This window comes from Symphalangus syndactylus, chromosome 18, assembly GCF_028878055.3.
Source record: "Symphalangus syndactylus isolate Jambi chromosome 18, NHGRI_mSymSyn1-v2.1_pri, whole genome shotgun sequence".
In the NCBI taxonomy this organism is placed as follows: Eukaryota; Metazoa; Chordata; class Mammalia; order Primates; family Hylobatidae; genus Symphalangus; species Symphalangus syndactylus.
The window spans coordinates 56,203,269-56,274,597 of record NC_072440.2 but is presented as its reverse complement, the minus strand read 5'-3'; the positions used below and the strand labels follow the sequence as shown (position 1 = coordinate 56,274,597).

General features: G+C 46.0%; 2 protein-coding genes across 12 annotated transcripts; one reads left to right on the top strand and one right to left on the bottom strand.

Moving 5' to 3' along the window:
• Positions 1 to 31,396: 31,396 nt before the first annotated feature.
• LOC129468305 (uncharacterized) lies at positions 31,397 to 51,980 on the bottom strand. 2 transcript variants are annotated; one of them, XM_063622693.1, is made up of 6 exons: positions 50,870 to 51,980; positions 47,612 to 47,670; positions 46,996 to 47,142; positions 35,894 to 35,937; positions 32,959 to 33,173; positions 31,397 to 32,121 (listed from the first exon to the last, which is right to left on the bottom strand). In XM_063622693.1, exons 3-6 carry the CDS (start codon positions 47,001 to 47,003, stop codon positions 32,050 to 32,052), a joined length of 339 nt encoding a protein of 112 aa, XP_063478763.1. In that variant the 5' UTR covers positions 47,004 to 47,142; positions 47,612 to 47,670; positions 50,870 to 51,980; the 3' UTR covers positions 31,397 to 32,049. The 2 variants fall into 2 exon arrangements, 1 of the variants encoding a protein (XP_063478763.1); XR_008652594.2 differs by lacking the exon at positions 31,397 to 32,121 and having other exon boundaries at positions 32,963 to 33,173; positions 46,991 to 47,142.
• Positions 51,981 to 53,230: 1,250 nt separating this feature from the next.
• On the top strand, positions 53,231 to 68,407 carry ZNF74 (zinc finger protein 74). 10 transcript variants are annotated; one of them, XM_063622685.1, is made up of 5 exons: positions 53,274 to 53,900; positions 54,573 to 54,658; positions 59,865 to 59,992; positions 60,505 to 60,605; positions 65,320 to 68,407. In XM_063622685.1, exons 1-5 carry the CDS (start codon positions 53,867 to 53,869, stop codon positions 66,909 to 66,911), a joined length of 1,941 nt encoding a protein of 646 aa, XP_063478755.1. In that variant the 5' UTR covers positions 53,274 to 53,866; the 3' UTR covers positions 66,912 to 68,407. The 10 variants fall into 10 exon arrangements, with proteins under 10 accessions (XP_055109582.2, XP_063478755.1, XP_055109581.2 ...); XM_055253606.2 differs by having other exon boundaries at positions 53,278 to 53,900; positions 59,865 to 59,991; positions 60,510 to 60,605; XM_063622690.1 differs by lacking the exon at positions 53,274 to 53,900 and adding an exon at positions 58,824 to 58,919 and having other exon boundaries at positions 54,404 to 54,658.
• The last annotated feature ends 2,922 nt before the right edge of the window (positions 68,408 to 71,329 follow it).

The window sequence follows — 71,329 nt, the reverse complement described above, 5'->3', positions numbered from 1 at the left end:
AGAGGTTTCACCATCTTGGCCAGGCTGGTCTTGAATTCCTGACCTCGTGATCCACCCACCTCAGCCTCCCAAAGTGCTGGGATTACAGGTGTGAGCCACCGCACCCAGCCTGGTGTTTACATTTCTAAAGGGCTGGGGAAAAAAATTAAAAGGAGGCTATTTTGTGACATGTAAAAATGACATGAAATTTAAATTTCAGAGGCCACAAATACAAGCATGACTGGAATCCAGCCACAGTCATCCACTTCTGTGCTCTCTGTGGCTGCCTTCACACAACAGCAGAGGGGAGCAGCCACAGAGTCCAACCAGCTCATGGAACCTAAAACATTTACCTTCTGGCCTTTTACAGAAAAAAGTTGGCTGACTCCTCCCTGGCTGATCTTGCTTGACTCAGTTCTCCCGCCTCCACAAGATTGACTGACCTAAAACTCGGCTTCCGCTGTCGCTCTGTGTTCAAACCCCCGACAGGTTCCCCGATACCCATAAAGCCCACACTGTACCCTGACATCCATTCGACCAGGAGAATAAACAAGAAAAGCCCTCAAGGCCATGCCTTTGCTCATGCTGTTCTCTGCCTTTCAGGAAGCCCTTCCTGCCTTCCACCGCTAAGGCTGCCGCTACCTTACCTTGCCCTTGCAGTCAGGACAAGACTCCAGGAATGCTCCCGGCTCCCTGTGCTCTTGCTGCCACAGCTCCCTATACTTATCCTCATCACAGCTCTTACCACACAGTGCTGAAATTATCTATTTGTGTGTCTGTCTCGCCAGCTGCAGCAAGATCCCACAGGGCAAGGAACACATCTTACTTATCTCCCACCACCCAGACAGAACCCGGTACAGCAGCTCATCAACGCTGAATGCAACCCCAGCCTGGCCAGGCTGGCCTCCTCGCTGCCCCTGAATGCATGCTGCTCACTCTCAACCCTGGGCCTGTGCTCACCCCAGCACCCCCATATCTCACTTAGACAATCCTACCATGGCCCGGGCACAGTTCAAATTGCATTTCCTCCGTAGACCCACAGAAGGCAACATGGTCGCAGGTTCAAACCCCCAGCTCCTCTCACCCATATGCCGAGTGCCCCTGCACAAGATGCTTCTGTCTCTGGGTCCTCATCTGTAAAGAGGGAGTGACTCAGTATCCCCTAACTTGCAGGGCTGACAACGCATATAAAGCTTCTGAACCGGCACTTGGCATATAATAGATTTTCAAGAAGTAATAGCACGCTTGTCTTCCCCAATGACACTGTCTATGCCACCTGGGTATTTCATCCCTTTTCTTCCCCATAACTTGTGTGTATATTACTCCTGGCTCTCCTGAGGCAGGTTTGTCAGGAGTGGAGACAAGGTCATAGTACACTTCCATGAAGCCGCCCCTGCCCTAAAACCCAGGACAACACAACACGTGGAGGAAGGGACCAACGGATACAACTTTAATAAATAAGTTATTTCAGGAGGTTTAAAGAATTGCGAAAAAAAAAAAAATGCAAAGCCCCAGGGGATCAGGAGTGAGCTAGACAGCAGGCTTTTGCAGATGCTTTCATATTGATGAGAAAGGCAGTTAGAGAGACGGAGCAAGTGGGATGAGGAGGGGACAAGCAAGACAGGAAAGAACTCCCCCCTGGAGGGTACGGTTCATTCTCACCCAACCAAACACTGCAAAGAAACCTGTGCTGACTCACTGGATAGTCTGGACCCAGCATGCTCCCCTGAAGACTGTCTCTGGATGAGAGGAAGCCCCAAGACTCAGAATTCCATTCCAAGTTTCATGAGCACCAGTCAGTGACAGTACCAGCTGATGCGTGGGGTGCTCACTGCGTGCTTACCACGTGCCTGGGAGGATTCTAAATGCTTACGACCATACGAGGTGAGTAGGACTGTTACGCCCTTCATTGCACAGGTGAGGAAACTGAGTCTCGGGAGGATAAGGAACACACTCCAGGTCACACACTCTAGTAACTGGTATAGTACAGCACAGTCTGGTTCCAAGCTCTTACCCACAATGCAGTTTGAGTGTCTTACTCTGATTTAGCTCCACCACTTACCAGGTGAGAGATCTCAGGCAAGTCATCTAACCTCACCATGCCTCATCTTTCAAGTGGGCCTCATACGAGTAACTTTGTAAGACTGTCATGAGGATTGAAGGCGATCATGCCATGACACATATTATGAAGCAGACTCCTGAGAAATCAGTTCCCTCCCACTTTTCCCATATCCCAATATAAGTGAGGTTTTTAGCCAAACCCCTTGACCTCTTTTACTACTAGGAATGATCTATATGCCCTGCTGGATTTTCCTGCCTACTGCCTGTGCCTAAGCATTTGGACCTCATAAAAGCTTACAAAAACAGCCTGGAGACAAGCATTAAAGGAAAGCAACTGCACACGGAGCTGAGTGGGGCAGCGCAGCAGAGATGGTCCAGACGGCTCCTGGCGTGCAGATGAATACTGCATGAGCAGAGGCCGGGCCAGCCAGGCCCTGCCAGGACATGCCACAACTGACAGCCTGTGACACCACCTAGATCCATGTGCCGCACCAACAGGCCCAGATGACAGGCCTGGGAGGCTGCAGGCAGAGCCAGGAGCACCTGTGCCTCTGAGCCTGCATGTGTGTATGTGCTGTAGGGGACAAAGAGTGGCAGGCAGGTGAAAGTGACAGGCAGTCATTGCCACCAATGGTGGGATATCAGAGTGCCTGAAATATTGTCTATAGCAAGGTAAATTTTTAAATTCCTACACAAGGAATTCTGTTGCAGAATTACTTTACTGTGAAGAATTTAATTTCAAGCCAAGAAGTACAGATATACACTAGTTTATTTTGAAGGTAAATCCACATTTCCATATATCAAGTTTGCTTAAAGGTAAGAGATACCTTTAAGCCATGCACTTCCCCTGGGCTGGTGGTCATGCACAGAGGGAACTTGTCATTAGCAGCATGTAAAAGTGTCCTTCAGGGCCAGGCACGGTGGCTAACACCTGTAATCCCAGCACTTTGGGAGGCTGCGGCAGGCGGATCACGAGGTCAGGAGTTCAAGGCCAGCCTGGCCAACATGGTGAAACCACATCTCTACTAAAAATACAAAAAATTAGCCGGGCATGGTGGTGCGTGCCTGTAGTCCCAGCTACTTGGGAGGCTGAAGCAGGAGAATTGCTTGAACCTGGCAGGTGGAGGTTGCAGTGAGCCGAGATTGAGCCACTGTACTCCAGCCTGGGCAACAGAGTGAGACTCCGTCTCAAAAAAAAAAAAAAAAGTGTCCTTCATGTTAGCAGGTCAGCTATATTAATACAGCAGGAAGCAGAGATCAGGTGTTTAACTCATTTCTAGAAGATATAAGTAATTTCTATTTGAATGGACCTGATCAAATGGAACCAAAGGTCTTAGAAAATAAAAGATTAAAACCCAAGCAAAACGGTATCTCACTCATATCCAGCAGTAAGAAGTCCTATTAGGCCTTTTCCCACAACACATCAGCTTCCAAATACAGCACATGACAAAGAAATACTTCAGGGAGGTGGAGGAATGGGGGGCTTGTTACCGTGCCGGCTGATGACATTATTACAAGGCTCCAACCAGCTCCGAGGCCGTGGTAGACACAGCACCATGGTCCTAGGGTTAGAAAGGAGCCCCAGAAGCAGCATGGACAATCTAATGCCCAAAGCATGGATGAGGCGCCTCCATGCCCAGGACTGCTCCCATCCACCGTTGCTAGAGCACCTAGGAAATGGCACAGACTGCAAAACCCTTCTCTAGGAAGGGCTGCCCAGTCCACTTGGGGCACCTATACCTCTCGATGAGTAGCTGGGCAAGGACAAGCACATTGAGAGCACCAGATCCAAAGTGGTGATGGGCCCAAGGGCAGCCTGCAGGCAAGGGAAATGGTCCCAGCCTTTCCTGCAGCCCAAGTGCAGGGCTGGTCCTCAGGAAGGAGTTGCAAAATGATCCTGTTTGCAAAACACAAACATTCCACAAACAGCAGCCACAGGGGTAGGCAAATTCTAGAAATTCTCAATCTTATGTACAAGAAATAAACAAAACCAAATCAAGAAGAATATTTTACTAGTTAGCATAAATTTGCTTAGCACTCTATGTCCAGGGCTTCTTGGCCAGTTAAATCCAGGTTACTGCACTTGCATGGCTGACAATGCATCTAACCTCTTGGAAATATCAACCTCTTGCAGACACAGGCTGTCTTACCGCGTGGCACTTACATACAACAGGTGCTCAATAAATGTGCTGAAAAACGTCAGTGTGTAAAGGATTCCTAAAGTAGGAATCCCCCCTGCTCCCTGGCTCCTTTAGGGTGGTTGAGGTCCAGGGGCTTGTTTGTGTCCCCACCCTCCACTAGGGCCTAGCACGGTGCTCACTACACCCGGAGGGCCGATTCAAGCTGCCACCTGTGAATTTTTTCCCTGCCATACTGTCTTTTTCTGCCCCATTCCTCTTCCTTTTGTTCCCTGAACATTTATCTCATGGGATTTGGAATCATTAGCTATGCAAATTCTTGGGTTTACGGCCCTTTACCTCACTGGAACAGCTTCCCTGCTGTAAAATGGGGTGAAAGGACCCTACCTAAAGACTAGAAATGATGTGTGCGCAGTCTGCCACGGTAAGGCGAAGCGATCACTGTTATGACGTTCTTATGTAATTGTCCACAGGCCCCACTGTCTAAAGGTACTCAGAATACCAAAAGCAGAAAGTTTGTTTTTCCTACCCCTGCAAGGGCAGTTTTGAGAAAGCCTATCTGTTTTGGAAAGAAACTGACCCAAGCCCATGTCACTAGTTAAAATATTTCCTTTTTCCTTTTTCACAGGGAAATGGAGGACTCTGACTAGTCATGGCCAAACTGGGTAAAAGGTTCTGTTCCACAAGTTCATGTGCCAATTCTATACAGTGATTAGGATTCCCAGATGGCTCGTTCTCTTTTTTAAATTTTTTTAAAATTTTACTTTAAGTTCCAGGATACATGTGCAGAACGTGCAGGTTTGTTACATAGGTATACATGTGCCATGGTGGTTTGCTGCACCTGTCAACCTGTCATCTAGGTTTGAAGCCCCACATGCATTAGGTATTTGTCCTAATGCTCTCCCTCCCCTTGCCTTCCTCCACCCCCGGCCCAGCTCATTCTCTTAAAAGAATCATCATAAAGGAGTTTAGCTGGGGCAACAATGGATCTGCTTGGGTTCCACAACTTGGGAATCAGAAGGAAGGGAAGGGCTTCCTCACCTTTTCCAGGAGCAGGGCTGCCCTCAGCACTCTCTGGATCCCAAGGCACAGCCCCCAGGTCCCTGAACACACAGTGTCCTAAGTGCCCCCCTGGGAAGCCGCCTGTGCCCATGCTCTCCTCCCAGTGTTTCAGAATTACCTCCTGACTCTGCCCCTGAGAAACAGGCCAGGAATATTTCAAGGAATATGCCAACTAACCTCAATGCACCTCTCCTGGCATTTCAGAGAGATAACTCAAGAGTGAAGAGAGGGAAACATGGAGGAGGGGTCTGAAGACAGGAAGGGGTGACCCCCCAGGACGGAGGTAACCCTGTGGAATATGCCCAAGTCAGCTGCCCTCAACTGGTCTGTGACAGCACAAGTCCAAAACCCAACGCCTTCATCTAAATCCTGATGCCACCACTTTTTTTAGCCCTCTGTGTCCCACTTCCTAGTGTGAAAAGCAGGGATCATAACAGCACTCAGCCTGTCCGCTGTGGTGAGGACTGAACGCGTTAAGACACATGGGCACTCAGGACAGAGCATGGCACGGCCAACAGTCTCTAAGCATCCCTGCTGCCATTGCTGCTGTGCTCATCAGTGCCAGGTGCTGCTCTCCCACCCCTGTCCCTGTCCCATCACAGCCCGACAATTCTCAGCCACAACAAGGAGCTTTGTTGGTGGAGGAGGGAGGAATTTGGCTAGAACCTTTGTAAGCTGACTTTCTGTGGGCTGGGGACAGTCCACACTAAAGGGTAGTTGCCATTCCCCTGGGGGCTGCAGGTGCCAGGAGTGAGCACTCTGCATCTTCCCCCTGACCAAGCTGCTCCTCCTCTCTTCCCAAGCTTCCAACACTGGCACTGGCCTCCCGGGACCCATGCTACCTCCAGACTTCAACTGGCAACAGAAAAGAAACAGGGGCCGTGTGCAGTGGGGTGCCTGTAATCCCAGCACTTTGGTAGGCTAAGGCAGGAGGATCGCTTGAGCACAGCAGTTCAAGACCAGACTGGGCAACACAGAGAGAGCTTGTGTCTACACAAAATTTAAAAATTAATCGGGTATGGTGGTGTGGGCCTGTAGTCCCAGCTACTCAGGAGATGGCCTGGGCCCAGAAGGTCAAGGCTGCAGTGAGCCGAGATCATGCCACTCCAGCTGGGGCCACAGATAAAGACACTGTCTAAAAAAAAAAAGAAGCATGGGCAGGAGAGAGGAGAAGGCTGGCACCCACTAAGGTTTCATTTCGCCTTTACATAGGAAAAGTCAATAAAAAGCTACTAGTTAACCACATGGCTGTGCTGTCTGTCCCTCTCCTGCCAGAGTTAACCAGACTGAATCCTTCAGCAGATATACAATTCAACAGACACCTGCAGATGTTTGTAATGCAGGAAGACTCCTCTGCTAAGATTCCCTCACACATAACACACGTGCACTCTGAGCTGGGCGCTAGAGAGACACAGCCTAACAGAACACGAAAAAGATACTGTTGTCCTTGCCAAGATCCTCACTACTTAGCAGAAGCTCTTGCCCTTCCGCTTCCACCTTTCATCAAGGTATAAGCCAACAGGCTCACTTCTTCTCTCTTCTTTAATCTGATTTCTGTCTTCCCTTTCTTTTTTCTTTTAAGAGACAGGGTCTCACTCTGTCACCCAGGCTGGAATGCAGTGGCATGATTATAGCTCACTGCAGCCTTGAACTCCTGGCCTCAAGTGATCCTACCACCTCAGCCTTCTGAGCAGCTGGGACTATAGGTGTACGTCACCATGCCCAGCTACTTATTAAAAATTTTTGTACAGACAGGGTCTTACTATGTTGCCCAGGCTGGTCTCAAACTCCTGGCCTCAAGCAATACTCCTACCTTAGCCTCTGAAAGTGCTGGGATTACAGACGTGAGCCATCGCACCCAGCCTTTTCTTTCTTTTAATTTCTTTTTTTTCTTTTCTTTTCTTTCTTTCTCCTTCCTTCCTTCCTTCCTTCCTTCCTTCCTTCCTTCCTTCCTTCCTTCCTTCTTTCTTCTTTCTTTCTTTCTTTCTTTCTTTCTTTCTCTTTCTTTCTTTCTTTCTTTCTTTCTTTCTTTCTTTCTTTCTTTCTTTCTTTCTCTTTCTTCTTTCTTGCTTGCTTGCTTGCTTGCTTGCTTGCTTGCTTTCTCTTTTTGAGACAGTAAGGTCTTGCTCTGTTACCAAGGCTGGAATGCAGTGGTGCGATCTCTGCTCACTGCAGCCTTGGCCCCCCAGGCTCAAATGATCCACCTACCTCATCCTCCTGAGTAGCTGGGACTACAAGTGTGCAACACCCACACCCAGCTAATTTTTGTATTTTTTTTTGTAGAGACAGGGTTTCACCATGTTGGCCAGGCTGGTCTGGAACTCCTGACCTCAGGTGATCTGCCCACCTCGGCCTCTCAAAGTGCTGGGATTACAGGTGTGAGCCACCACACCTGGCCTCTTTCTTTTTGAAAACTGTGGCAATCATATCTCCTCTGTTGAACTCGCCAATGAGAAAAAGGCAATGGGGCCAGGCATGGTGGCTCACACCTGTAATCCCAGCACTTTGAGAGGCTGAGGCAGGCAAATTGTTTGAGCCCAGGAGCTCGAGACTAGCCTGGGCAATGTGGCAAAACCCCATCTCTACAAATAATGTAAAAAATTAGCCAGGCTTGGTGGAGCATGCCTGTAGTCTCAGCTACTCAGGTGGTCAAGGTTGCAGTGAACCATGATCACGCCACTGCATTCCAGCCTAGGTGGCAGAGTGAGATGCTGTCTCAATTAAAAAAAAAATGCAATCAACTGCAGGGCTTGGGGTAACAGTTTCCTGGTCATTCCTCCCAGTTTCTTGGTGTCTTTATAGCTAGGTCTGGTCTCAAACTCCCGACCTAGCTGCCCACCTCAGCCTCCCAAAATGCTGGGATTATAGGTATGAGCCACCACGCCCGGCCAATATACATTTCTTATTGACATATTTCCCTGTCTCCCTGCTGGCCTCAGCAGCAGTGGCCACAGCTTACATTTATTAAGTGCTCACTATGTGTGCTAGGTACTGTTGGGAAGTGCTTTGCCTGTATTATTTCATTTCACTCATATCAACTCTGCGATGTCCCATTATTATTCCCATTAGTACCATTTTGCCTTCCTGAGGAAAACACAGGAGCTTAGTGAAACTGATCTGCCCGAGTGCACACAGACGTCTGACATCTAGTGCCCCCATCATAACTCCACAACGCAAAACTGTCTTGAGTTTCTTAAGAATCTACTGCATGCCAGACGAAAGATAGTCTCATACATTTATTTATTTAATTTTATTTATTTATTTTTTTGAGACACGGTCACACTCTCACCCAGGCTGGAGTACAGTGGCACAATCTCGGCTCACTGCAACCTCTTCCTCCTGATTTCAAGTGATTCTCATGCCTCAGCCTCCCAAGTAGCTGAGATTACAGGCTCATGCCACCACGCCTGGCTAACTTTTGTATTTTTAGTAGAGATGGGGTTTCACTATTTTGGCCAGGCTGGTCTCGAACTCCTGACCTCAGGTGATCTGCCCTCCTTGGCGGGAGTGCTGGGATTACAGGCATGAGCCACTGTGTCAGGCCTCATACATTTATATTATGTTTATATTTATTTCTATACCTATAATATCATCTCAGTCTCAAAATAGTCATGTGAGGAGAGTTGGTAGAAGTCTATTCACAGACGAGGAAGGAAACTACAGCTCAGAGAGCATGACCGTTTGGCTAAGGTAGCAAGGCTGGTAAGTAACTGAACCTGGCTTTCCACACTGCATTCTTTCCACTGCAATTCCTGCCCCCTGCGTGAACACAACCTTTTTACATGTAACAACCAGAGAAGGAGGAAACAAATACAAAATAGCAAAACCTAAGCCACGGGGTTTAGGGAGTGTGGTACAAGGAGTGCTTACAGGGGGCCAGAAAACAAGTCAAAGACTTCTATGAAGGGTGAGAATCACTGTGGACTTCTTTATACTGGTTTGTTGTTTATATTCTGTCCATGAGACTGTGTCTTGGACACATCTGGCAAATTCAATAGCAAGAGGCCACAAAACTGCCCCGTACCGCTGGAGTGCTGGTGGCTAGAATTAGCCCCACGTCAACGAAGAAGGGACTTCTGTGTGCAGTGCTGCTGACCAGTTTGGGAAAGTTCTCAACTGGCTGTTTAGCAAACTCTCCTGCTCCACCGGCAGTGTTAACACTCCCCTGCAAATACAGGCTGGCTCGTTATTTCTTCAACTGTTGACATCCTCACAGGGTGGAGAGCCTAGCAAAATTGTGCGGGAGCAGCAAACTTTTCATATTGATTAAGCAGCCTGAACAAGGTAATTGTGAGGCCAATACTTCTGAGTTTTCTGAGTTGTTCTTTGCCAGGTCCAGCCATAGTCAATCAAGTTAATTCTCACTCCCATAGCTCTCTCTTTCCTCATCCCCAGAGAGTTCTAAAATGTCTCTGCCTAACTGAGTGCTTTCTTTATGCATTCAGACATTTATTGGGCACCCACTACGAGCAAAGAACTGGCAGCTTGTGTGGGGTTATCCTGATGGATCGCACATGAAGTGTGTACTTAGCGCATGGGGTGATTAAATATCAGACCCCCTTCCATAAGGAAGGAATCTGCCTGAGCACCTCAGAGAGTGCAAGTGGATCCCATCCACGGCGAAATGTAGGTGCTCATGTTGGGAAGCCCGCCCCCCTAGTAGGAGAAGGAGCAGTAGGTTGAGAAATGGCCCTGGGTTGGGGAGATGGGCAATGTCCTGGGGAGGTGGAGAGTGCCCAGAAATAACTGGACACATAGCAAACAATAGGGAGAATCATCTAATTCAGTCCACAATGGAGCCGGTAGAAGATTTGTGGAGTATGCTGTCTTATTTTCAATTTAAAAAATACTTTCTGGGCTGGGCACAGTGGCTCACGCCTGTAATCCCAGCACTTTGGGAGGCTGAGGCGGGCAGATCACCTGAAGTCAAGAGTTTGAGACCAGCCTGGCCAACATGGAGAAAGCCCGTCTCTACTAAAAATACAAAATTAGCCGGGCATGGTGGCACATGCCTTTAATTCCAGCTACTCAAGAGGCTGAGGCAGGAGAATCGCTTGAACCCGGGAGTCGGAGGTTGCGGGGAGCTGAGATCGTGCCATTTCTCTCCAGCCTGGGCAGCAAGAGCAAAACTCTGTCTCAAAAAGAGAAAAAATTTTCTGATTTCTTTTTCTCTTTTTTCATTTTTTTTTTTTTTTTTTTTTTTTTTTTTTTTGAGACTGAGTCTCGCTCAGCCACCCAGGCTGGAAGTGACGTGAATCTCGGCTCACCACAACCACCATCTCCCGGGTTCAAGTGATTCTCCCATCTCAGCCTCCCGAGTAACAGGGATTACAGGAACTGCCATCATGCCCGGCTAATTTTTGTATTTTGGTAGAGACAGGGTTTCACCATGTTGGCCAGGCTGGGAACTCTTGACCTCAGGTGATCTGCCTGCCTCAGCCTCCCAAAGTGCTAGGATTACAGGCATGAGCCACCACACCTGGCCAATTTTCTGATTTCAAAAGTAATTCATGTTCATTGTAAAAGAATTTTTTAAATAGAGAAAAGTATGAAAAATAAAAATACCCATTACCTTCACCAGCATATCGTTATTACTATTTTGATGTATGCATTTTCTTGTATTTTTCTGTGTACATGTGTCATATATCTTCTTTTCTTGTATTATCTTTTTAACAAAATTTGATCAAACTGCTTTGCAACCTACTTTTCTACTTAATAGGCTAGGAAATTTCCTATGCCATTATATATTACTTAAAAAATGTTTGTTTTTTTTTTCTTTTTTAGAGTCAGGGTCTTGCTCTATTGCCCAGACTGGAGTGCAGTGGCACAATCATAGTTCACTGCAGCCTTGCACTCCTGGGCTCAAGTGATCCTCCCACTTAGGCCTCCCAAAGTGCTAGGATTCCAGGCCTGAGCCACTATGCTCAGTTTTGTTTTTGTCTTAAGCCAATTTTAATCAGCTATCTGCCACTAGCTAGCAAGTTAAAAAAATGCATGGTTGGGGCCGGGCACAGTGGCTCATGCCTGTAATCCTAGCACTTTGGGAGGCTGAAGTGAGTGGATCACCTGAGGTCAGGAGTTCGAGACCAGCCTGACCAACATGGTAAAACCCTGTCTCTACCAAAAAATATAAAAGTTAACCGGATATGGTAGCATGCACCTGTAATACCAGCTACTCAGGAGGCTGAGGCAGGAGAATCACTTGAGGCAGAGGTTGCAGTGAGCAGAGATTGCACCATTTCACTCCAGCCTGGGTGATAGAGTGAGACTCTGTCTCAAAAAAATAAAAAAGCATGGTTGGCTAGGTGTGGTGGTTCACACCTGTAATCCCAGCACTTTGGGAGGTTGTGGCAGGCAGATCACTTGAGGTCAGGAGTTCAAGACCAGCCTGGCAGACATGGTGGAACCCTGTGTCTACCAAAAAATACAAAAGTTGAGTCCGGGTGCAGTGGCTTATGCCTGTAATCCCAGCACTTTGGGAGGCCAAGGCGGGCAGATCACCTGAGGTCAGGAGTTTGAGACCAGCCTGACCAACATGGCAAAACCCTGTCTCTACTAAAAACACAAAAATTAGGCATGGTGGTGGACATCTGTAATCCCAACTACTCGGGAGGTTGAGGCAGGAGAATGGCTTGAACCCAGGAGGCAGAGGTTGCAGTGAGCTGAGATTGCACCATTGCACTCCAGCCTGGGTGACAGAGCGAGGCTCTACCTGAAAACAAACAAACAAACAAAAAAACAAAAGTTAGCCTGGTGTGGTGGCACGCACCTATAATCCCAGCCACTTGGGAGGCTGGGGCAGGAGAATTGCTTGAACCTGGAAGGCAGAGGCTGTAGTGAGCAGAGATCACACCACTGCACTCCAGCCTGGATGACAGAGCGAGACCCTGTCTCAAAAAAATGCAGCTGTGTGCAGTGGCTCATGCCTGTAATCCCAGCACTTTGGGAGGCTGAGGCAGGTGGATCACTTGAGGTCAGGAGTTTGAGACCAGCCTGGCCAACATGGTGAAACCCTGTCTCTACTAAAGATACAAAATTAGCCTGGCAGCCCACCTGTAATCCCAGCTACTCAGGGGACTGAGGCAGGAGATTTGCTTTAACCCAGGAGGCGGAGGTCGCAGTGAGCAGAGGTCCTGCCATTGCACTCCAGCCTGGGCAAAAAGAGCAGAAATCCATCTCAAACAAACAAACAAAAGCATGGTGCAATAGGAGCTCAGTCCATCCCTTCCAAGCATTCCAAATAGCACACCCGTGACTGCCACCAGTTCAGGTTATCATGAACCCCAAGGGTATTCAGCTTTAAGCAATCTCCAGGGAAATCCCAAGCCATGTGTAGCCTAATGGCTCCCAGGATGCCTGGACTGGCTCAAAAGCCCATCCCATCCTATCCATTGCATAAGAGAGTCAAGAAGGAAGAACAGAGTGGTTTAGAACAAATTGATTCGTGGGCTGCATTCATAGTCCTGTGGACCTACTGAAGACATGAAAGCCTCCATGTTCTTGCCCCTCTTCTACACTAAGGGACTGGTTTGGAACCAACTTAATCTTCTGTAGAAAAGCCAAGAAGATCCATGGATTGGGATGTCCCAGAGCTCGAAGACATCATTCTAGGTTCTGGGGTTTATTTCTAGGCTAATATCTCATAGTGAGGTTTAAGAAAATTATATATCTTTTACTTTTTAACTAATTCCAGACTGATTTGTATGTTTTCACTCTGCCAGGAAGAAGGAAATTAAGATTGGGTGTGGTGGCTCCACCCGTAGTCCCAGCACTTTGGGAGGCCTAGGTGGGAGGATCACTTGAGCTGAGGAGTATGAGGCTGCAGTGAGCACCACTACACTCCAGCCTGGGCGACACAGCAAGAGGCTGTCTCCACAAAAAAAGGAAATTAAAATACAACTTGACAAAGTTACAAATCTACTTCTGCATCAGCTTCTCACAATACAAAATTGGGTGGTTTTTCCCCTAACTGATTGGCATGTGTATGTTCAGCAAGTAGCTGGAAATTCTATGTAGTGAAAACAGACAAAACCAAGATGGGAATATGCAGAAGAAATCTCTAGTTACCAAGACACTACAAAATAAAGTCCACAATTGCACATCACAATCATCACCAAAACAGAGATTTCTAGAGTCCTTCTGTAACTCGCAGGAAGACTCCTTCCCTAAGCCAATTCGGCCTGGATTCTTGAAAGTCTCTGGGAAACACGGCAAATTTTATAAACAGGGTTTTTCTGGACTTATATTCTCATATTCACTACATCTAAGAAAAATTTATAAAATATATATTATATATATAAATGTATATTTAAAAACACACACACACATTCTGTAGGACTTGATTCTTTGAACACAGACCTTAGAGCTCTGTGCTCTGCACTAGACAGGAGTAAATGCTATACCTCTGCAGAACTAAAACACGTAAACTTGCCCTTGTCATTGGTTCCTTTTGCAGTGAGGAGGAGAAGTCTTTCTAGTCCTACCTTCCTCCACTGCTCAGACATGTTGCTGTTAAAGATAAAAACAGTAGGCTAGGCATAGTGGCTCATGCCTGTAATCCTAGAATTTTGGGAGGCTGAGGCAGGAGGATCAGTTGAAGCCAGGAGTTCGAGACCCACCTCGGCAACAAAGAAAGACCCTGTTTCTATAAAAAACACAAAACTTAGCTGGGCCTGGTGGTGCATGCCTGTAGTCCCAGATACTCGGGAGGCTGAGGCAGGAGGATTGCCTGAGCCCAGAAGGTGGAGGTCGCAGTGAGCTATGATGATGCCACGGCAATCTAGTCTGGGTAACAGAGTGGGACCCTGTCTTTAAAAATAAAAATAAAAAATAAAATAAAAACATTGGCTTCAAAATTCCATGTGGTCAAATTCAGCCCAATTGGGTTCTATCTGAATATGACTTATTTTACACAGCTCTGTTTTCTATTGTGAAAGAGAAAACGACAGAAGGAAAGGACTGAGGGAAGGGAAGGGAGGGGAGGGAGGGAAGCAGGGAGAAAGCATATGATACTTCCCATTTAGGAAGTGGAATAGTGGTAGAAGAGGCCCTGATAAAGCCTCAGAATGGAACTAATGAGCTTGAAACTGCCAGCATGCACATCAGCATTTTCAGATTTCAGAGAAGACGCACCTGAGGGGAGGAGCCTCTTGTAGGGAAGGGAAAGATGTCAAGCCTTCCTTTGTCCTGTGCACAGGACAGACTCCAAATCCTTCTCTTCGCTCCCATTTGAGATCATGTGAACTTCTGTTTGATTTAAGCGTCTGATTCTTTTTCTTTCATTCATCCCTTGGAGTTTGTGATGGGCAAGGCACTTGTCTGGTTGCTGAGAGCTGTGCAAAGGACAATTAGACATAGGGTCTGACCTTAAGGAGCTAGCAATAGTGCAGGGAAAGTGAGACTTGGATAGAGAGCGTCTTTGTCAGGTGGCAAGTGCTGTCTCAGACTGAGAAGGCTTCCATCTAAGACAGCAGGGAACGTTCTATGGAGGAAGGGGTATTTGAGAGGTCCCTCAAAAGAATGGTAGGATTTCATGGGGAGATGAAAAAGGTATTCTGAGAAGTGAGCTTCCCCTTTTCTTATCTTAGCTCCCACTGGCAGAAAAGGAGCAGAGTTCCTTCCAACTTGAGCCAGTGTTTTTCAGGCAAAGCACCTCACTGCCGGGAGGTGGAGGCTTGGAGGGTTAGAAAGGAGGAGAATTGAGAAGGATAAATACTAACATGTTCACAGCCAGGTGAATAGAGGGATGGGTGGGGAGTTGGGTGTTTTGAAATTATCTTCTTTTTGTTTATTTGTGCTTTCTCGTTTGGGAAGAGAATGGACTATGGAACATACTTTTGTAATGGGGAAAAAATAAACACAATTTTTAAACAGCAGCCCCCCTCCCCCGGCAACCAAAAGAAAAAACAAACAGGAAGAAAGGAAAAGCAATTGAGAAGAACCCGCATATCTCTTTGAGACTGAATGTCTCCTCTGTGCTCTGGCAGCCTCAGCGATCACAGGCCTGCAGTGCTGCTTTTGGCCCTGCTTGGAAACCCCCTGTGAGCACCAGCAATTGCAGCTCGGCCTCCAGGGACTGTATCACAGCACAATCATTGATTTTCATAATCAATGCCATCATTGACAAGTAGGCAGAGAGCTAAATGCTCTAAAATCATCTAGGCCCCTTGGGCCAGATGTTCCCAGCCTTATCAAGAAGAAAAGTTGGCCAGGCCCAGTGGCTCATGCCTGTAATCCCAGCACTTTGGGAGGCCAAGGCAGGTGGATCACTTGAGGTCGGGAGTTCAAGACCAGCCTGATCAACATGGTGAAACCCCGTGAAACTACTAAAAAATACAAAACTAGCTGGGCATGGTGGCGCATGCCTGTAATCCCAGCTACTCGGAAGGCTGAGGTAGGAGAATCATTTGAACCCAGGAGGTGAAGGTTGTGGTCAGCCGAGATCATATCATTGCACTCCTGCCTGGGCAACAATAGTGAAACTCCATCAACAAAAAAAGAAGAAGAAGAAGAGAACTTACAGCAGGGTGTGGTGTTTCACACCTGTAATCCCAGCACTTTGAAAGGCCAAGGTGGGCAGATCACCTGAGGTCAGGAGTTCAAGACCAGCCTGGGCAAGAGGGCAAAACCCTGTCTCTACTAAAAGTACAAAAATCAGCCAGGCATGGTGGCAGGTGCCTATAATCCCACCTTCTTGGGAGGCTAAGGCAGAAGAATCACTTGGACCTAATTTGTTGATTTTTTTGAACTTGGAATATGGTGTCACGACAAAATCATGCCACTGCACTCAATCCTGGATGACAGAGCAAGACTCTGTCTCAAAAAAAAAAAAGATTACTTTTTATTTCCTGAAAAGCTTGACTTCCTGACAATGAAAGTCCTAAGGAGCAAGTGGCAGAAGACAGCTGGCAGCTGGCAGTCATCGGTGGGGCAAAGGCAGAGATACCACTGCTGACTCCGCTGGGCCTTGGGCCTCAGCGCTCATGGGGAGGGACCCTCTTTCAAACTTTTGGAGGGGTAAGGGAGGGCCAGGTAACAGTGCCTACATCTTAGGCACTGAAAGCAACCGGAGCTGCTTCATGCAGTCAAGAATCCCCTGAAGCAAGAAGGCAGTTACCTCCCTATTCTTGAGATCTCTTCAGCTGGCCTGGCTCTCATCCTTTCCAAGACCTGGCTGTTTGCTTTGCATTCAGTTATATGAGCTGATTCATATCCTTCTAATAAATGTCTTCCATCCTTCTCCAAAGTTAGCCCTAGAGTATATTGCTGTTGTTTACAATCAAAAAGTCCTAGAGGTGTACTCTCCAATTCTCTTAATAACCTCATTTTCTGTCATTACCCCTGTTTTAGTACCGGTAGCTGAGCTTCAGAGAAGTTAAAAGATGTGCCCAAGGTCACACAGCTAAGGAGTGCCACAGTCAGAATCTGAACCCAAGTCTGTCTGATGTGGGGTCATGACAAGAGCATGGGTTTTTTGGAAGAGCAAAGTGACTTCAAATCCCCACTTCCCACATAAAAATGCATAATGGGAGTAGCAATGCCGGAGCCACAGAGCTGTTGGGGATGGATGGAGGTGATGCATACGAAAGCACATGGCCTAGGGTATGTATTCCCAGCACTTTGGGAGGCCGAGATGGGCAGATCACCTGAGGTCGGGAGTTCAAGACCAACCTGAGCAACATGGAGAAACCCTGTCTCTACTAAAAATACAAGATAAGCTGGGTGTGGTGGTGCATGCCTGTAATCTCAACTACTTGGGAGGCTGAGGCGGGAGAATCACTTGAACCCAGGAGGCAGAGGTTGCGGTGAACCGAGATCATGCCATTGCAGTCTAGACTGGGTGAAAAGAACAAAACTCCATCTCAAAGAACAAAAAAAAGAATTAAGAAAAAAGATTAGAACACTTCTTTTTATCCCTAATTTATTCATTTTTTTTGAACTTGGAATAGGAACACTATTGCCAACAAAAGTAATTAGAGAATATAGATGTTAAATCTATTCTCTAAATGAATTATTGCTTATTTTAAAATTACATATTAATTAATTACAGGAAATTTGGAAAGTAAGAGGCATATGAAGAAAAAAAGGTAAAAATGATTTGTAATCCCTCTGAGAGTTACCCATTAATGCCATTTTTGGTATATTTCCTCTCAGTTCTTTCCCCCTCCACCACCAGTATGTGTGAGTAGTTTATGTTTTATAAAGCTGGGTTCATACAATATGATTTCTTGGCTGATGTGGTGGCTCATGCCTGTAATTCCAGCACTTTGGGAGGCTGAGGCAGGAGTATTGCTTGAGCCCAGGAGTTCTAGACCAGCTTAGGCAACATAGTGAGACCCCATCTCTACAAAAAGTAAAAAATTAGGTGGATATGGTGGCACTTGCCTGTAGTCCCAGCTACTTGGGAGGCTGAGACCAGAGGATCACTTGAACAGGAGGCGGGGTCTGCAGTGAGCCTAGATTGTGCCACTGCACTCCAGCCTGGGTGACAGAGTGAGACCCTGTCTCAAAAAACCCAAAAAAGATTTCTCTATAATTTCTTTTTTTATTCAGTAAAAAATTGTAGTTTTCTCTATCTTGATTAAACAGTCTAAAATGGTTTTAATGTCACCATAGTATTCCATTTTATAAATTTGTCAAAATTTATTTAACCCTTATTGTTACATTTCCATTTTTTAAAATAGTGCTGCAGCTGTTAATTTGAAAAGATACTCAGGTAGTTGACAACTAAAATATCCCCTTGATGGGTTCCAGCATACCCCATGCCTCAGTATCACACAGTATACCTTTGTAACTAACCTGCACCGTACCCCCGATTCTAAAATAAAAGTTGAAAAAAATCATCTAGTGTTTTAAAAGAAATTATATATTATTTTTGGGCCAAGCATGGTGGCTCACACCTGTAATCCCAGTTCTTTTGGAGGTTGAGGTGGGAGGATCACACAGAACAATCCACTGAGACCAGGAGTTTGAGACCAGCCTGGGCAACATTGTGAGACCCCCATCTCTACAGTAATTAAAAAAAAAAAAATTAGCTGGGCATGATGGCATGCACTTCAGTCCCAGGTACTTAGGAGGCTGAGGTGAGAGGATTGCTTGAGCCCAGGAGTTTGAGGTTACAGGGAGCTATGATGATGCCACTGCACTCCAGCCTGGGTGACAGAGCGAGACTCTGTCTCAAAAAAATATACTATTTTAAATTTATAAATCACAATTGAATTACATTTATGTAGTACAATGTGATGTGTGATATATGTATACTGTTAAAGAGAAAAGCCTTAGACTAAATTTGACAGAGTTTAGTTGAACAGAAAAAAGATTCGTGAACCAGGTAGCACTGAGAACCAAAGGTGGTTCAGAGATCTCTGCTCCACAGGTGGGCAGGGAATATTTACAGCCAGAAAATGTAAGTTTCGTTGAGAAATAGCCTGTTGGTTACAGCTCTGCAGTTGCCTTGTTTGAACATGTTTTGGCAGCTTGCGGCCTGTGAAGGGCCAAGAGCACTGCTGCTGTGATTGGCTGAGACTGGGCTACTTATTCCAAGGGCATATTCTCAGGTTAGGTTGCAGTTTGTTTTGTTTACCTATGTGAACCCCAAATAGCTGAGACAGGTCTCAGTTAATTTAGAAAATTTATTTGCCAAGTTGGGGACGCGCACCCATAAGAGCCTCAGGAGGTCCTGACATGTGCCCAAGGTGATCAGAGCACAGTTTGGTTTTATACATTTTAAGGAGACATGAGACATCAATGAGCATATGTCAGATGAACATTGGTTCAGTCCAGAAAGGCAGGACAGCTCCAAGCAAAGGTGGGACAACTCGAGGTGGGGAGGAGGCTTCCGGGTCTTAGATAGATAAGAGACAAATGGTTGCATTCTTCTGAGTTTCTGATGAGCCTCTCCAAAGGAGGCAATCAGATATGCATTTATCTCAGTGAGCAGAGGGGAGACTTTCAATAGAATGGGAGGCAGGTTTGCCCAAAGCAGTTCCCAGCTTGACTTTTCCCTTTAGCTTCTTGGGGCCACAAGATTTATTGTCCTTTCACATCTATTAAGTTAGATTACAGTGTGATATATATGGAGGCAGCTTTATTTTATTTTAATTAATTTATTTATTTGTTGGTGATGTTGATTTCTCTTGTTTTAAAATCAACATTATAGTCTGGGCATGGTGGCTCATATCTGTAATCCCTGCACTTTGGGAGGCTGAAGCGGGTGGATCACTTGAGGTCAGAAGTTCAAGACCAGCATGGCCAACTTGGCAAAACTCTGTCTCTACTAAAATATACTAAGATTAGCCGGGCGTGGTGGTGCACACCTGAAATTCCAGCTACTTGGGAAGCTGAGGCAGGAGAATCACTTGAATCCAGGAGGCAGAGGTTGCAGTGAGCTGAGATTGCACCATTGCACTCTAGCCTGGGTGACAGAGTGAGACTCCATCTCAAAAATAAATAAATAAATAAATAAAATAAAATCAACTTTATGGAGAAAAGCTTACATTCAAGAAAATATGTCCATTTTAAATGTCCAGCTGGATGAATTTTCAGAAATGTGTGCACCCTCATGACCACCTCCACAATCATGATACAGAACATCTCCATAACCTGGAAATCCCTGTGGCCCTTTGCTGGCAGTTCCCCCACCCAGCCCCAGGCAACCCCTGATCTACCCTCTGTCATTATAGGCTAGTTTTACCTTTTCTAGAATCTCATATAGAGGGAGTCATGCAGTGTGTACTCTTTTGTAGCTAATGTTTTTGAGATTCCTTGGTGTTGCTGCATTGTTTTCTATTGCTGAGTAGTATTCCGTTGTACGAGTGTACCGTAATTTGCTCATCTACTTTCCTGTGGCTGGACTTTCCAGTTTGGCACTAATATGAATTGTGGAGGCAGTTTAAGACCAAATTTAACTTAACAATACAATATGAAATGATTAAGTCAAGCTAATGAACATACCTGTTACCTCAATTACTTGGCATTCTTTTATGGTGATACACTTGAAATTTTCTCTCTTATGCCGGGCGCAGTGGCTCGTGCCTGTAATCCCAGCACTTTGGGAGGCCGAGGCAGGCGGATCATGAGATCAGGAGATCGACACCATCCTGGCTAACACAGTGAAACCCCGCCTCTACTAAAAATACAAAAAATTAGCCAGGCATGGTGGTGGGCGCCTGTAGTCCCAGCTACTCGGGAGGCTGAGGCAGGAGAATGGCGTGAACCCAGGAGGTGGAGCTTGCAGTGAGTCAAGATCGCACCACTGCACTCCAGCCTGAGCGACAGAGTGAGATTCCGTCTCAAAAAAAAAAAAAAAGAAATTTCCTTAGTTATTTTGAAATATTCATTATTATTATTGACTATAGTCTCCTGCTGTGCAATAGACCTCAAAACTTTTTTCTCCTGCTTGGCTGAAACTTTGTACCTTTTGAAGAGGAAGTCTCCATTCCCTTGTTCTGCCACCTCGCCAGCTCTGGTAACCATCATTCTTCTACTGAATGAATTCAACTTTTTTTTTTTTTTTTTTTTTTGAGATGTCTCACTCTGTCGCCCAGGCTGGAGTGCAGTGGCACAATCTCAACTCACTGCAACCACCGTCTCCCGGGTTCAAGCGATTCTCCTGCCTCAGCCTCCCAAGTAGCTGGGATTACAGGCGCCCGCCACCATGCCCAGCTAATATTTGTATTTTTAGTAGAGACAGGGTTTCACCATGTTCACCAGGCTTGTCTCAAACTGCTGACCTCAAGTGATCCACCTGCCTCAGCTTCCCAAAATGCTGGGATTACCAGCATCAGCCAGGGCACCTGGCCCAAATTCAACTTTTTTTTTTTTTAAAGTGAGCAGCAGCAAGATTTATTGCGAAGAGCGAAAGAACAAAGCTCCCACAGTGTGGAATGGGACCCGAGCGGGTTGCCCCCAAATTCAACTTTTGAAAGATTCTACATGCATGTGAGATTATGTGGTATTTGTCTTTCTGTGGTATTTGTATTTCACTTAGCAGTATGTCCTCTAGATTTATTCGTGTCATTCCCAATGACAGAGTTTTGTTCTTTTTTTTTTTTTTGAGACGGAGTTTCACTCTTGTTGCCCAGGCTGCAGTGTAATGGTGTGATATCGGCTCACCACAACCTCCACCTCCCAGGTTCAAGTGATTCTTCTGCTTCAACCTCCCAAGTAGCTGGGATTACAGGAATGTGCCACCACACCCGGCTAATTTTGTATTTTTTTTTTTTAATAGAGATGGGGTTTCACCATGTTGGTCAGGCTGGGCTTGAACTGCTGACCTCAGGTGATCTGCCCGCCTCCGCCTTCCAAAGTGCTGGGATTACAGGCATGAGCCACTGCTCCCGGCTGAGTTTTTTCTTTTTAAGGCTGAATAGTACTTCATTGTATATGTGCGCTGCCTTTTCTGTATGCATGCATCTTAGGCTGATTCACTTAGTCAGATTCCACATCTTGGCTACTGTAAATGGGGCCGCAGTGAACACGGGAGTGCAGATATCCCTGAACACACTGATTTCAATTCCTTTGGATATATTCCCAGAAGTGGGATGGCTGGCTCACACAATAGTTCTATGTTCAGTGTTTTGAGGAACCTCCATGCCATTTTCCATTGCAGCTGTACTATACACCCGCAGTGTACTAGGATTCCCCTTTCTCCACATCCTGGTCAACACTTATCTTCCATCTTTTTCATAAAACTTGTTCTGATGAGAGGGAGATGTTATGTCACTGTGGTTTTAATTTGCATTTTCCTAAAGATTTAGGTTGCCACCGGTCAGCTCCGGGCCCCAGAACTTCTTCAGTACTTGCTGTCTATAGTAAGCATCTCAAACTTTAACGTGCATATGGATCACCTGGGAATCTTGTCAAATGTAGCTTCCAGGTAAGTGGGTCTGCAGTGGGGCCTGATATTTTGCCTTTTGAACAAACTCCCAGATAATACTGATGTTACTCGTCCCAGGACCTGCCTTTGAGGTAGCATTTTTTCATGAACCTGTTGTCTGTTTGTATGTCTACTTTTGAAAAATGTGTTTGGTTCCTTTGTTCATTCTTATATTGGCTTATTTGTTCTTTTGCTGTTGAGTTGATTGAGTTCTTCATATATTTTGAATATTAGCCCCTTTTCTAATGTATGGTTAGTAGATATTTTTTCTCACCATGTGGGTTGTCTCTTTACTTTGTTACTTGCTCCTTTTGCTGTGCAGAAGCTTTTTAGTTTGATGCCATCCTGTTTCTATTTTTGCTTTTATTGCTTGTGCTTTTGGGGATATACCCAAAAAATCATTGCCCAGATCAGTGTCATGGAGCTTTTTCTCTGTGTTTTCTTATAGTAATTTTACAGTTTCCGGCATAATGTTAAAGTCTTTGATCCATTTTGGGTTGATTTTGGGGCATGGTGTAAGATAAGGGTCTAATTTTATTTCCTGCATATGAATAGCCACTTTTCCCAGCACTATTTATTGAATAGACTGTTCTTTCCCCCTTGGCGTGTTCTTTGTGCCTTTGTCAAAAGTTAATAGTAGGCTGGGCATGGTGGCTCACGCCTGTAATCCCGCACTTTGGGAGGCCAAGGCAGGTGGATCACCTGAGGTCAGGAGTTCAAGACCAGCCTGGCCAACATGGTGAAACCCCATCTCTAATAAAAATACAAAAAATTAGCCGGGTGTGGTGGCAGGCACCTGTAATCTCAGCTACTCGGGAGGCTAAGGCAGGAGAATCGCATGAACCCAGGAGGCAGAGATTGTAGTGAGCCGAGATCACTCCACTGCACTCCGTCCAGCCTGGGCAACATTCCTCTTGTGTTCTGGGATATATATTCTTGAGGGTATTCCCATCTGTGGGATTTCCGTGGTGGGAAAGTGGAGCTAGAGTATTCTTTTCCTTTTTTTTTGAGACAGCATCTCACTCTGTCATCCATGCTGCAGTGCAGTGGCATTAATATGGCTTCATTGATCTCTTGAGCTCAAGTGATCCTCCCACCTGAGTCTCCTGAGAAGCTAGGGCTACAGGCATGCATCAGCATGCCTGGCTAATTTTTAATTTTTTTGTAGAGATGGGTTCTTGCTGTGTTGCCTAGGTTGATCTCAAACTCCTGGACTCAAGCAGTCCTCCTGCCTTGGCCTCCCAAAGTGCTGGGATTACAGGCGTGAGCCACTGTCCTGGCCTGTTTCTTTTGTTTAGTATTTTTGTTTGCTTTGTTTCATGAGCCACTATTTTGACTACAGTTTTAATATTTTTAGCAATTTTTTGGATATGCAGAAATTTAATTCTTACTCATCAAATATATTTTAGTATTTTGTGTGTTTTTTAGATTTCCTTTTTTAGGAGTCTTTCCAACCATAAACTGCCAAATAGAAATACACACACACAAACACACACACACACACACACACAAACACACACACACACAGAGGCTATAAATAGGCAACTAATTGAAATAGAAAAAAATTGATTAATTAAAGCACCTATGGGATTTTTCACCAGCCAAATTAGCATTTTTATTTAAAAAATCTTTTCGTATTATTTAGCCTACATCGGAAGAGGCTTACTTAGGTAGTTGATAAGAGTGTGAATTGATCAACTTTTTGGAAAATAATCTTCCAGCATAATTAAAATTATGATTAAAATGTATCATAGGTCAGTTACACCACTTTGAAAATCCTATACTACAGAAAAGAAGAAATATAAAACAAAAACATCAGTGGGATCCATGTATATTGATGATTATTGAAAAGTCATTAGTGGTGGGAATTTTTAAAAACAACCTTAATATCCATCTAATAGGGAATAAAGAAATCAGAACTTATCTACAATGCACATTACTACACAGAAATTCAAATGATACATTTGATCTACATTAGCTGGAATTAGTAATGTCCATGTACTCTAATGGGAGAAAGAAAATTGCTAAATAATGTAAGATTTGAGCACGTTCTTTAAACAAAACAAATCAATAAAGCCCTAAAAAGACATACTATTGAAAGCAAGTCACAAAATCCAGAAATGGTGGGGAAAATATTCAACAATTTGACTATGTAAAAATGAAAGTTTCTTCAAAACAAAGATAATATAAACAAAATAAAATTTATGATACAGACCTTAAGAAACAAACTTGCTAATTATATGGAATTAATAAATGTGCAGAATATATAAAGAATATCATTACATGAATTAGAAAATTAGTAAAACATATCATTGTGAAATTCTCAGTGAGAAATACACTTGGCCAGTAAACATGCAAAAATGCACAATCTCTCTAATAAGTGGAGAAATCCAAATTAAAAGTGGAAATATTTCTTAATCATAAAATTGGCCAAGATTAGCACTGGTAATTTCCTCTGTAACTAAGGGTGTGTGGAAATAGGAACTCTCATATACTGATGGTGGGAATATAATATCATTAAATTTTTTTGAAACACAGATTTTTAATTTTTTATCAAAATATGGCCAGGTACAGTGGCTCATGCCTGTAATCCCAGCACTGTGGGAGGCCAAGGCAGGCAGATCATGAGGTCAGGAGATTGAGACCATCCTGGCTAACATGGTGAAACCCTGCGTTATTTGTAAAAATACAAAAACAAAATTAGCCGGGTGTGGTGGTGGGCGCCTGTAGTCCCAGCTACTTGGGAGGCTAAGGTGGGAGAATGGCATGAACCTGGGAGGCTGAGCTTGCAGTGAGCCAAGATCACACCACTGCACTCCAGCCTGGGCAACAGAACGAGACTCTGTCTCAAAAAAAAAAATAAGAATAATAATAATAAATTTATACTTTGCCTCAGTATTTTATTTTTAGAAATCAATCATAAAAGAAAAAACCCACCTAACTAAGGTACCAAAAAGATGAATATACAGGTATGCCCAGGATAGTGTAGGTAACGGTAACAAATAACTGAATCCAACATAAAAATTCCACAGTGAAAAAGTGACCAAATTATGGTCAAATACCCTGTTGAATAATGATGCAACTATAAATAAGAATGAGAGACACCTATATGTACTGATAATCAATGATCACCAAATTCTATTTTATATGGAAAGGCCAGTCAGGGAACAACACACAAAGCAGGATATGTTATGTAAAAACATGGGCATGTCTATCTGTGTGTAAGTGGATGTGGATGATTGAGTGGGCTGGGCGCTGGCAGTGACACATTTCATTCTACAGACCTAAGCAGTATTTGAATTTTTATAACAATAGCATATGTGTTTCTTATGTGATTTACTAGAAACAATTTAATTTCTTGAGTTGTAAAAGGTGTATTTTAAACCTATATAAAGGTATATGGAGATGGTCATTCAGAATAACAAAATGAAACAGCAATATAAAGACACAAGTAGATATTATAGTACAATATTAAATACGACAATATTCAAGATGATATTAAAATTATATATATCTACACCTATATGCATGTAAGGATCTCAGTAAATGATATTGTCTAAAATTAAATTGTGGTAATTTTTGCAGACCTCTGTGAATATATTAGAAACTATTGAATTGTGTGTACACTGTGTGTGGGTGAAATTTATGGTATTTGAATTATATCTCAAAGTTCTGTTAAAAAATGAATGGCTTGATATTCTAGTGCTAAGGGATGGTTTTATTTAAAACATAAACTAATAGTTTCCAGTAGAGTCCCTTAAAAATATTACAGCAGGGATTTCCAGATCACACCCACTCCCACCTTTTTAGGATTTTTGACTATTTTCCAAAGTATTGAATTCAATGAGGTGCAGGTGGAAGAAAGCATTTACAAAGTCAGTGGGTTATGGGAGAGCTGGTGTGGGTTGAGGCAGAGTGGGGAGACAGGCTCCTTTCAAGGAAGCCTCTGGAACCCACAGACAGCAAGTGTAAGACAGGGCCATCTTCTGGAGAGCTACCAGAGAAAGGCTTTAGACCCAACACTCCCGTTCACAAACATGGACAGGGGCACCTCAGTGTTTCCTTAAATCCACTCTTTCTATATTGACACAAGGAAATAATTAAAAGGGGGTAATTCTGGTTTAGTTTATCTCATTAAATTATCAACAAACAACTTTTGAAACAAAAACTATTAAAGTGGAACTCAATAAAATTACTAGGTTTAATAATCTGTATCTGTGACTCAGATACAGATCAGGCAAATCAGCTGTGGATGAAGCTCCCAGCTGTGGATGACGCCCCCAGACATGGATGAAGCCCCCAGCTGTGGATGATGCCCCAGCCATAGATGAAGCCACAAATGATGCCTGTGTTGACAGACAGAATGATGGGCAGGCAGATGAATGTGAGGGTTTTATGTGAAATGGGTCCACTTGGTTGTTGACAAGATGCTGTTTTAAAGTTTCATTTTGCCATACTTTGAATAGCTTTCAATTTAGCCACATGTAAAATCACTAAGGCAGACACCTGGAGTTCCCACATGAAAATAAAATGTAAACCAGCAGTGACCTACTTCAGTGTGATCATCGGAAGTCAGAAGTTGAGCTCTTTTTTGATGTTTAAAGCCTGCATAATATTCACTGTATTATTATTCAGTGTATTACTATTTCCTTTGTGGTGGAAATTTGGTTTGCCCCAACTTTCTATTCTATCAAAACACTGCTACATAGAAAATCCCCATGCACATATTTCTCCTAATTGTGGAAATATTTTACATAAAAGACTCTAGACATGGGATGAAATTCCCAGGTTATTGGAATTTTAAAGTAGATAGGTACTCCCACATTGCCCTCTTACAAATTATATGAATCCGTAAGCTTCCAACTGTTACGGAGTTGCCCATTTTGAGAAATCTGTGCCAAAAGGACCCAAACAATGCTGATGACAATGATCAGGATAACAAGTACACTGGGAAGACAACAAAATGATTTAGATCTTAGACAAGTCATTCTAGGTGTCTCCACTGTTTCAGTTCTCGCATTCATTCTCGTGGTATCTTTTCCCTTTTACCAAATAAAAAAGCTCCCTGACATCACATTGTGGCGGTCCCCGTGGTTTGCTGCAGTGACTGCGGGACTGAACGAAGGAAGACAAACGAAGAAATGAAAACCAAGGAAAAAAGAAACTGTTTAAGGAAGAGCGCAGGGAAGAAGAAGAGGGCTCCCAGCTTCTAGTGAGCAAGGGCAGCCGCCCTGAGCTTCTACAGCCCTTCGTATTTATTGAGTAGAAAGAGCAGGGAGCAGGAGGTAATGATTGGTCAGCTTCTCAATTGATCACAGGTTCACATTATTGCTAACAGGCTTCAGATGTGCCTAATCTCAAGAAACGGCCTGGGGCATGACTGCCCTCAGCATTACCTCTGGGTGGCAGACGCAGTTTGTCAGTTTGCCAACATTCTGCATTCATGAGAACAGTTTGCTGTTTACTCATATAACCTCCAGTGGTACACCAAGTTGATCATGACCCTCCCTCTTTCAGCCTGCAACATCACATGAATCCACGCTATGCTTAATGAGTATTGGTTAGTAAAATGCCTATGACTAGTCGTCTTCATCTATGCAATTAAATATTAATTCATCAAACACTTCAAATGTAAGCAATTAATAATTAGTGAATGAAAAGTACACAATACATCAATTAGAAAAAATAACTATTAAAAAGACATTATTTGTGTGATAAAAGAGATTGCCATTTTTGTATTTTTTTACAAAGTTAAAGAAAACTAAGTCAGCGTATAGTGAATTTTAAAAGCCTTTAGGCCGGGCGTGGTAGTTCATGCCTGTAATCCCAGCACTTTGGGAGGCCAAGGTAGGCAGATCACCTGAGGTCAGGAGTTTGAGACTAGCCTGACCAACATGGTGAAGCCTCATTTCCACTAAAAATACAAAAAATTAGCCAGGCATGGTGGCCAGCACCTATAATTACTACTTGGGAGGCTGAAGCAGGAGAATCACTTGAACCCAGGAGGCGGAGGTTGCAGTGAGCTGAGATCACACTGTTGCACTCCAGCTTGGGGAACAAGAGTGAAACTCTGTCTCAAAAATAAATAAATAAATAAATAAATAAAATAAGAGCCTTTAACCCAGAATGCTGAGTAAATTGGCCAAAAATGCTAACCTATGCATAGGTAGAAATAACCAGATGAAATACTTCTGATATTTCACCTTCCCAACCCATAAGCCAGTGCTTTTTTCTGTCAATAACAAAAACAGCAGAATTTACTTGCCTGTCCATAAGAGGTTACCACTTCTGTGTGTTCCCCTGAAACAGGTCGTGGCTGGGTGAGAAGGGGGACAACACTAGGGCAGGAGATGGGGGCTCCAGTATCGTGGGCGAGCTTCCTAAACCTCTGCAACTTTCGGCCCCTAAATGGGATGAACCATGGGAAGTTTTAGCACAATGACCAGAACAAAGTAAGGATTTGACACATGATGCCTCTCTCTGCATTGTTCTGTCATCAGCCACCGCATCCTGCACCTCCAAGCCCACTGGGCTCTGGCTGTTTCCATCACATGGAGAATGACCCAGAGCTTCGCCTCCAGCCACCCTCCTGGCCCTGCTGCTTCTCACTCTGCCACTGGCTCCTCAAGGACCAGCCTGGGTGTCCTCAGACATACCACACACTTCACTGTGGGAGTCACACAGCCCTCACTGCTCCTTCCCCAGTGACTTTCCTCCTCAGGAGGGCTCTGTGAGCACCTGGATGAAGGGCCCTCTCATCCCTCATCCTCCCTTAATTTTTGTCACTGTTCTCCTTCTTTCCACTCAGTGCAGCACACACTGATTGATCCTCCATCTTCCCCACAAAGACAAGAATAGCACGAGCAGTATAGAGTAGATTCCAACGATAGAAAAAATAGTCAATGATTTATCATTTCCATTGATCATCAATGAAGAAAATGTATGCCAAAGGTCACGTACCTCCCATGGGACTGCTGCATCCTCAGCCTCCTGAATTTCAGCCCAGCACCTTCCTCCCCAGCACAGCAACAGGTCAGCCCTTACCAGCAACCCTCTCTTATTGCCTTTGTGCAGAGCCAGGACCAGGGCCAGGGGAGGCCTTGGGATTGTCCCTCCCCAACAATCTGCGAAATAATCCTTTACGTCACCAACAAAGCACAGCCTTATAAATTGGTGGTCAGTCCCTCCCAACACCTCTATCACTACAAAGCTGGCAGGCAACCCTCCAAGGTTGGCCTTCCCAGGCACTGCACCTCTAGGTGATGGAGCGTGTCCTTACCTTGAGGCCTGGATGCCCAGTCTATCCTGTCCAATGAGCGAGCTGTGGAGAAGCGGAAATTCCAGGTTAAGGGGAGACTAGTGGGGCTCCTGCTTTTATGTTGCTCTGTTGAAAAAGCTGTTAAAGAAACATAAAGTGCTAAGCAGTGAAGATAGAACATATTTTCATTACTTAAACCAATACATTCCACAGATGGAATAATAAGAAATGCTACATCCAAGCTAACTGAATCCAACAGCATATCAAAAAGATAATCCACCATGATCAAGTGGGTTTCATACCAGGGATGCAGGGATGGATTAATGTATGCAATTCAATAAATGTGATACATCACATAAATAAAATTAAAAACAAAGAATCATATGATAATCTGAATAGATACAGAAAAAGTATTTAACAAAATCCAGCACTTCTTTATGATTAAAACCCTTCAGCAAAATTGGCATAGAAGGGACATACCTTAAGGTAATAAAAGCCATCTGTGACAAACCCACAGCCAACATTATCCCGAATGGGGGAAAGTTGAAGGCATTCCCCCTGAGGACCGGAACAAGACAAAGATGCCCACATTCACCACTTCTACTCAACATAGTGCTATTCACTACAGCATTGGTTATAAGAGTAAGACTGGAAACAGAACAAATGGATACCCATAGCGGAGTGCTTAAGTAATTTTGGGAATAGTCATAGGGTGCAGTACTTTATAGCTCTGAAACAATACAATGGATTTACATATGAAATGTGGAATGATAACTAAGGTGCATTGCCCAGTGATATATGCAGAGGGGCAGAGGACTTTGTGTAAACACGATCACGCATCAGCATGCATTCCAGGTGCATGTTTCTATTTGCACATAGATTGCAGGGATGATATGCAAACAAAAGTGTTGACTTGGTGTTTGGAAGTTCAGAGTGGAAGGGAAACTTCCTTGCTAACCTTTTATGATATTTAGAGTTTCTAAACGTGAGTATGTAATACATTTAGAAATCTTAGTTAATAAGAAAAGCCTCTGTTCCTGGCCTCCTGCTGGCACATGTCAGGTGGACATGGGGCTGTCATGCTAATGTGTGCAAACTGAGAAAAATCCAAGAATGGGAGTCTGCTTTTTTCATCATACAAATACTTATTAATAGAAACAGTATGATAACCGCTCATTGATATATCACGCATATTCTATCAGATAATAATAAATTTCTGACATTTGAACTATATTTACACATGGAAATTGAAATATATGGATGAAGCATTGTGGCTTATATCGGCAATTGTTTTATTGGCATTTTACAAACTGATCATCATTCCTCATGGCATGGGTCTGTGTGATATTAAGTAGCTTGTTATGCTTGGGAAAGGCAGTGATGACCACAAGAATAACTTCAACTACTAAAGTACAATGGAGATTTCAATAATGCTTTGTTTAATATTTAAATATTTCATTGTGCTCCCAGGTTTTTTCTCACCCTAATAGCTCTCACCCATATCATGTGGGTCCCATTAATACAGATACCTCCGAATGCACCACTCTTCCATTATATCCAATCAATTGCTGGTTACCTTGGGCCTACAACTGGGGGAAGGCAGGGGCTGCTGGCCACCTCCTCAGCTACAGTAAGAGTCAATGAGCAGTTAAGTGGATACTGAAACCATTTATCCTGCTGGGGTGAGAAATAAATGGTTTCTTTCAGTAGGGTAGTAAAATGCATCTTTTCCATCAAGGCCCATCTCAATTCCAGATGCAGATTCTCACAAAGGTGTGTAATTCCTGATTCTCACAAAGGTGTGTAATGTCATCCATGGCCCAGTGCAGAGGAACACAGGTGTTGTTGTCAGATTGCCAGGGTCCGATCCTGCCTCCTCACTCACCCTGGGAGATTCCTTTAAGCCAGGAGTCAACAGTGAGGATGGAAACATGAGTGCTTTTTAAAGTCCTAAAAGTTCAGAGGACGACCATCAATTTCTCCTGCACCCCTGGGCACACACCAGGAGAACTTTGTCTCCAGGTTGAAGTAAGTGCCTGTGAGAGAGTTGTGTCCCTCAGATTCTGTTCGCCACAGGTGACACTCGATGCGACCCCAAACCTCTTCTGCACAATCCCAAGGGGTGCTGACTAATCCAACCCAAAGGCTGTGATGTTTGGCAGAGGCAGAAAAGAAAAGGCCAGGTGTTCCGGGAAAGATCACCTTCAAATAACACAGCACTCTCACAGCCCAGAGAGACAGTTCTTACTATTATGCCAATAAACCCGGAAAAGACCAAATCCAATTAGATACATATTTCCTTTTTTCTTTTTGATTTCATGCCCCCTCTCTCAATCTCCCAAGCAGCATGGATACCCCGAAGGCCCTGGGAACTCTCTCCCATTGAATCTTACGTGGAAAGTATTACCTACCTACAAATCCCCATCATCGGATATGCTCTCCAAAAACAGATCTTTAAAACACAAACATCAGGATAAGTCATTAGAGAGGCCCATCCACTCCTCCCGCCCCAGCTGAAGCCATGGTGCTTCACACAGGATCCCCTGGTGTTTCCTCTGGTTCACAGACATCCCTACAGCCTCTCTGGACATTGTTTTATACTTGCAAAATCATTTGCTCTCACCAGACCCCAAATCCTCCTTCCCAAGAGGAGCCCAGAATCAGGTTTCTGTACCCTACAGACAGCGTTTTTTCCTCAGGAAGTGAGTTATTTCGGGGTACGTACCATTCTCCAGTGTCAATGGCTCCTGCAATTACAGAAAAGAAAACATTAGGAGGGTGAAATGATGCCATGAACGTCACACAGATCTGATAGTCTTTCGACAACTTGAGAAAATAAGAAGGGGTATAGTGATTGAGTCAAAGATCGAAGTCCCCCAAAACTAGCATGGAGGACACCTGTGGAAAAGACGAGACCTTTTCCCACAGAATTTACCTTTAAAGGGCTGGGCATGGTGGCTCACATCTGTAATCCCAGCACTTTGGGAGGCTGAGGTAGGCAGATCACGAGGTCAGGAGATCGAGACCATCCTGGCTAACAAAGTGAAACCCCATCTCTACTAAAAATACAAAAAATTAGCCAGGCATGGTGGCGGGCGCCTGTAGTCCCAGCTATTTGGGAGGCTGAGACAGGAGAATGGCGTGAACTCGGGGGCTGAGCTTGCAGTGAGCCGAGATCGCATCACTGCACTCCAGTCTGGGCGACAGAGCAAGACTCCGTCTCAAAAAAAAAAAAAGAATTTACCTTTAAAGTATATTAGGTTGGCAGTTTCACAACTCTTAATCCATGGGGGAAAACTGCTGTGGAGGGAAACACCTCTGCATTGCAGTGGATTGTGGATGCTGCCATCTACCATGCCCCAGTATGCCTGGCATGGGTTGGTGAGAGGCTGCCAATCAATAGCACCACACCAAGGGAATTGCAGATGTCATAAATAATGCACATTGGCAGATGTTCATGTCTACATTTGATTAAACTGCCGATGACATCGATAATGCACACTGGCAGATGTTCATGTCTACATCTGATTGGAAAGAAGCCAGGAAAGTAACATTTCTGTTCCAGACAAAGGAAAGTGTCTTACATTGGCAGCATCTTCTTTTTTACAGATGTCTTGTACAGTGTCCTCATTAGCGATGTCATATACAGCATCCTCATTAGAGGCGTCTTCTACAGTGTTCTGATTAGAGATGTCTTCTACAGCATCCTCATTAGAGATGTCTTGTACAGTGTCCTCATTACAGATGTTGTGTTCAGTGTCCTCATTATCGATGTCATGTACAGTGTCCCCACAGGGAGCTAGGAGAACACAGAGTAAAGGTCAGTGCCCTTGGTGGTGGAGACCGTGAATCACCCAGGCAGCTTGCTTGCTGTGGTGCATGGAGGTGGCTGATCACAGCATGGGCCAAGCTGATGCTGGGCCATCCTCCCAGGTGGACTTGCACTAGTGAAGCTAAGGGACAGGACTCAGAACACTTTCTGCAGTGGGAATCAGTTTCCAGGTTCAGGTATGCATTATCCGGGGAAGTGGGGAAATATAAAAAAATAGAAATTGACAAATTCATGAAAAGCCTTCCATGAGTGCAAGTGTGATTTTTTTAACCACTTTACATTCAGTATGCATTCACACATACAAAATATTTTTACAAGAAATCAGAAATTTTAATTTTTGTCAGTTACATGTAACTTAGCTGCCAACATAAAGATTCTATCTCATTTACTTTGTGGTCTTGAGAAAATCTAGCACGTAGTAAGTAGACCAAAATGTTTATTAAATGAAAACACAGAGCAGAGATGGGGGGCTGGTAGGCAGACCAGGTTGCACCTGATCACCTGGATGATAATAAACTGCACAAAACCTCGGTCAGATTAATATTGAAACCGCCTTTTGCTTGGGCTCATTTCCCTTGTGGAAGAAGGATGACCAAGAAGATGAACAGGAAAGAAATGAGAAACAGAGGCCCTTGCTTAGTAGCTAAAGGCCACCTTCTGTAACATGCAATAGTCTACAAGTGGCCTTGAACTCTGCCGTGATTCAGTGACAGATTTCCCTCATGTCTTCTACCCAGGTTGAAGTCCAGCAAAATTGCGACTGTCTTCTTTACAACTTGCAAGACCACGCTGCTTCTGCATTTGCCGGTTGTATGTAGGAGATTCACACTTGTTTTAAAGCAACACTTTGTTTCAGTTGGGCTGGTGGCCATACACTGCACTAGCCAGTCAATAGTGAGATGGCTCCTCATGGAGGAGGCCTGGCTTGAGGCTGAGGGTCTTTAACCCACATGCACAAGAGAGTTGCCACGAGGGGATGGAAGCCAGGCTAATAACCAAGTGCTCCACAGAGTTCCTATCTGTCCCTCCTCACCGTTTTCAGCTGGCAGGATTTGAGCATTTTAGGGCTTGGGAAGATAGTATTACTAAATCTACTAAAATACATCACCCATCCTTATAGGTTTTGTCCAGTTGCTGAGCAAGTTAACTTCACAACTGAAGTGGGCCACACTGGCCTGCGTGGTCCCCCACTCCTCTTAGAATTTGTGAGCGTGGGGCCTACTGGAGGGTGGGAGGTGGGAGGAGGGGGAGGATCAGGAAAAATAACTGATATTAGGCTCAATATATGGGTGATGCAATAATCTGTACAACAAACTCTCATGACACACATTTACATATGTAGCAAACCTGCACATCCTGCACATGTACCCCTGAACTTAAAAGTAAAAAAAAAAAAAAAAAAAAAAAGGATCTGTGAGCTGCCCCAAACACCTGGGGATCTCTGTGCTTTTGACACACTGATGACTATGCCGGTCCGTGGGGAGATGTGCCTATAACTGCCCTGGGTTGTGGGACCACAGAGGCCACTTTATGATGATGGGCAGTGTCTGGGGCCTTTTGGGCTCAGTGCTTTAGGGCTTATACGTGAATGCTGGACTCCCTGTGTGGTGGTGAACACCCCATGACTAAGTGCATGTCAGCGTCAGCACTGGCCCACACTCCTGGGTTCGTGTTTTCACTTTTTCATTCAGGAACTCGGGAGCTGGGGCCACTCCCTTGGCCCTTCAGGTTCTCCACCTGAGCAGTGGGGATAATAAGCCAGAGCCAGGGATGGCTCTGCTGAGGGTGGAGGAGTCACTGTACAGACAGAGTAGAGCGGGGGTGGATTTTATTGTTAGAAGTGGACACTGGTGATTGGACTGTATAAATGGGAAATCTCTCCTGAGAAAACACACAGCCTCACCTGTACAGAAACACACACATTCACACCACACGATGCAGCCTCACACAGGACACCACCAATCCTCAAGCACCCAGCTCAGCACCACCCAAAAGGGAGCACGGCTGCTTCCTCAAAATTTGGCCATAATTTTTCCCTGGGGAATTCAGGTTTTAAAAAAACACTTCCACTATACTTACTCCTATCACAACCCCAGGATCAGGGTGGCTCTTCACATTGAAACCAGGCAAGGATGCCACACATTTCTTGGCATCCAGATTGCTTTCTTGGTGAGTAATTCCAGAATACTTACTACAGCCAAACCTCAGAGGGGCTGCCTGCACCACCTGCACTCATAAAACAAAGCTTTATGAGGGGTACGTCTTCTTGTGGATTGTTTGCACAAGGCTCTGTTTCTTTCAATGAATATTGAAAACTTGATCAGAAAGTGTAGTCAACTTCAAGGCCCCCCAAAAAAGGGTAGGATACACACTGGAAAAGACATCAGCTTCTGGATGGTGGATCTCTCATGTCCACATAGGTTGGCAAGTGCAAAATACCAAATACAAGGGGAAGACATTGCTTCCAAGGACAAGGACCCCAAGGATACAGTCTACAACCTGAAGCCATCATAGCTAAATGCCACTTTGGATTACATATCAGTTGCTTAGAGTCACTTCTTCCACCCCCTCAGAAAACTGCATTTAATACCTGTCACGTATATTGTCATTTTTTCACATGTAAAGTCAGTTGAAAAAGACGCCAAGAAAGGAACATTTCTATTTCAGAGAAAGCAAGGCAACCTTACCCTCGCGTTGACCGGCATCTCTCCATCTCCTCCATCCTTGTGAACTAGAGACTCCTCAGAGGCTAGGAGGACACTGCTTTTGTTCATGAGTTATTCAGGGAGCTCTGCTTAATGTGGACAACAGGACAGTGTGTGCAGATGTGTTTCATTAAAAACACAGCTTGAGCTCCTGCTAGAAAATCTTCCCTCATGGAAAGATAGGCAAGAATGAGGAGATAAGGAGCAAGAAATAGAGTCCCTGGCATTTTGCTGATGGCAACTTAAGGCAACGGGAATGAGTCAGTCTACAAATGGTACTGAAGCACATGCTGTAGTTTGATGAGAGTCCCACTGCTCACACTGTGAGGTTTGAAACCCAGCTAAATGGTTTTCTAAACCCTGTAAAAACAGTATTAGCTTGTAGGATTTGTGTCCCAAGATCATTTTTGTGGAATCCTCTGAGGATCCACAGTGGCTGTCACTGCAGTTATTATGTTTTAGCATTTTGCACTTGAATAAAAGCGAAGTTTAATAGACAGATTGGATTCAATTCTAGGCAAAACAGTCTATTGTATTTATTCACTAATCCTTTGTTATAACTGCTGATGGGAGAATTAGAAATACTGAAATTATATCCTTTAAAATCAATTAAAGCATAATTACTAATCATACAATATTTTTTCATCCAGACCTCCTTTTCTTTGTCATGCATGCATATTAATTGAGTATGGAGAATATCTATGCTTGTTCAGGCCAGCCAACATAGGACAGTTTACTTCAAGAGAGCAGACATGGGTTGAATGCTGGTATGTTTTAACTCTGCAGCACAAACAGTTGCAACAAGTGTGGTGAACTAATCACCAAACAGCCCTTTGCTGCCTTATTTGTCATTGTGCCTTACGTGTAGCTTGCAGGATTTGATTACGCCTATGTTTTGTGGTGATCATACTTTCAACTATTCCTAAAATACTGCTTCAGTCTTATCTGTTTGGGGTCAACTGCTGAGGATTTCATACAAATTAAGGAAGTGTGTGAATCTAAAGTTCTACACAAAGGGGGAAATATTTGCAAATCATTTATCTTGTAAGAGACTAAAATTTAGAATATATTTTAAACCTCCCAAAAATCTACAACAGCAAACTAACTAAATAAAAGTCAGACAACTCTTTCAAAATGGGCAAAAGACTTGAACATATATTTCCCTAAAGAAGACACAGCCACAGATAGTAGCACAGGAAAAGCTGCTCAGTGTCATTAGTCATTAGGGAAATGCAAATGAAAAACACAAGCAGACACCAATATACACCTACTAGGATGATTTAAAGGAAAATAAGTGTGAACAAGGATGTAAAGAAATTATAACCCTGATACATTGACAGTAGAAACGGATAAAGTTGCAGCCACTGTGCAAAACAGTCTGCAGTCACTCAGATTAAATATAGAACTCCCGTTGGACCCAGGAACTCTACTCTTAGGTATATACCCCAAAGAATAGAAAACAGAAATCAGATATTTGTATACTGATGTTTATAGCATCACTTTTCACAGGAGCCAAACAGTGGAAATAATCCAACCATCAATGAACAAATGAATGTAATAAAAGCAAGGTGATCTACATGCAATACTACATCATCCATCTGTAAAAATGAACACAATTTTGATAGATGACACAACATGGGTGGACATTGAAAACATTATGCTTAGTGAAATAAGCCAGACACAAAAGGAATATATTGTATAATTGCACTTATATGAAGTGCCTACAATAGTCAAATTCACACAAGAGAAAGTGGGATAGGAATCACCATGGGCTGGAAATAGGGGGAAGGTGCTACATTGCTTACTGTGGACAAGGTTTTGTAGGAAATCATCAAAATTGTGGGTGTAGATAGTGGTGTTGGTTATACAACACTGTGAATATTTTGAATGCCACTGAGTGCACACTTTGGTTAAAAGGTTAAAATGATAAATATTGTGGTATATCTATTTCTCCACAATAGAAAACACGCACAGCCAAGCCCAGATGCAGCCTTTACATTTGAGAGTGGGCTGAGGTGCGTCTACAGTCTCATGATCCACTGGAAACTCAAAGTCATCTGCATTGGAAGAGAAATTGATGGAGAGAGGAGAAAACTTGAGAATCCACACTACTCACTCCGCAGGGCCAAGAAATCTGTCTCCCGTGCATTGCTGATCCATCTCAGTATTTCCTGTGACCACCTCCTTTTTCAACTGAAGACTGCACCCGAAGGGGTTCCCAGGTTTTTCACCTTGGCCCTTGTCAGGACTGATCTTCTCAGCTACTAACCATTTCACCTCCATTCATGTCCATGCCACATCAGGCTGTGTTGTCCAGATGGAATGAATCCACCCCAAATGTCCCTTTCTGGAGGAAGCCACCATTATGCTGTACCTCCAACACGTCCACACACACATCGAGGCACCTCGCTCACGCAAGGTGTGTGTCCTCCAACAAAGTTTCACGCTCTAAACCCAGATAACTTTTGAAACCCAAGTTCTGTTGATTCCCCTACTTCGGGTGCTCCATAGATGCTCATTTGTCTACTAAATACTGCCCCAGGCAATTAAATATTCCAAAGTGACCAGCAGAATTTTTATGTTAATTCTGACATTGCATTGTTAGTACAAGTGTTTTTCCCCCTTCAAATTTACGTCTTTGTTACTGATAAATGTAACTGATAATGCTTTTTTCAGCTATGTTGCCAAGCATATTTATATAAAAATATACTCTTAGATTGTTTTGAGAGTTTGACAAAGATGATAGTAACAATGATAATCTTATTTGTTTTATACTAATCTTTATGTGTTACTTTCATTATTTCTTATATATTGGAGCCTACCATACATTATACAGTGAAATTAGTGCTATGCATCCTAATAAGAATATACATTGGCAAAGCTAATTTAGAAAATAGTTCTCTTGTTTCTTAAAAAAAAACAGGCTGGGTGCGGTGGCTCATCCCTATAATCCCAGCACTTTGGGAGGCAGAGGTGGGTGGATCACCTGAGGCTAGGAGTTTGAGACTAGCCTGACCAACACAGCAAAATCCTGTTTCTACTGAAAATACAAAAATTATCTGGGCATGGTGGCGTGTGCTTGTTGTCCCAGCTACTCAGGAGGCGTGAGAATTGCTTAAACCTGGGAGGTGGAGGTTCCAGGGAGCCAAGATTGTGCCACTGTACTCCAGCCTGGGTCTCAAAAAATATATAAAAAATTGACCAAAACGTCATTATGCATTACATGACTGTATATGAATGCTCAAAGCTACATTACTCATCAAAGAAAATAACAAAAATAATTAAATGTCCATTAACCGATAAATGAATAAACACTATCTGTATGAATAAACACAGCTGACTATGAAGGAAAATGCATGATCAGCACGTGCTAAAGCATCAATTACCTTCAAGCATAGTATGCTAAATGATGGAAGTCAGATTCCAAATATATATATATGTCCATTTCTATTAAACAAGCAGGAAATTTATGGAGATGGAATATCACAGCAGCATTGCTTAGGGCTGGAGATGGGAGTGGGGATTAACTGCCAGTGCGCAAGAGAGAACTTGGGTGAGGGAAACATATTTAAATTAGATCGTGGTGATGGGTGCACACAGTATCAATTTAATAAAGCATCAAATTGTATACCTTTACAGTGGGTGAACTTTATGATGGGTTCACACCCAATATAGGTGTTAAAAATTAATTAATATTATGGAAATTCTTCCCTGGTTTTCAACAAGCCAAGAGATATGCAGTTAAAGCAGCATTAATTCAAATGGTCGTCATAGGTCACTTAAAGTTTATAAGATAGTTGTCCTATAAATGTATGGTCAATGTTATCCATGAATTTCCTGAATCTATTGCAATAATCACATTTTTTCTCCATTAACCTCTTAAGGTAGCTAATTTTATTTATTGCATTTTCAATGTTAATCCACCATTTCATATTTTGAGATTAACTCACATTAGTCAGAATTTACAGTATTTTAAAATATCACAGAATTTAATTTACCTTATCTGGTTTTGGTTTCAAGACTACAATAGCCATTTCATTTAATTGTACACGTAGGGTATTCTAATTTATGGAGAACTATTACATCTTCCTTGATTTTTTTTTTTTTTTTTAGAAATTACTTCTAGGGATCTATATGGTAGAGTCCATGGAGAATTGTTTTAATTCTTCATTCATGTCTTCAGTGGGTATAGGATTGGTCATACTGATCATAGTTTTCTGCTCGGATTTCAGTAAGAAATTTGTGGAAGAACCTGAAGGGTGGGATCTTTGAGGGAGCCTGAGACAGAGCAAGACAAGCTAAGAAAGAGGGCAGTGCCACAGCAGAACTGCTATTGATGTCCCCTCACCTAGATTCCAGAAGAGACATCCAGCTGTAGACACTGAGGTGCAGGAAAACAGTGGAGCACCATCAGAGAAAGCAGTGCCCAGGAAAAAGGAGGGACTGATGGTGGCAAGGGGAAATGACAACTGCCACGAGGCTGTTCACATAAGGGTCTCAGGCTGCACAGACACCCACACTGGCTGAGGGGTCCTGGTTTTCATAAAGGGTGTGGCTCAGCAAGGCCACCAACAAGCAGTTCACAAACAGTAGTAATACAACACTTTCCAAAGACCTTACTTGAGTAACATCGTGATCCTCACAAATTTCCAATCAGGATGATCGCACAGTTCCTCCTGCTTTAGGACACAGAACCTGCCAATGGTCACAGGGGGTAGGTGCAGACTCTGAAGATGCACTTTGGTCAGAGACCCCGCAGAACTCTGTCTAATGAGGGCTTCTGTCCTGTCTGCTGACAACCAGTCAGAGGTGCAGGCTGCACTGGGGAGTAAGAATGCCACCTTCTCAATGTTGAGAAAACTCCCTGCCAGAAATGAGAATGGCCCTTTCTAAGCAGAAGGCAAGCTCAGACTAAAGATGGAGGCCGACTACATCAGGTTGGCAGATTTCCAAAGATTCACTCAGGGAGAGCCCACATCCTGTGCCATCTTGGGTGGTGGCAAGATGAGATAGATGACCGCTTTTGCAACACATACCTGACAACAAAAAATCAACAACTGTAAAAGAGCCAGAAAATCCCCAAATATTTACAAATTAGCAATGCACTTTTAAATAACTCATGGGTTAAATAAGAAGTCTCAATAGAAAATTAAAAATACCTTTAACTACATTAAAGCAAAATGTGACTTGACAAGATTTCTGAATGTAACAAAAGAGTCCTTAGAGGGAAATTTATAGCATTGGATGCAATATACTAAAAATCACAAGATCTAAAATCAGTAATATCATGCTTCAATTAGGAAACTGTAGAAAATAAAGGAATGCAATGTAAAGAAAGTAGAAGTAATAAACAACATCACAGAAGTCAACAAAATTAAAACACTGAAATCATCAGAAAATCATTAAAACCAAAAGCTGGTTCTTTGAGATGCTCATTATAATGAATGAACTTCTATGCAGGCTAACCAAGAAAAAGAAGATAACACAAATGACCAATTTCAGAAATAAAAGAAGAGCCATCTCTACTGAACTATTGGGCATTAAAAGGATAATCAAGGAATATCATGAACAATTCTATGACTGCAGTTTGATAACCTCAGTTACATGTATCAAGTCCCTGAAAGACAATCATCCCAAGGTCACATTAGAATCCTAGATAATTTGAATAATCTTATGTCTATTAAATAAGTTGAATTCACATTAAGAGCATTCTGAAAAAGAAAGCACCAGACCCAGATGGTTTCTCTCATGAAATCTACCAAATTCTTCAACAGGTGAATACAAAGACAAAAATCCATTTAATGCAATATTATTTGGTGATTTAATATGCCACTTTATGCCATTAAGGCATAAAAAAGACATGAAGGAAACAATTATACATCAATTTAGTGAAATAAATTCATCTGAAAAAGCTACATAATATATGATTCCAACTATATCACATTCTGGAAAAGGCAAAACTGAAGCAACAGTAAAAATATTAATAGTTGCCAAGGTTTCTGGAGAAGGAGGACAGAGATTAATGAGAAGAGGGGATTTTTAGGGAGGTGAACATATTCTTTATGAGACCATAATACCGAACATATGTTATAAATATTTCAAAATTCATATAAATGTATAACAGAAAGAATGAACATTATGCAAATGATAGACCAGATAATAATGTGTCAATATTTTCTTATTATTTTGGCAAATGTACCACAGTAATGTAAGATTTTAATAATAGGTGAAATTAGGAAGTGAGGATGAGGAGACTGAATAACATGGGAACCTTATTATATGCTCAATTTTTTTTTTTTTTTTGAGATGGAGTTTCATTCTTGTTGCCCAGGCTGGAGTGCAATGGCATGATCTTGGCTCGCTGCAACCTCCGCCTCCTGGGTCCAAGCGATTCCCCTGCCTCAGCCTCCTGAGTAGCTGAGATTACTGGCACCCACCATCACACCCTGCTAATTTTTTGTGTTTTTAGTAGAGACAGGGTTTCACCATGTTGGCCAGGCTGGTCTTCAACTCCCAACCTCAGGTGATCCACCTGCCTTGGCCTCCTAAAATGCTGGGATTATAAGCATGAGCCACCACGCCCAGACATATGCTCAATTTTTATGTCAATTAAATTATATTTATTTAATTTATATTAATTTAAAAATAATAATATAGCACCACTCTTTCAGGGAGATCTATGCTAATGTTTAATAACCAGGTAAGTTCTAGACATTAGCTTGAAACATTGTCTGTCATTAAACATGAACCAAAATTGACTTTTAAGTGGATATTTACTTTTGTGGTTGTAGAAATACTTACTGACTCAGCAAATTAGAATCCTGACACATTAAAAAATATGGCTTAACTCTTCATAGTTTCCTCTTACACATGGGACACTGAATACTCCCCACAACTGCGATTCTTGAATCAACTTAATGAATGAACTTCCACAGTACCTTCTACCGGGTATACTTCCTTCTTTACCAAGAAGCCATGAGGTCTCTGATGCTGGTTGATGTACACAGCGTATCTTCTTATAATCTTTATCAGAGAAGATGCTGGTTAATGCATTTACAATAGAGAGGGCTGTTGACATCTTGCTGACAGAAGACCAGAGGGAAAATAGTGATAATCTGTTCTAAGTTTAAACTTATGATCCTGTTCTTTACAGGCTTCCAAGCAGAGCCCGCTGAATCCAAGTTGGGTTTCAGGAAGATGACGGAGTTCAGTGAGCACTCAACACCTCTATCAGACAGACTGTGTGGGCAGTGCCTTCCTGGAGAGGAGAACACAGCAGGATGACTGTGAGTGCAGGGCTGGTGCAGAGCGGGGGCCCGGATTCAAATCCCACTAAGCCATGTGGACCTGGCAAGCTCATGTCATCCCTCTGCCCTCAGTTCTTTGCACTGTCATAATGAAATTTTAGCAATACTTTTTAGGCCCTACTTCTTACTATCACAGTATAGGGCTAAAAATCACTAAATACAGGAAAACCTTAGAGAGGACTGGTACTTCAGTAGTGTTCTCTAAGTGTTTGCTACATGCCAGGAGGAATAAGCTGGACACTTAGCAGTGGCTGAATATGGAGAGGGTGCTTGGATGGCTCCGGGGCAGTGGAGCATGGTTTCCTGTTTGGCTTTTCCGTGGGCATGATGCCTTATGGCTTATGGAGAACATCAGCCCTGCACGGGGGGGCAGAGGAGGGGCTGTGGCTGAGATTTTACACATGAGGATGCTGACATTCAGAGATGATAAGTGACAAGCAGAACCTCAACCCCGCTGAGTGAAGGACCTGAGAAGGGAAATGTATTTGGTTCCCTAGAGAGAGAAATTACTGAAAAACTGATACCTCTACATCACGCCCTGTGCTAGAGACCCAAGAGACCCCTCACTGTCTTTCTCCAGTCCTCCTAGCCTGAGGTGTGTGGGCGGACAAAGGTGATGCTCTGGAGGAGATGGCTGAGATAAGGACAGGTCCTTAATGATAAAGAATTCTCCTTCCTCTTTCAGATCCTTGACCTCCCCAATATGACAGCTTAAAGGCTATCATCTCTGTGGCCTGCCTCCCCTCTCCCTTCACCCTGCCAGCTGCCTCTCAGTGGCTGTCTCCTCCAGTGACTACACTGAGGGACCAGGGACTGCTTGCCTCCCAAGGCTGCTCAGACCTTCTGACATTGCAAGATGATTGTCAAAAGATGGGTCTGCAAAGAGTAACCTCCCTTCCACTGATCAAACCTGAATACACAAGCTACTGTGAATTAACTGGAAAAGTGGCCATGTGGGCTGGTGCTTTGGTGGCTTAATGAATTAAGTCTGCAACCCCCACTGCCTCCTTGACTATTGATCAGAGCCGCCTACAATAAGGTCTGGCTAAGAATGGGCAGTGGCTGCACCAGCTCTGGGTGTGTGCCTTCTCTGCTCATTCTTTCCACATCAAAATTCAGTTTCTAATTTACACACTCCACATCCATCCCTAGACCTTGCTGTGGCAGGGGACAGAGTCCTATCTCAGAAAGATCTCTCCATAGCCACAGGACCCTCTCTGATGTTCACCCCAAGTTCTGTTTTCCTCTGTCAGAAAACATCCCTTCTATTAACCAAATAACGCCGTCTCTTCTCCCAACCCTTTAACAGCGATCTCAGAAAGCCACTGATTCTCTCCCCACGAACCCTAGCAAAATCCCCCAATAAAATCCTGTTTTTCTTCCTTCTGAAAAAAAGTCTGATGCTAGATTGCTAATGTTTGTTTTCAGGGTTTGACTTCTACCTTCAGAAAAATGTTTCCGTCCTTCCCCTTTTCTGTAATGTCTGTTATTGCAGGAGTGCAGTCAAGATTCTCTGGAAATAATCAAGCAGTAAGGCTGTATTTACTCTGTGTATTCTCTGGAAGTGTGTTCACAAGATTGGTGTGATGTTTATTCTCCTATTTGGTAGAAATAAAAGGAAGCCACGTGGTCCTGATATTTGCATTGAGTTTTAAAGATTCTTATATTTTAGTTGTCTTTGTCAAAACTCTAGGTATTTTTTAATGTACATCTTGATGTTTTCTTCTAGATACTATAAACATATGTATTACCCACATTATTTATTTCTCTGTATTCTTCTGTGACCCCCTGCTTGCTCTCAGAGACATCCTAAATCCAGAAAATGGAGACCTCATTTTCCTTTCTGAGAGTCTTCTATGTGACTTAGAGACTACCATGTCCCTGGCTTTAAGACTAACTCCATAACACAGACAGACAACTTAGATCTTTCTTCTCAGAAGTCCAGTAGTCTTCAGAGGAGCCCCCCCATTCTTACACAACTAAGTCGTCCAGCTCTCAGGCAAAAGCCCCCAGTATTCTGTAAAATTTGAGCTATCACAACTTTACAAGCTTTTATGTTATTACAAAGCTTTGTCCTCTTTTAGTAAGGATTTTAGCAACAGTGACCTAGTTAATAAAAAAGAGAAGGAACTACTGGAAGAAAGCATGGAAAGAACGCACGAGGTAAAATTTGACCTAAAATGACCGGTCTCATTCACTAACCTCACCATAGTCTTATGGGTTCAATGGACCTGTCCAATCCTTTGCTCTGTTCTCTCCATCACCTTCCTGTGTAATTGTCCTCCACCACACAAATAATAGAAACATGGCACAGGGGAGCTAATCACCTCTTTTATCCTCCCCTTCAGGCTCATGCATAAGTTTATAGTAAAAAGCCTTTTCAAATGACTGCTTTAACTGCCGCTACAGCACGTATCATCAGTTGAATGGAACCTCTCGTGTGACTTTAAGCAACCCTTTATTGACAGACAGGATTCAATACTAGGGACAGCATTCTAGTGCAGTAAATCATTGATTTTACGTTTTGAAGATGATCAGTTATTAAAAATGTGTAAATAACGAAGCCCAGCCTTACTCTTCAATGCCGTGTGTGTAAATCCACTGAGTGTGCTGACCCCCATGCTTGTACCCACCTGCTAACACAGGGAGGGTCCATTCAGAAGGGAGGCACAGCTCCAGCACTGAGGCTGTCCATGCCATAGCCACAGGACCCTCTCTGATGTTCACCCTAAGTTCTGTTTTCCTCTGTCAAAAAAATGTCCCTTCCATTAACCCAATGACCCTGTCTCTTCTTCTAACCCTTTAATAGCGATCTCAGAAAGCCACTGATTCTCTCCCCATAAGCCTCAGCTTCACAAGAGAGTTGCCACAAGGACGACAGATGCCCGGATAACAATCAAGTGGTAATGTGAGTACTTAATGGTCATGATTCCTAAAGTGTGTAGCTCAGAGGGCTTGTGGTGATAACTCCGTCCAAGACTCTAAAGCAACTCCCCAATTCTTATTGGACTTGATCCATGTCTTGAGGAGAGACCCAGCTATGACACGCAGGCACCATATTGTCCTACTTAGTGCCTCCCTTAATGTTTCAGAACCTGTGATTTGATCAGAAACATGGGCTTTCTATGTTGGTTTCACACTAAGGACTATGTGAAACCTGCAAGAAGATGTCTACATAGCCACCTGGATCATGAGATCACGAGGCTCTCTTATGTGAGGGATGGCGTTTGGGATCTCTGCAGGCTTGGGTAATTCCAGGCATAGAGGGGTGCTGAACTCCACTGCATGGTGAATAGTGATCTCTTCACTGGCTGATAAATAGAGGTTGTAGTTCAGGCCTTCAACATTAGCACTGTATGAGTAAACATCTTGGCTCTTCACTTTGTAGCAAGTGAACCAGGGCACATTTATTTCTGTGGCTTAGTTTCTCCATCTGGTATGGGGGTTCAATAAACAAGCTCACAACATATGGCCATGATGAGGTTTGAACTAGTGTAAGTAAAGTATGTGGTCTGATTTGTTAAATTAAGAAAAATGGCACTGAGAATTGTGCTGGGTAAGCACAACATTTTTTTCCTAGGGGAAACACACATAGACACACATTCACAAGCAAATCATGCAGACTTGCACACAGACCACCCCACCCCCCCGGCACTAATACACACATACCCACACGATCTAATGTGAACATCACCTAATGTGAACACGTTTCCAGGAACTATACATAGGTTAAAAAGAGTTTGTCACCTGGAAAACCAGTTTCTTACTATACCTCACATTCTCATTCCCACCAGGTGTCTTGGATCATGGAGGCTCTCCAGACAAAAGCCAGCAGTTAGGCTCCAGATTTCCTATAGAATCTTTTTCTGACAGCCAGTGAGTTATTCCAGAATATGTGCCATTGATTGTGCTCCCTGTAGTCTCCTGTAATTAGAGAAGGAAAACACTCTGAGAATCAGGCTATGCTATGGATGGCTCCCACAGGTCTTTTGTTCACTTGGAAACTCTGGGTAACCAAGATGGGAAAGAATGTTCAAGTCAAAAGCCCCAACTCTAGAGTAGAGTTCCCTTAGGAAAGCACAGGAGCTTTTCTTGAAGAATGTTTCTGTCTAGATAATTTTTGGGTAGCAATTACAGAATTCTTATCTAAAGTGGAAAGCTTGTTCCTGAAGAAAATATCCCTTAACATGCAGCGTAGTATCTGACACTGCCAATTGTGTATGTCCTCTGGAATCAGGTGTCAGTTGGTAAGATACACCTCCTCCATCCCCAAGGAAACATTATCTAACATCTATAATGCAGTGGATAATTTTCCCATAGCTGATTATCAACTGAAAAATAAAGGAATCAAGAAAATAACATTTACATCTTAGGCAAAGACAGGCTACTTTACCTTGGTAGTAGAGTAGGGCTTCCTTCTCACCCACTTTCTGGAAGACTCGAAGAAGTCACCTAGGGGATGTGGAAGGACACAGCATGGCTGTCAGTTCATTGGTGGTGCTACTCATGAATGACTCAGGGACTGAAACTTAGGGGTGTGCCTGGTTAACAAGCACGGAATGAGCTTCTCCTGGACCATCCTCTTCATGGACCAAGGAAGGCAAAGAAAGAGCAGGAAGGAAATGAGAGTAGAGCCCTTGGCTTTCCAGGTAATGGCAAATGAAAGCAACGTGTAATAATCAAACTCCAAATGAACAAATGCTAAAATACATGCTAGGATTCAACCACAGTGTCCTGTCACTTCTTCAGACCCCTTAAAAGCCCAGCAGGACTGCCACTACCTTCTTGACATTTACCAAGTCCCTTTCAACCTCCACAGACCCACATACACTGCTACTACATTTATCATGGAGGGTATAGGGTTCTGCCCTTATTTATGTGTGAATTTTTTAAAAAGTAGATTTAATACCATGTACCAGCATTAATTATATTTATGTATTTATGTATTTATTTATGTATTTATTTATTTATTTTCTTGGTTATAAAAATAGTCGGCCAGGCATGGTGGCTCACCCCTGTAATCCCAGCACTTTTGGAGGCTGAGGTGAGCTGATCATCTGAGGTCAGGAGTTTGAGTCCAGCCTGACCAACACGGTGAAAACCCATCTCTACTTAAAAAAAAAAAAAAAAAAAAAAAAAAAAATTAGCCGGGCATGGTGGCATGTGCCTGTAGTCCCAGCTACTTGGGAGGCTGAAGCAAGAGAATCCCTTGAACTTGGAGGCGGAGGTTGAAGTGAGCCGAGATCGCACCACTGCACTCCAGCCTGGGTGACAGAGTGAGACTCCTTCTCAAAACAAAACAAACAAACAAACAAACAAAACAGGCTGGGCACGGTGGCTCATGCCTGTAATCCCAGCACTTTGGGAGGCTGAGGCAGGCAGATCATGAGGTCAGAAGATGGAGACCACCTTGGCTAACACAGTGAAACCCCATCTCTACTAAAAACACAAAAACTTAGCTGGGCATGGTGGCACGTGCCTGTAATCCCAGCTACTCGGGAGGCTGACGGAGAAGAATTGCTTGAACCCAGGAGGTGGAAGTTGTAGTGAGCCGAGATGGCGCCACTGCACTCCAGCCTGGGTGACAGAGCAAGACTCCGTCTTAAAAAAAAAAAAAAAAGGCTTTTTGCTTTTAAAATGGCATATGTAGGCTGGGCGTAGTGGCTCATGCCTGTAATCCCAGCACTTTGGGAGGCCAAGGTGGGCAGATCACCTGAGGTCAGGAGTTTGAGACCAGCCTGGCCAACATAGTGAAACCCATCTCTACCAAAAATACAAAAATTAGCCAGGCGTGGTGGCAGGTGCCTGTAGTTCCAGCTACTAGGGAGGCTGAGGCAGGAGAATTGCTTTTTTTTTTTTTTTTTTGAGACAGTCTCGCTCTGTTGCCCAGGCTGGAGTGCAGTGGCACAATCTCGGCTCACTGCAAGCTCCGCCTCCCGGATTCACACCATTCTCCTGCCTCAGCCTCTCCGAGTAGCTGGGACTACAGGCACCCGCCACCACGCCCCGCTAACTTTTTGTATTTTTTTAGTAGAGTCGAGGTTTCACCGTGGTCTCTATCTCCTGACCTCGTGATCCGCCCCCCTTGGCCTCCCAAAGTGCTGAGACTACAAGTGTGAGCCACCGCGCCCGGCCAGGAGAATTGCTTGAACCCAGGAGACAGAGGTTGCAGTGAGCCGAGATGGTACCACTGCACTCCAGCCTGGGCAACAGAGTGAGACTCCATCTCAGGAAAAAAAAAAAAAAGGCACATATATCCATATCTCACTGGGCCTTCACACAGCCCTGCTGGTCAACCGTCAAGAATTGAGGAATCAGAGAACTTAGGAATCAGAACATGACCTGGGACTTCTTATGTAAGTGAGAATCTTAGGCTTAATGGTCTTGCGGTAAATGCCTTTCCCAGCCTCAGAAGTCTATAGTGACCAGAAAGCAGAAACAGCATCCTCCCTTCCACTCTTCCCTTCAGGCTGGACACATCCCTGTCCCTACAGCCTTTGCAGAGACGCAGATGACAGAGCACTCAATATAGAATCCCTGGGCTCACACTGGCTTTCCTACAGACACAGGGGATCCGTGAGGCCCACAGTGACATACACATGTAGACAAGGATGCACATGCTGATGCTGATGAGCCCTGGAAGTCAACACAGAGTGGCATACAGAAGAACATACGCAAGCACACACACAGCCACAACTGGACCTGCGAGGTCTACAGCCTCACAAATGAAGAGAGGTGCGTACTATCTCATGACAAACTAGAACTTAGAGAGAACCACACACACACACAGGTCTACAGATTTACCTGAACAAGACGCCGTCCATAGTCACGGGCATAAGGCATTTAGTCACTATCACACAGAACACACTCAGGCATGCAGATATAGATGATACATCCACAATCTATACAGATGAACTGCAGAGTTACATGCACAGATATGCCAGTCATACATTCAGATCTGTGTAAACACAGTGAGGCACACACATACATACACATGTGGACTTATACAGAAAGACTCAGACCCAGCCAGGCATGGTGGCTCAGGTCTGTAATCCCAGCACTTTGGGAGGCCGAGGCGGGTGGATCACGAGGTCAAGAGATCGAGACCATCCTGGCTAACATGGTGAAACCCCATCTCTACTAAAATTACAAAAAAATTAGCCGGGCGTGATGGCGGGCACCTGTAGTCCCAGCTACTCAGGAGGCTGAGGCAGGAGAATCGCTTGAACCTGGGAGGCAGAGGTTGCAGTGAGCTGAGATTGAGCCACTACACTCCAGCCTGGACAACTGAGTGCGACTCCATCTCAAAAACAAAAAAAGAAAGACTCAGACCTGACCTGTTAGTCAACAGCCAGATGCCCAGATAATCACATTAGACTCCTCAGCAAGCACACCATGCACACAAGTTCCACTCCCATGTACACGTTCCTGTCCCATGTACACAAGCCTGCACACGAACGCGCATCCAGACTCCAGAACTGTTGAGACAGTGCCCACATACACACTCATACAGTCCACCTGTACACAGGTGCATGTACACATTGTTTCACAGAGGCACACCCAGACAGAAACACATAAGAAATGTGAGGCAAGAGCAGACCAACACCTACACCTGTAAGATACACAGAGAAACAAACACATACACACTTACACATAGAAAGACTCATACACTGTATAATCAACAGTTCTACACCCCACCAAGGCTCTTCTCCTGATGTGTCCGGAATTGGTAGGTTCTTGGTCTCACTGACTTCAAGAATGAAGCTGCGGACCCTCGTGGTGAGTGTCACAGTTCTTAAACGCAGCGTGTCCGGAGTTTGTTCCTTCTGATGCTTGGATGTGTTCAGAGTTTCTTCCTTCTGGCGGGTTCGTGGTCTTGCTAGTTTCAGAAGTGAAGCTACAGACCTTGGCAGTGAGTGTTACAGCTCACAAAGGCAGTGTGAACCTAAAGATCGAAAGAACGATGCTTCCAAGGCACAGAAGGCAATCCGACCAGGTTGCCACCGCTAGCTCCTGCAGCCTGCTTTTATTCTCTTATCTGGCCCCACCCACATCTTGCTGATTGGTTCATTTTGCAGAGAGCCGATTGGTCCATTTTACAGAGAACTGATTGGTCTGTTTTGACAGGGTGCTGATTGGTGCGTTTACAATCCCTGAGCTAGACCCCAAGGTTCTCCACGTCCCCACTAGATTAGCTAGATACGGAGTGTCCATTGGTGCATTCACAAAACCTGAGCTAGATACAGGGTGCTGATTGGTGTGTTGACAAACCTTGAGCTAGATACAGAGTGCCCATTGTTGTATTTACAATCCCTTAGCTAGACATAAACGTTCTCCAAGTCGCCACCAGACTCAGGAGCCCAGCTGGCTTCACCCAGTAGATCCTGCACAGGGGCCATAGGTGGAGCTGCCTGCCAGTCCCACGCCTGTGCACCCGCACTCCTCAGCCTTTGGGTAGTTGATGGGACTGGGTGCTGTGGAGCAGGGGGCAGCGCTCGTCGGGGAGGCTTGGGCTGCGCCGGAGCCCACGGAGGGAGTGGGTGGCTCAGGCATGGCGGCCTGCAGGTCCTGAACTCTGCCCCGCGGGGAGGCAGCTAAGGCCCAGCAAGAAGTCGAGCACAGCAGCTGCTGGCCCAGGTGCTAAGCCCTGCACTGCCCGGGGCTGGCGGGGCCTGCTGGCCGCTCCGAGTGCAGGGCCCGCTGAGCCCATGCCCACCCGGAACTCGTGCTGGCCCGCAAGCGCTGCGCGCAGCCCCGGTTCCCACCCGCGCCTCTCCCTCCACACCTCTCCGCAAGCTGAGGGAGCCGGCTCCGCCTCGGCCAGCCCAGGAAGGGGCTCCCACAGTGCAGCGGTGGGCTGAAGGGCTCCTCAAGGGCGGCCAGAGTGGGCGCCGAGAGCGAGCGAGGGCTGTGAGGGCTGCAGGCACACTGTCACCTCTCACTGGGTTGCTATTAAAAATGTGCGCTGAATATAAAAATTAACCGGGCGTGGTGGTGCATGTCTGCAGTCCCAGCTACTCGGGAGGCTGAGGTGGGAGAATAGTTTGAGCCCGAGAGGTTGAGGCTAGGGTGAGCCGTGATTGTACAACTGCACTCCAGCCTGGGTGACAGAATGAGACCCATTCTCAAAACAAAATCAAACACGGGCACTGCCCTCGGCAGGGGAGGTCTGGGCACAGCTGTGCTGATGTGGGCAGTGGACACAGGTGTCAAGCGAGAGCCTGTGGCCAAGCCTAAGCTGCGGTTAAGGTGGGAGGCTGAAGGGTTTGGAGTGTGCACCACCCCGCCCCACCCCGGACCACCTCTCAGTAGGAATGTGGCAATGCACTTCGGTGCTGGACTCCTACTTCCGGCCGTGTGATTTGGGACACGTTACCCTACGCACCTGTACCACAACTTCCTCATCTCCCAAATGGGATAACAATAGTTAGCAAACCTCCCTGGATTGCTGCGAGTATTCTGCCAGAAAAATGTACTCCAAGCTCTTCAAGTAGGCCTGGCGTGTGGTTGGTGCTCAGTACATATTCAATGTTTCTGTCACTGGCGTCATCACTGTGTTCATGGCAGAGCCCTGTGCCGCCACAACTGGGCCGCCACCCAGACCTTCCTTTCCCGCCCCAACGGTGAACTGTGGACAGGACCCTCTGGGGGGACTAGGCCAAGGCTTTCCCAACTCTGGGGACCCCCGCCCATGGGCCTCAGATATGTGGCTCGAGAAGGGGGGGTGGGGGCAGGGCCCCTGGAAAACCCCTCAAGGCCAGGCCCAGCACCCCCAATATCCCTAAGACCAGGGGCTTGAGTCTTTCCTGCAGACAGATGTGGGCAGGAACCCACCCGACTCCCAGCTACTTGGGGACGTGGACGAACTAACAGGACAAATCCTAGTTCCTGGACACCGCCCTCCCAATACCCTCGCAATCAGACACCCATGCAGCGGCACTGCATTGATCCGCACATGGAGATACACAGCGACATTCGCCCGCAAGAGCATGGCGGGTGCCGGAGCTCCCAGCTGTGGGCCCAGGAACTACATTTCCTAGAAGGATGTGCTACATACTCATTGGCGTCCGGACTCAAGCACGGGTCCGAACTCCCTCTAAGAAATGGAGTCGGACGCAAAGGCTCCCGGGAGGTGTAGTTTGCGCCGATTCCGCGCAAGCGCACTTTTCCGCAGCGGCCGCCTGCTGCTCTTTGTGGCAGTCGTAGTCCTTTTGTGGGAGTCAGGTCTGTCCACTTGCCGGTCCCTCAGACCGTCGGCGGTCTCTGTCCGCCTCGGGACCTGTCCGCTGGTCGCTCCGCGTCCGATGACTTCGGGCCGCGGAACCTTAGGCCTGGCCCTGGTCTCCGAGAGCGGGTTCGCCGGGAGAAGCGTGTGGCGGGGGTGTGCCGGGGCGTGCGTGCGCCGGGCATGGGGCTGAGCCCGGTGTGGGGAGTGGGTATCTGCGGAGCCGGCCTGAGCCCCACCTCAGCCGGGCGCCGGGAGGGGGCTCCGTGCGTGTGATCGTGCAGCTGTGAGAGCGTGGCCGCCCCACGGGGCTCCGCTGCAGGCCCCTGAGCCCCAGGAGCAGGACTCGCTCTTCTGGGCCTGCCCTGCGTCCTGGAGGCTACAGAGCTGCCCACTCCTCCCGGGGAGGCTGCCGTGGAGGCCATGGAGATCCCTGCCCCGGAGCCCGAGAAGACAGGTACAGCTTCACTCTTGTAGTCAGCGTGTCTGTAGATTTGCACTTGAGGATATTGACACTCAGAGCGATCAGGCCAGTTTCCCAGAAGCATCCAGTATCTTTTTTTTTTTTTTTTTTTAATGGAGTCTCACTCTGTCACCCAGGCGGGAGTGCAATGGCTTGATCTCCGCTCACTGCAACCTCTGCCTCCCGGGTTCAAACGATTCTCCCGCCTCAACCTCCCAAGTAGTTGGGATTGCAGGCGCGCGCCACCATGCCCGGCTAATGTTTGTATTTTTAGAAGAGACGGGGTTTTGCCATGTTGCCCAGGCTGGTCTTCAGCTCAAGCGATCCGCCCGCCTCGGCCTCCCAAAGTGCTGGGATTACAGGCGTGAGCCATCGCTCCTGGCCTCCTGCTTCTTTCTTCCCTGTGCCCAACCATTTGTTCCCACTCAAACGTGCTTGATTGGGGATAGCAGCTCTTTTCTTCATGAATTGAAGTGTCTGAGACACAGGCAGAAATTATTCCTCGATGCTGTTTCGGTTGGTGCTAGCTATTGGGGCTTGTTCCCCACCTGGCCTTGCTGGCAGGTTCTGCCTCCTCGCTGATTCTCACTTGTGCCACGACAGATGGGCTTTAAGCTCAGCCGTAAGCCTGGTAGCCGTGGCCTTGACTCATTTCTCCTTCCCCAGCTCTTTCCTCTCAGGATCCTGCTCTTTCCCTGAAAGAGAATCTCGAGGATATATCAGCTTGGGGTCTTCCCGAAGCCAGGTCCAAGGTGAGTGGCTGTGTTCTTCCTTCTTTATGAAGAGGGTTGCCACATTCCCTCCCCAGTCCTGGATCATCAGCCTTCCACAGACCTTCACCCGGGTACCTGCTGGCCGGTCCTCAGGAAGCTCTGGGCAGTGGGAACAGCTCCAACTGAAGAGTCCAGATGTTGCCCAAGGTGTGCCCTCGAGATGTACTCTATTGAATGTCTCGTCCAGTCCAATTCAGTGGGTCAGTTGCTGGGGATCTCTCTGCCCAGCGCTGTGCTGGGAGCTCAGAGGAGTGGTTTTAGTGGAACCTGAGAAAGTAGGTGACGGCTCACATGGAGTCGCTTTGCCTATCCACGTGCTGGCCAGGGGTTGGTGCAGGATGTTTGCACGGTTGGTTTACTGGGATGGAATCAGACAGGGGCACGTGGAGCAGCTCAGGAAGGGCTGGATTGCAGCACTGGGTTAAGAGTGGCGGTCGGGGACACATCCCTGTGTGCTTTCCTCTGTACCCGGCCCCTGGCATGGGGCCTTCATGGAGAGTCCTGGAGATTTAGAGAATCCGGGGGCTCAGCAAGGAATTGGCCCTGGGCACTTCTGCAGCCAAGTGGGACCCAGATCCCTCCTTTTACAGACTGTGGACTCTGTTCCTCATTTTGTTTTTCTACCGCAACCACCTCACCCCATGGTTGTATTTAGAAGGGTGCAGTTGACAAAAAGAGCACAGTAGAGTGAAAGATCTGGAGGGATAAGGGGTCTTTGGTTTTTTTTTTCTTTTTTTTTTTTTAGCATTTTGTGATTTTGTCAGTCTGCCACTCAAAAGAGGTGACGGCAGATTATAGCCAGCTAGAAACAGCTGCAAAACGTGTATTGTGAGCTGTGCCTCACTTCTGTAGTGTGTCACAATGCTTTATAGTCCTCAAGAAACTTGACAGTCAAATGCAATGCATGTTCCTTGCTTAGGGGATAGATCCAAAAAATTGATAAAGGGCAGTTTGGGACAAGAGGAAATTTGAAAATGGGCTGTATCTTAGGTCATATTGCATCAATAGGAAATTTATTGTGTGTGATAATACTACTGTGATTATGTAAGAGAATATCCACAGGAGATACAAGCTGAAGACTGTAGAGTGAGACATCATGATGTCTGCAACTTACCTTCAAATGGTTCAGCAAAAAAAAATGTGTGTGCATGTATGTATGTCTGTATGTGTCTGTGCAGCTCCCTCTAGGTGGTAGTGCCCTTGTGCATGTGTTATTCCTATTCCTAAAATATTAGCTTGTTAGATCTTTGAATAACCAGTTGACTTTCCTGAGTACACGTCACCTTTGGCATTTTCTCTTGACAGTCTCATTCACACTCACAGTTCAAGTTGTTCTGTCTCCTGGGACATCTTGTGTGGTCTGTTCTGACTTCTCTGCTAGTGTCATTACCACATCAGCATCTGATTCCAATGCTTACTGTCTGGGTTTTTTACTCCTTTCCCTGCAGAATGATGACACATTGGACATGGACTTCTCCCAGTGGCCAGAAATACCCATCAAAAAGGCCTGTGCGGGCCTCAGACCCTACCCTACTCTTGCTGGCTGATGCTCCCCACACTGAAGCTGTGAGGCCTCTGACAGCCTCACTGGCCAGCACCATATTCTGATACCTCTGGAGCTATTTTTTTGTTTTTCTTTCTTTTTCTTTTTATTTTTATTTTTTTTTTGAGACGGAGTCTCGCTCTGTCGCCCAGGCTGGAGTGCAGTGGCACAATCATAGCTCACTGCAGCCTTCAACTCCTGGGCTCAAGCAAATCCCCCAACTCGGCCTCCTGAGTAGGTGGAGAACCAAGGTGTGTGCCCCCACACCCGGCTTGGAGCCTTGTTTCAGCCCATTTTCTCCTTCCCTCGGCTATCGTCATCCTTCATGCCTGCATGCCTCAGTTAGGGGTGTGTTCTCAGCGTTTGTCCTCATCTCTGCCTCCTCATCTGAAATCCAGTGTTTTGGGGGGTAAGGTTTTATTGAGGTGTAATTTATATATAGCACAATTGTGCAATTTTAAGTATACAATTTGATGAGGTTGAGCAAACGTATACAGTTGTGTAACCAGCACCACAATCATGATACGGGACATTTCCATGACCCGAAATGTCCTCATGCCCCTGTGCATTCAGTCCTCTCCCCTCTCCCCTTGGTAACCACTATAGTTTTGCTATAGATTTTCCTCTTTAAGGATTTCATACGGAATTTATACTATGTGGTCTTTTGTCTCTGCTTTATTTCGCTTAGCATATGCTTTTGAGTTTATCCATGTTGTTGTGTGAATCAGTAGTTTGTTCATTTTAATTGGTAAGTAATATTCCATTTGTATTAGTCTGCTAGGGCTGCCATACAAAGTATGGCAGGAGGGCTTAAACGACAGAAATGTATTTTCTCACGGTTCCAGAGGCAAGAAGTCTGAGATCAAGGTGTCAGCAGGGTTGATTTCTTCTGAGGCCTCTCCTTGGCTTGTAGATGGCCACCTTTTCCCCGCATCTTCACGTGGTCTTACCTCCTCTATGTCTGTGTCCAAATTTCCTCTTCTTATGAGGACACCAGTTATATTGGATCAGGGCCCACTGTATTGAATTCATTTTAACTGAATTACTTCTTTAAAGAACCTCTCTCCAGGCCAGGTGCTGTGGCTCACGCCTGTAATCCCAGCATTTTGGGAGGCTGAGGTGGGTGGATCACTTGAGGTCAGGAGTTCAAGACCAGCCTGGCCAATATGATGAAACCCTGTCTCTACTAAAAATACAAAAATTTAGCTGGGCGTAGTGGTGCATGCCTGTAGTCCTAGCTACTTGGGAGGCTGAGGCAGGAGAATTCTTGGACCCAGGAGGCAGAGGTTGCAGTGAGCTGAGATTGCAACGCTGTACTCCAGCCTGGGTGACAGACTGAGACAATGTCTCAAAAAAAAAAAAAACCTCTCTCGGAGTTACCGAGGGTTGAGACATAGGAATTTGAGGTGAGGGGTATACAGTTCATCCCACTGCTCCATTGGATGGATATTCCACAGTTTGCTTATCCATTCGTCAGCTGATGGACACTTAAGTTACTCATAGGCTTTTGCTATTACAAATCAACCCGCTATAAATATTTGAGTACACGTATGGCTGTGCGTTTTAATTTCTCTTGCATAAATACCTATGTGTGAAATTGCTGAGCCATATAGTAAATATATGTTTATCAATTTTATTGATCTTTTCAAAAAACAATTTTTTTGCTCTGTTGATTTTTCTCTATTTTCTGTTTTCCATTTCATAGATTTCTGATCCTTATTATCTCCTTGGTGTCTTAAGATTGAAACTTACTTTACTTACTTTAGTGTCTTAAGATTGAAACATAGATATTGATTTGATACCTTTTTTTCCTCATATAGCATTCAGCACTGTGAATTTCTAAGCACTGCCTCATCTATATCCTACAACTTTTGTTATGTTACATTTTCACTTTTATTCAGCTCAAAATAGCTTCTGATTTCCCTAGTGATTTATTCTTCAGCCGTATGTTATTTCAGAATGTGTTGTTTCATTTCCTAATATTGAGGGCATTTTCCAGATAACTTTCTATTATGGATTTCTGATTTAATTCTATTGTCGTCAAAGAATGAATTTTGTATGATTTAAAGTCTTTCAAACCTACCAAGATTTATTTTATTTCCCAGAGTGTGGTTTATCTTGGTTAATGTTCCACATGCCCTTGAAAAAATATGTATTCTGCCTTTGTTGGTTACAGTGTTATGTAAATATCAGTTAAGTCAAGTTGAATGATGGTGTTTTTTAATTGTTCTGTCAGTTTTTGTATTATGTATTTTGAAGCTCTTTTAGTAGATACATTTATATTTAGGATTGCTATGAGTTCTTAATGAATTAACTGTTTTATCATTATATTCTCTTTATCTCTGATAGTCCTCTCTCTGAAATCTACTTTGCTATTACTATAGGCACTTCAGCTTTTTTTTTAAATTAGTATTTGCAGGGTTTATCTTTTTCTATCCTTTCACTTTTAACCTATCTTTGTATGTAAAGTGGGTTTCTGGAGCTTGCTTTTTTAATTCAGCTTGACAATCTCCACCTTTTAATTGGCGTGTTTAAACTATTCGCATTTAGTGTAATTATTAATTTGGTTGGATTTACATGTCCTTTTTTTTTTTTTGACAGAGTTTCACTCTTGTCACCCAGGCTGGAGTGCAGTGGCGCAATCTTGGCTCACTGCAACCTCCGCCTCCTGGGTTCAAGCAATTCTCCTGACCTCAGGTGACCTGCTGCCTTGGCCTCCCAAGTGCTGGGATTATAGGTGTGAGCCACCCCACCCGGCCTTGCTATTAGTTTTCTATGTCTTATGTCTTTTTTGTTTCTCGTTTCCTCCCTGAATGACTTCTTTTGAGGTAAACACATACTGTTCTAATATACTCTTAATTCCTCTGATTTCATTAATATTTTTCACCTTTTAGTTATTTGATTGGATGCTGGACATTGTGAATTTTACTTGGTTGAGTAGGTTTTTGGAATTCCGTGTTTCTGGGATTTGTTCTGGGATGCAGTGAAATTACTTGGCATCTATTTGATCCTTTCAAGGATCAAAGCAAGTCTGGAGTTGGGTGGTGGCCAGGATGCCCAGGCCCAGGGGGAGCAGGCAGGAAGGATTGGAAGGCAGTCAGGCGAGAACTGCAGGTAGCCTCTCTTGGTCCCTTGGGGCACAGAACTTGCTGATATAGACAAGGTTTCCTTCCTTAGAGTGTAATAACGGTTTCTAGTCTGGGTTCGGATCCTTTTGCATTAGTGAGCTTTGAATAGAGTTGATGGGATTTTTGTACTATTAATATTCTCTCAAATTTTTAAGTTTGAAATTCTTGGCCCCAGGAAGCATAGCCTCTCTCCCAGGACTTAGAGCCTGATGCAACAGCCATGTACAGCCCCTGGGTCCCACCTCAAGTTTCCAGGGCCCAGTGGTGTCTATTCAGACCTGCTTTCCCAGTCTAGAAGGTGGTGTGGGAATGCATGCCAATTCCCAGCCCCCCTCCCTGCCCCTGGTCCCCAAATTCAGTCATGGTCAGTGTCTACAGCACAACCTTCTGGCATGGGAGAAGGTCACCTGAGGTTAACCCTTTACTTGTAGGATCCTTAATCAATCTCTGGCTGCTTTGGAACCATGGACACAGAATCAGTCCTGGGTGAGTGAGAACCTATATGTCATTTCAGGAATCGGTGAGTTTCAAGGATGTGGCTGTGGACTTCACCCAGGAGGAGTGGGGTCAACTAGACTCCCCTCAGAGGGCCTTGTACCGGGATGTGATGTTGGAGAACTACCAGAACCTTCTTGCCCTAGGTAAGATCCCCCCAGCCCCAGGCTGGGCGTCTGCTGTCAGCCTTCTTCTGCATGGTAGATATTAAGGAGGATCCCTTCAGTGCCGGCCCTGGTGTTAGATATGTCATGGGGTGGGAAGCAAGGCCTGCGCCTTGGGGCACTCATGGCCAGGGGCCTCGACCACGCCAGAAGTCCCCAGGGGACAGCGTGGGAGCTGGTAGCATCCTTGCTTGGTGTTTCCCCTGGTCCTGGGATGGGGGCAGGGAGAGAAGAGAAGAAGGTGGGACCCTGGAGCCCAGCTGGCTCTGGAACGGTCCTCGAGCAATGAAGTAAGGACGTCAGCACACGTGGGGTCTTCAGAGTATACACTGGGATTTGGGTTCCAATCTGAGACCGTCACCGCTTTTGGCCCAGAGGACCTCCTGTTCCCAGAGAGGGTGTCCACTTCACAGGCATGGTCCTTGTTAGGGGGTGGCCTGTAAGGTCGACTGGGCCTGGAGAGCCGCAGCATGCCCAGCCCACTTTCTCTCCACGAGCAGGACCTCCACTGCACAAGCCAGATGTGATCTCTCATCTGGAACGAGGCGAGGAGCCATGGAGCATGCAGAGGGAAGTCCCTGGAGGGCCCTGTCCAGGTGAGCAGAGGCACAGGTGGAAGGGTGCCAGCCCCAGCACCCCTGGCAGCACCTCCTCCTATGGCCCCTATTTTCCTCCCTCAGTTTGCCCCGGCTCCATCTCCCCTTCTCAGGTCCCCCGCCAGACCCTCCCACCCGCCTCCCTTCAGCACATACTGAGCACTGCCTGTGTGCTGAGACCTATTCTGGGATACAACAGGGAACAAACCTGGCCACTGGGACCAAATGGCCACTTGCTGATGGGGGTGGGGAGGCAGGAATAGAAATACTGAGCCAGTGGTGTTGGCTACGCAGCCGGGGGTGTGGGATTGGGGGCAGGGGGCCACCAGGGGAGGGGCAGCTGGCATTGATCAGTGTCAGGGTCAGCATCAGCATCAGCATCAGGGCCAGCGTCAGCCTCAGGGTCAGGGCCAGCATCAGTGTCAGGGCCAGCGTGAGCATCAGCATCAGGGCCAGCGTGAGCATCAGGGTCAGGGCCATCATCAGCCTCAGGGCCAGAGTCAGCATGAGCATCAGCGTCAGCACCAGGGTCAGGGCCAGCGTCAGCATCAGGGCCAGCGTGAGCGTCAGCATCAGGGCCAGAGTCAGCATCAGCATCAGGGGCAGCATCAGCCTCAGGGTCAGGGCCAGCGTCAGCATCAGCATCAGGGTCAGCGTCAGCGTCAGGGTCAGGGCCAGCATCAGGGTCAGGGTCAGCATCAGCGTCAGGGTCAGCATCAGCGTCAGGGTCAGAGTCAGCATCAGCATCAGGGTCAGCATCAGCATCAGGGTCAGCGTCAGCGTCAGGGTCAGGGCCAGCATCAGTGTCAGGGCCAGCGTGAGTATCAGCATCAGGGCCAGAGTCAGCATCAGCATCAGGGTCAGCATCAGCGTCAGGGTCAGAGTCAGCATCAGCATCAGGGTCAGCATCAGCATCAGGGTCAGCGTCAGCATCAGGGTCAGGGCCAGCATCAGTGTCAGGGCCAGCATGAGCATCAGCATCAGGGCCAGCGTGAGCGTCAGGGTCAGGGCCATCATCAGCGTGAGGGTCAGGGTCAGCATCAGCGTCAGGGTCAGGGTCAGGGCCAGCATCAGTGTCAGGGTCAGGGCAATCATCAGCATCAGGGCCAGCGTCAGCATCAGCGTCAGGGCCATCATCAGTGTCAGGGCCATCATCAGCATCAGGGTCAGAGTCAGCATCAGCATCAGGGTCAGCATCAGCCTCAGGGTCGGGGCCAGCGTCAGGGTCAGGGTCAATGTCAGCGAGGGCTTCCAGGCTGTGGCCAAGATGGCAGCCCTCCATGAGGGAAAGGGGACTGGGGTGGGTCTCGAGCAGAAGGTAGTCTGTTTTTCTTTTCCAACATTCTTTTTGTAGACTTCTCTTCTGAGTTGGTTGATGAATAAGTGAATTAAATTATTTCGGCTTAATTTATTGGACAGTGACTGCTGAGCATGTTAGGTGTCTAGAAAGCTTGAGAAACACCTTTCTGTGGGAAAGGCAGCCAATAAGCTGTGGAGCACAGAACACGGGGGTCGGGGAAGGCGGCCCCTCCTCCATCCCCCTCCGCTGCCACACACCACCCAGCCCCAACCTGCAACAGCGGCTGCAGCCCCAGCTTTCTGGTCTGTATTTCTCACCCCAGCCTCTGATGCTTGCTTTGTCCTCTTTAACAAAATTACAGGTTTCAAAAAATTCCTATTTTTGTTTGATTCGTAGATGAATATACTGAAAATGAGGCTGAAAGGTTATTGAAATCCTGCATAATCTTTCCACCTAGAGATAACTGTTCTCTAATAACTGACCATGTCACTGATTCCTCTGGGCCCTTCCTCTGTGTGCGGATAGACTTTTCTAAAGCTACACGTGGCCAGGCGTGATGGCTCACACCTGTAATCCCAACACTTTGGGAGGCCAAGGCAGGCAGATCACCTGAGGTCAGGAGTTCGAGACCAGCCTGACCAAACATAGAGAAACCCCGTCTCTACTAAAATTACAAAATTAGCCGGGCATGGTGGCGCATGCCTGTAATCCCACCTATTTGGGAGGCTAAGGCAGGAGAATCGCTTGAACCCGGGAGGTAGAGGTTGTGGTGAGCTGAGATCACGCTATTGCACTCCAGCCTGGGTAACAAGAGTAAAACTCCATCTCAAAAAAAAAAAAAAAAAAAAATTAGCTGGGTGCGGTGGTGGGCACCTGTCATCCCAGCTACTCTGGAGGCTTAGGCAGGAGAATTGCTTGAACCCGGGAGGCAGAGGTTGCAGTGAGCCATGATTGCACCATTGCACTCCAGCCTGTGTGACAGAGCTAAACTCCATCTCAAAAAAATAAATAAATAAAGCCTTATGCACCCTCGGAAGCACAGCACTCACGCCGGAGTCTGGCTACCGCACTGACCATGGCATAGTGAGCGTCCTCGCGTGATGTTTACTGATTGCACAGTATCCCTTAGATGAATGTGCTCTGCTGTGTTGTTGGCCCTATTGCTGCCAAAACAACTTTTTTCTGGCCTGGGCCTCTTCTCTCTGCTCTGTGCACCTTCCCTGGACTCTTACCTCTCACTTGGTGTGCACGTGGTCTACACTATAGTGACAGCAGCTGAGCTGCAGCCCTGTGTCATTGACCATCTCGTGGGCTTCTGCTTGCGTGTCTAAAGCCAGACTTGGAACTGGCCCTTCCTCCTCCCGTCCCTGTCTTTGTAAAAGCTTCCACCATCCACCCAGGCTTGGGTGTTTGCTGAGGTCTCATCCTCTCCCCCATTTCCTCTCTTGCCACCTTCAGTCAACAGCTAGGGCCATCAGTTTTAGTACCTAAATGGCTCTCAGATCTGCTGCTTCCTGTTCATTTTCATAGCCTTGGTTCCAGTCTGAAGTTGCCATTTTTCACCTGAGTTATTCAGATGACCTCCCTAACTGGCCTCCCTAACTGCTCGCTCCAACCTCCTTACACACCACCAAAGCCACCTTCAAGACAAACCATTATGCCAGGCACAGGGACTCACACATCTAATCCCAGCAGTTTGGGAGGCCAAGGCGGGAGGATCGCTTGAGCCCAGGAGTTGGAGGCTGCAGTGAGCCGTGATTGCACCCCTGCACTGCAGCCTGGACAACACAGCGAGACTCTGTCCCCACCCTCTGCTTCCCCCACCCCCCACCAAGACACCATATGATCACGTCAGCCTCTGTGCAAAAGGCCTTTCTTCCCCAGCTGCCCTCTGAGTCAGGCATCTGGTCACCTCAAACCCATCCACCTTGCCAGGGTCACTTCTCAGCCTTCCTGCCTCTGCATGTCTTGTCTTCATCTTACTGTCTCACCTCTGAGCTTCTGCACATGCTGTTCGCTCTCCACCTGGCTACCTGCCATGTGTGCCTTGGCCAGTTCCACTTGCCCTGCTCTTCTGGATGGGTTGGGGCCACAGGCAGCACCACCATGCCGCTCTGCCCACTGCGCTAGACTGCTCCCTTTTAAGCCTGGGGAGGACAGAATTAGAAATAAAATCTCCTGCCGGCTCAGAAAAGCTTGCTATAGAGATAGAAAAGAAAGAAAGCCTTCTTATTGAATAAGTGTTTAACCAGATGTGGTGTGCAGGAGAGAAAGAAACCTCCCCCTTTGACAGAGGAGACAGATCCAACCCAGCACACAGGGCAGCTGTCTTCACCTAAAGGAAGAGTACAGCTTTTTGGGTTTTTTGTTTGTTTGTTTGTTTTTTGAGACAGGGTCTCCCTCTGTTGCCCAGGCTGGGGTGCGGTTGCATGATCATAGCTCGAAGCCTCAACCTCCCTAGGCTCAGGTGATCCTCCCACCTCAGCCTCCTGAGTAGCTGGGACTATAGACAGGTACCATCATTCCCGGCTAATTTTGTATTTTTTGTAGAGGGGTCTCACTGTGTTACCCAGGCTGGTCTTGGTCTGGGCTCAAGTGATCCGCCCACCTTGACCTCCCAAAGTGCTGGGATTACAGGCATGAGCCGCCGCGCCCAGCCTCTTGTGTCTTTTTGACAAGCAGGAAGTTACATCTTGGACTCGACTCTTGGACTAGGCTCATTTTGCTTCTGAAAAGGTTTGCATGGGCCTTGAGACAGAGAAAGCATTTGCAATTCCCAGTGTTCTAAAGGGAAGCGCTGGGGTGTGGGGGGCCCTTTTTTCCTTTTGGCACCACAGACAATTTTTAATTCATTTATTAGTCCTAGCTACTCGGGAGGCTGAGGCCGGAGAATGGCGTGAACCCGGGAGGCGGAGCTTGCAGTGAGCCGAGATCGCGCCACTGCACTCCGGCCTGGGCGACAAAGCGAGATTCGGTCTCAAAACAAACAAACAAAGAAAAAACATGTATTTGTCCTGTGTATTGCGAGCACCTGCCATGGTATTGACACAGAGCAGTCAGTCAGCCGACGTGTCTGTGAATGAATGGAATCCTCATCACCAGCTCCCAAGCTTGCCCCTTTCTCAGCCCCCTTGGTGCTTGTAGCTGCTCCTTCGGGGATTCCCTTGGCTTCTCCGCCTCTCCCAGTCTTCGCTCTCTGGTGGCTCCTTCCGTGTTCCTCCTCTCCCTTCTTCCCGCTCTTGCTTGCCCATCTCATCCTGGGCTCTCCCTTCTCTCTGCCTGCGCCTTCCAGCCTTGGCCCTCGTGGCCTCTCCTCTTTTCTGGGCGTATCTGCATCTCCAGGTCAATTCTCAAATCTGAATTCTAGGCCAGATTTCCGCTTGCTGACAGAAAATCATTTTCAATATCTTACAGAACGGGAGCTGAAGGCGGTGCCCTCTCAACAGCAGGGCATTTGCAAAGAAGAAGCGGCCCAGGAACCCATCATGGAGCGGCCCCTGGGCGGGGCTCAGGCGTGGGGGCGCCAGGCAGGTGCTCTGCAGAGGAGTCAGGCTGCGCCCTGGGCGCCCGCACCTGCCATGGTCTGGGAAGTGCCTGCAGAGGAATTCCCCCTCAGGTGTCCCCTCTTCGCCCAGCAACGTGTTCCCGAGGGGCGACCCTTGCTGGACACACTCAAGAACGACCAGGCCACGGAGGGCAGAACCAAGTCCCCCGCGAGACTGTGTGCAGGGGAAAACCCCTCCACGCCAAGTGAGCCGGAAAAGTTCCCCCAGGCGCGCCGGCAGCGCGGGGCGGGCGCCGGGGAGGGCGAGTTCGCGTGCGGGGAGTGCGGGAAGGCGTTCCGCCAGAGCTCCTCCCTCACGCTGCACCGGCGCTGGCACAGCCGGGAGAAGGCTTACAAGTGCGATGAATGCGGCAAGGCCTTCACCTGGAGCACCAACCTTCTGGAGCATCGGCGCATCCACACCGGTGAGAAGCCGTTCTTCTGCGGCGAGTGCGGGAAGGCCTTCAGCTGCCACTCGTCCCTCAACGTGCACCAGCGCATCCACACGGGCGAGCGGCCCTACAAGTGCAGCGCCTGCGAGAAGGCCTTCAGCTGCAGCTCGCTGCTCAGCATGCACCTGCGGGTGCACACTGGCGAGAAGCCCTACCGGTGCGGCGAGTGCGGCAAGGCCTTCAACCAGCGCACACACCTCACACGCCACCACCGCATCCACACGGGCGAGAAGCCCTACCAGTGCGGCTCCTGCGGCAAAGCCTTCACCTGCCACTCTTCCCTCACCGTGCACGAGAAGATCCACAGCGGGGACAAGCCCTTCAAGTGCAGCGACTGCGAGAAGGCCTTCAACAGCCGCTCGCGCCTCACCCTCCACCAGAGGACGCACACGGGCGAGAAGCCCTTCAAGTGCGCCGACTGCGGGAAGGGCTTCAGCTGCCACGCGTACCTGCTCGTGCACAGGCGCATCCACAGCGGCGAGAAGCCCTTCAAGTGCAACGAGTGCGGCAAAGCCTTCAGCTCCCACGCCTACCTCATCGTGCACCGGCGCATCCACACAGGCGAGAAGCCCTTCGACTGCAGCCAGTGTTGGAAGGCCTTCAGCTGCCACTCGTCCCTCATCGTGCACCAGCGCATCCACACCGGTGAGAAGCCCTACAAGTGCAGCGAGTGCGGCAGAGCCTTCAGCCAGAACCACTGTCTCATTAAACATCAGAAAATCCACTCCGGGGAGAAGTCGTTTAAGTGTGAGGAATGTGGGGAGATGTTCAACTGGAGCTCGCACCTCACTGAGCACCAGAGGCTGCACAGCCAGGGGAAGCCCTTGGCCATCCAGTTCAACAAACACTTGCTCAGCACCTACTACGTGCCTGGCAGCCTGCTGGGTGCAGGGGATGCTGGACTGAGGGACGTGAACCCCATCGACGCGCTGGATGTGGCAAAGCTCTTGTGCGTGGGTCCCCCCCGAGCTGGCAGGAATTTCTCCCTGGGGAGCAAACCTCGAAACTAGCATGATGTGCTTTGGTGTCAGTAGCCGCTTTCTGAGCTACACAACAAGGAAAGCACCCTGACCCTCCCTGGCTCCTAGATCCAGACCACCTTCCTCCAGGTGTGGGAGCCTTGCCTTATCACCCCAATCAGGTCTGCATGCCAGGGTGCCTCCTCTAGTTAAAGTCAGTCACCTCCCCAGAAGGGCCACACTCCAGGAGGAGAGTTGAGAGTCATTTGAGGTAGTCTTGCCACCTGTTTTCCTTGATGGGCCTGGAAGTTGTTGACAAGGGGAAAGATCTTTCTTGCCAATAAAAAGAAGGGATATCGTTGGGTGCCATGGCTCACACCTGTAATCTTAACACTGTGGGAGGCCAAGGCAAGGGGATCACTTGAGCCCAGGATTCTAGGACCAGTCTGGACAACACGGTGAGACCTCGTCTCTACAAAAAATGCAAAAATTAGCCAGATGTGGTGGCATGTCCCTGTGGTCCCAGCTACTCAGGAGGCCGAGGTGGGGGGATCATTTGAGCCTAGGAGGTCAAGGCTGCAGTGAGCCATGATTCACAGCACTGCACTGCAGCCTGGGTGACAAAGCAAGACCCTGTGTGAAATGAAAAGGAGATATATCAACTGTCGTATCCTCGGACGGGCTCCTGACATGGCTTTAATCAGGAGTTTCCTCCATAAACTATGATTTTCAGAATAATAAAACAAGAATTATGACTAGCATTACTTTCCAGTGAACATTATTATATTGCTAGAGAGGAGAATAATCTTGGGTGGTGGGCATTGGGAACAAGTGAATTTCCTGGCCTTACCTCATGTAAATAGCTCTACTGCAGAGCTGTGTGTTAGTGACAGTGCAGTCAGGGGCGTTCCCACAGCTGTCACAGCACGGCCCAGCATCGTTGGAGCCAGATCCTAACATGCCAACATCACCTCTTGCCATTTAGCCCCTAGTGAGAAATGGGGAGCTAGCAGGCAGGTGCCCAGTGCATTCAGGGAAGATGGGCACAGCATCAGGATGTATGTGTCCGGAAGCTCCTCTTCACTGACTGGGGCTGGGCAGGGCCACCCTGGGCTGGTGAGGCTGCCCTGCAGGGCTTCTCACTACGTAGCAGCAGTCACCAGCCCAGGTCACAGAAGAAGCCCCTCCCAGCACCCACTGGAGAGGGGAAGCTGAAGCCCAGGGAGACGGGCTCCATGGTGGTCCTACAGGGAGCTGTTGTACAAACCCTGGAAAAGGTGGCTCTTCCTGTCCCGACAGTCTTCAGAGACAAAAAGACAGAGTTAATCTTGAATGAATGTTATTTCTACTTAGTCCTAAGCAAAAATAAGCTGCCCTCTTGGTGATCATACTTTACGTTTGTACGGAGTGCTATCATTTATGAAATGCTTTCGGTATGCTTTTTAAATTATGCAGGCAAAATAACCACACTTCAGAAAATGTGGACTTATGAAAAATAAAATCCCCATAATTCTTAATAAAACTGCATTTTGCACTTTGATACATTACCCTCTGCTTTGTTCATGTAGAACTTTGCATTATTTTCAACACAGTGTATCTATAGTTTTTATCTTGTTTCCCCCTTTAGCTTTGTAGCAGATTTTTTTTTTCAAGCATCTAAAGTGTCCTTGTTATACTTCTTTTTTTTTTTTACTATACTTTAAGTTTTAGGGTACATGTGCACAACGTGCAGGTTAGTTACATATGTGTACATGTGCCACGTTGGTGTGCTGCACCCAGTAACTCGTCATTTAATATTAGATATATCTCCAAATGCTATCCCTCCCCTCTTCCCCCACCCCACAACAGGCCCTGGTGTGTGATGTTCCCCTTCCTGTGTCCATGTGTTCTCATTGTTCAATTCCCACCTATGAGTGAGAACATGCGGTGTTTGGTTTTTTGTCTTTGCGATAGTTTGCTGAGAATGATGGTTTCCAGCTTCATCCATGTCCTTGTTCTACTTCTAAACAGAGGCACAGTGTTCTCTCTGATCTCTCAGATACTCTTTTGTTGGATGTTGAAGTTATTTCCACGGTGCAGTGGTGTGATCACAGCTCACTGAAACCTCAACCTCCCTGGCTCAGGTGATCCTCCCACCTCAACCTCCTGAGTGGTTGGGACTTTGGGACTACAGGTGTGCACCACCACGCCCAGCTACATTTTTGGGGGGGCAGAGGGGTGTCGCTGTGTCGCTCAGGCTGGTATCGAACTCCTGGTCTCAAGAGATCCTCCCACCTCAGCCTCTCAAAGTGTTGGGGTTACAGGCATGAGCCACTGCACCCAGCCTATTGATGTTTCTTTTTGAAAAATATTTGAATATGCCCTTTGTCTCTCTTTATATTGGAGTCTTGACGTTTTTCTTTTATGTATGTAAAAACGTTTCCCTGATTATGAATATTATATGTATACTGCAGAAAATTTTTAAGAATCACAAAATCATCATAAAAATGACCCTCAGGTTCCAGCTCAGTGGCTCATGCCTGTACTTTGAGAGGCCAAGGCAAGATTGCTTGAGCCCAGGAGTTCAAGACCAGCCTGGGCAACATAGGGCGATCCCATCTTTACAAAAATACAAAAAAACAATTAGCTGGGCATGGTGGTGCATGCCTATAGTCTCAGCTACTCTGGAGGCTATGGTAGGAGGATCACTTGAGCCCAGGAGGTCAAGGCTGTAGTGAGTCATAATGGCATAACTGCAGTCCAGCCTTGGTGACACAGCAAGACTCTGTCTCAAAACAAAGACCTTCAGAATTAGTTCATGGATCATTACCATTATTAACATTTAGATGCATTTTCTTCCAGTTGTTTTCTATGCATGTATACATATCTTTTTTCTCTTAGAAGAAAGTTAGGCTGGGTGCGGTGGCTCATGCCTGTAATCCCAGCACTTTGGGAAGCCGAGGTGGGCGGATCACCTGAGGTCAGGAGTTTGAGACCAGCCTGGCCAACATGGTGAAACCCCCGTCTCTACTAAAAATACAAAAATTAGCCGGGCATGGTGGCGGATGCCTGTAATCCCAGCTAGTCAGGAGCCTGAGGTGGGAGACTCGCTTGATCCTGGGAGGCGGAGGTTGCAGTGAGCCCAGATTGCGCCATTGCACTCCAGCCTGGGCAACAAACAAGAGCGAAACTCTGTCTCAGAAAAAAAAAAAAATTAGATTCATATTCTACATATTATTTTTTATCATTTTCCTTTTAACATTTTATGATAAGCATTTTCTATATTATAAATCATTTTCAGACATAATTGGCCACATCATTTTCTATCTTCCAGTTGTATCTTAATTTATCTATTCCCTTACTATTGAACATCAAGATTGTTTGTGCCTATAAATAATTATTTAACATAGGCCTCTGTGCCCATCTTTGATCATTTCCTCTGAGTACGTTCTGAGAAATGCAGTTACCTGGTGGAGGTTATGAACACTGAAGCTCGTTGGTGTTCCCGGGTGGAATCTGATCTGGTGGACCTGCTGTGAGCTGTTCCCATCGGCTCTGACATGACGCTGTCACCACTCCCTGGCCAGCATGGGGTCGTTCTGGCCTTGATTTTTATATTTGCCATTTTGAGGCTTTAAGAATGTTATTTGTCCCTGCTTGTTGGCCATTTGTTTTTCACTTCATATGTGTGGTCTGTTCTTGTCTTTTGCCCACTATTCTCTTTGGTTTATTTCATGCACACACATACACAGAGAGACACACAGATGCATAAATGCACATACACATACACACATAAACAGACACATAAGCACAGACACACACACACACACACACACACACACATATATATCCCCTTGGCATGTACATTTTCTGTCTTTGTTACAGCATTTTTAATGCACAGAGATTTTCGTTTTCTTTTTTCTTTTCTTTTTCTTCTTTTTTTTTTTTTTTTTTATGAGATGGAGTCTCCCTCTGTCGCTCAGGCTGGAGTGCAGTGGCGCGATCTCAGCTCACTGCAAGCTCCGCCTCCCGGGTTCACACCATTCTCCTGCATCAGCCTCCCAAGTAGCTGGGACTCCAGGTGCCCACTACCACGCCCGGCTAATTTTTTTGTATTTTTAGTAGAGACGGGGTTTCACCGTGTTAGCCAGGATGGTCTCGATCTCCTGACCTCGTGATCCGCCTGCCTCGGCCTGCCAAAGTGCTGGGATTACAGGTGTGAGCCCCCGCTCCCGGCCAAAAAGACTCTTAAAACTCAACAATAAGAACATGAACGGCTGGGCACAGCCATTCATGACACAGATGGCTGTGTCATGGGCCGTAAAATAATTTAAAAAACAATAAAAATAAAGTCTCAGCTGGGCACAGTGGCTCACGCCTATAAACCCAGCATTTTGGGAGGCTGAGGTGGGAAGATCACTTGAGGCCAGGAGCTCGAGACCAACATGGGCAACATAGTGAGACCCCATCTCTACCAAAAAAAAGAAAAA

Coding starts and splice junctions, on each gene's coding strand:
- ZNF74 (XM_063622685.1), top strand. CDS start 53,867: ATGGAGATCCCTGCCCCGGAGCCCGAGAAGACAG. Junction 59,993..60,504: donor CAGAACCTTCTTGCCCTAGG/TAAGATCCCCCC, acceptor TTTCTCTCCACG/AGCAGGACCTCCACTGCACA. Junction 60,606..65,319: donor CCCTGGAGGGCCCTGTCCAG/GTGAGCAGAGGC, acceptor AATATCTTACAG/AACGGGAGCTGAAGGCGGTG.
- LOC129468305 (XM_063622693.1), bottom strand. Junction 33,174..35,893: donor AGATGCCGGTCAACGCGAGG/GTAAGGTTGCCT, acceptor GTGTTCTCCTAG/CTCCCTGTGGGGACACTGTA. Junction 32,122..32,958: donor AAAAAGAAGATGCTGCCAAT/GTAAGACACTTT, acceptor CTGTAATTGCAG/GAGCCATTGACACTGGAGAA.